Source organism: Lactuca saligna, chromosome 4, assembly GCF_052625555.1.
Source record: "Lactuca saligna cultivar CGN05327 chromosome 4, ASM5262555v1, whole genome shotgun sequence".
Lineage (NCBI taxonomy): Eukaryota > Viridiplantae > Streptophyta > Magnoliopsida > Asterales > Asteraceae > Lactuca > Lactuca saligna.
The window spans coordinates 29,665,247-29,737,335 of NC_136420.1; the positions used below are offsets into that span (position 1 = coordinate 29,665,247).

The 72,089-nt window shown below is 38.2% G+C and overlaps 1 protein-coding gene across 4 annotated transcripts; it reads right to left on the reverse strand.

The window, feature by feature from the left end:
- Positions 1-34,620: 34,620 nt before the first annotated feature.
- LOC145041465 (uncharacterized) lies at positions 34,621-36,668 on the reverse strand. Of its 4 annotated transcripts, none has more exons than XM_078989544.1 (6): positions 36,532-36,668; positions 36,115-36,208; positions 35,458-36,014; positions 35,261-35,383; positions 35,026-35,163; positions 34,621-34,892 (listed from the first exon to the last, which is right to left on the reverse strand). In XM_078989544.1, the coding sequence occupies exons 3-6, from the start codon at positions 35,962-35,964 to the stop codon at positions 34,761-34,763; spliced, it is 900 nt and encodes a 299-aa protein (XP_078845670.1). In that variant the 5' UTR covers positions 35,965-36,014; positions 36,115-36,208; positions 36,532-36,668; the 3' UTR covers positions 34,621-34,760. The 4 variants fall into 4 exon arrangements, with proteins under 4 accessions (XP_078845670.1, XP_078845667.1, XP_078845671.1 ...); XM_078989541.1 differs by having other exon boundaries at positions 36,421-36,656; XM_078989545.1 differs by lacking the exon at positions 36,115-36,208 and having other exon boundaries at positions 36,532-36,665.
- Positions 36,669-72,089: the final 35,421 nt, after the last annotated feature.

Below are 72,089 nucleotides of genomic sequence, written 5' to 3' on the forward strand. Positions count from 1 at the left end.
CATATGTATATTGTTATCTACAAAATGTTGGGTAGAAATTGGTTAGATAGTTGATGTGTGATAAACTGATGAGAGGTCTCGATGTTGTTGTTGTTGTTGACCTAGTCATCTAGCGGAGTATGGATGACGACCACAGACTCTTTCGAGACAGTCTTGTGGAACGCTAGAAGGTTCATAACATGTAGGTTTTGTGAACGATGTGTTCACCAGTGTACTCTATCCCCCTCATGGTCACCTTTAGGACATCTATTGCTGAGGAAACCCCTTGCAGTAATGTCCGTCCCGATGAAAATCCTAGATTAGGTCCCTTGTAATAGATGTTGTTTTAGGGACGTAAAGTGAGGATAACGGGAATAGGTAATTGGGTTATTGTTGGTTAATGAGATTAAATATAATTATTTATTGTGGGTTGAAAACCCTATATGCTCACCAGGCTCCCAAACCTGACCCACTCAGTCTTATTCGTATTACAGGAAGTGGCGTGAGGGCATGAGGTTGATGAATCATCAAGTTATTTTGTTTATAAGCTTGTACATGTATATAACTGTTGTATGGCTTGTAATATGTTGCTTATGATTTTTGGTCTGTATCGGAACATAACATCCCAAATTTTGTTATATAATGAAAATACATTTCTTGATGAAATGCTTTGATAATTTTATTGTATCATATTTTGTTTTGGGAACAAATTCCGCAACTCTTTTAAATCAAAAGGATTTACTCTGAAATTATTTTAAAAGCATAAATGAAACCGGTCTTTTCTTGTCGTGATTTTGGGGATGTCACACCTTATTCACGAAGCTGGTCTATAAGGGGGGTATAAGGTTGTTGCCTATAAAATGACATTTTAATGGGTATCCACTCTCACCCTCCGATTCCTTAACTGGTTGAGGGTCGTTATTCGGACGGCTAGGACAAGGACTAGAATTCTCCCTTCATTAAAAGTATTAATGATAAATACCAAGTAACTAAACTCTTATGAATTCCCAATCCTAGTTACTTTGGAAAATGTAAAATTGGTGCTAACCCATGAAATCACACTGTGCACTTTGCTTAAGTCGTTAGTGGAGCGCGTGTGGGTAACCGACACAGTAATCTGGATTTAACAAGGTAGGCAAAGGGTAACTTAATGTTTATCATAGTATTGGTGGAGCGCGTGTCATTAATCGGCACATCGATTGAGGGGTAAATATTAAGGGTACAAAGTAAATTTGCATGGTTATTCACACCTTGTTTTGTGATCCTCGGCATCCCAGTCACAAAACTTGAGACTACACAATCGAGATTGAAACATGCCATTCAAAAGTTTAATAAATCTCAAAAGATCTAGGAGTTTCAAATCCAATTAAAACCTAATAAATGATTTCGTTTTTCATGATGGAAATTGGTGAATCGTCATTCACCTACCTTCAAATATTTTCTAGCTTGGATTACGACATCCCTCTTCTGAGTTATAAAATATTGTGTTGGGTACTAGCCTTAATATTTCATATTGGGTGTTATATTAAGGACTTTAAATCAACTATCTTGAATATCTCCCAAAAGATGTCTGGTTCAGACATCTATGATCTTCCCAAAAACTCTTGGAACAAGATTTCCTAATGTAGATGATGTTCCATGGTTGGAGAATGGAAATCATTCTTCCCTTCATCCACCTCCTCCAATTATTCTCCCTAACCCACAAGTTCTTGAATAGTTCAAAGTCACTCAAGACCTATTGGCAAGCAAAGTCCATGTGTAATCACATCTTTGACATGAAGTCACATATTGACAAGCCGGGAGAGTTGGGTGTCAAAGTCTTGAGGAAGTTGGATGTTCAATCACTTCCTAAGTCATATAGCGAGTTCCTTTGGGACTACTATGAAACAGACTATGACATGACCCTTAATGATCTTATCTATTTGCTTGGTGCTGCTGAATCAGAAATGATTTGAGGACTAGTAAAGCAAATTTGATTAGAAGATCAACTTCCCAAACCTTCAATGGACATTGACAATGGTAACATTGGATACCCAGTACAATCTTTCTCTTCCCAATGAAAAGGGATCGGCCATAGTCAACTCGGTTGACCAAATGGTAAAGAGAAAGACTAAGTCTGAGATAGTCCCATGTATCATTACCAAATGGTCCATATGTTTCTATTGCCAAAGGAAGGGGCATTAGTTGCAAAGCTGCCCAAACTACCTGAAAGATCTGAGAAAAGGTCAAGTCAAAAAGTTTGACTTGGCTTCAGGTAAGTCCACTATTTAACTATGTTAAGTTCCTAAGTGTTGATTCTTGGTACATGATGTGACAGGATCAAGCAAAGGAAGCTTAAAAGAAGAGTATGATGAATCTAATCGCGAAGATGGATTTCAATCGCATGGTCCGAAGATCGGATTCTTGAGCTACTACTTAGGAGTTATGATAGATTGCTAGAAAATATGGGATAGCATAGTTTTCATGTAAAGTTGCATCGTAAGGAAAAAAGTTTTTTGTATTTTATAAATAAATAAAATTTTGATTTCATTTTAGTTTATATCTCCTAGCAGTGGCTTTCATTGAAAAATTGATATTTGTATATTTCTAGCAATAATGGAAATGTGAATTTGATTCTTACATTTGTGGTAATGTCTAAATTTACCAAATAAGGAAAGATTCTTATTACCCAAGTTTCAATTGGGCTGAAACTTGGAATCATACAAGTTGTATGATGAATGAGAATTTTCATCTTTGGAAAATTAAGACTAATTCCATGTTCACATGTTTAAGTGAGTCAAGTGAAAGACTAAGGGATCGAGTACACACTCTTGTCACTACCAGAAAACAGCCCATTAATGACGCGCAAACAATGACACTCGCTGATACAGGACGCGCATTTGTGCGTGCCCTAAAAAATAATGTCAGTTTTGTAAAATTTGAAGGATAGAGGGCACGCATTTTTGCGCGCCCTAAAATTAGTGTTAGAAAAGAAAAAAAATGCGGAGGGCGCCTTTAATAAAATGTGTGTCATGTAAATGTTTCGCTATATAATTTATAAGTGAAACACGCGTTTTAGGCGGGAAATGAAATCGACGAAAATTACCCCTGCCTATTGGATCCCAAAAATTAATCCCCCACCTCTGCTACTTAGCAAGAAAAAGCCCTAGGGCCTTCATCTTCATCTTCAGCGGTGGGAATACCTAGGTCGATTCTTCAGGGTTCAACAACAGATTTGTAAACAACAAACATATACGATTCTGGATCTCGGCATGATTATGGCGCTTTGGAGCCGGCGACGTGAACATCATTCGTGAGAAAAGTTCATACAAAACTCAAGAATTTCTATGGTTTCGATTATTGAGTGAGGTACAGGGAGGTGTAATCGTTTAGGACTCTTTACTAATTGAGTTGAAATTGAACACTAAAAACTCTATCCACACTTCGAACATCTCTAATTCTCTCTTCTTCTTCTCCTCAATCTCCTTGGTGGCACTCTTTCCATTTCCATTTCCAATCTCAACCACCGCTAAATGGAACCCAACAGTTCAATCAATCAAATCAATAATCACATCGACGATGATGGTGATCAGAACTCATTTCCAAGCCATCGTCATCAGATCATCGCCTATTCAAGAAAGAGAAAACACTCTCAATCTCAGGTAATCACACCAATCGATTCAACACAAGTAAACCCTCTTTCCGAATCATCAGTTCTAGGGCTTGTTCTCCTTGCTCATACGTTCTCATACGATATTCAAAACCTCACTGAGTCTCTCCTTCTCGAACTCCTCGCTAGATTTCCCCTGAAATCAATTTTTAGGTTCAAATGTGTTTGCAAACACTGGCTAGACCTAGTTTCTCAGCCTTCATTGGCCCGTTTCTATTGCTCGCGTATGCTCACAGCCAGTGCATCGTCATCATCCTTACCTTTCAAAATGTTGTATAGGTACATTTATGTGTCGAAATTCACAGACGTTCTTGACGGATTCCATCCCAAGACATACAATTCCTCAAAATTCTCGGTCCTTTGCTCTTTCAAAAAAAATACGCTGGTATTTTTCTATGTTCTTGTGGTCTCTTTACTTTCTACTTGTATTGATAATATTGAACATATGTTTTGAGAATAGAATATTAAACCCCTAGATTTTGGGAACTCGCAGAAAATGAAGGAGATGAGCTATGCACTCCAAGTGTTCGAAGAAATGCTTAAAAGAAGAATCTGACCTAATTCATACCTTATAACATTACCTGATGTACACAAGACCAAGTGATATGGTACCTAATCACACCTTGCACTCGAATCCATACAGAGCAAGCCTGTATGGATTCTTTTTCCTAATTTGTTGGACTAAAATGGGTCATGATCATACCATGTAGGTACTGATTTGTATAGTTGATTTGTTGGACTAAAATGGGTCATGGAAACCTAACTTGTTATAGCTGGTTAAACAGTTTTCCATGCCAACATGGCATCCAACTTAATTATACATTTTGCTTAATTTTTTTGTACTAGTAACTTTAATAGTTTTTTCGGATGATGGTTTATAAAGAAGATATAGTAAACTACACTTCTGTCCCTGAGTGCAGCTAGTTTTTTTAGTTTGGTCCCAAAATGTCCTCTTTCACTTGCTAAAGATTTAGGCTTCCAGCTACTCTCTGATGATATTGATATCACAATGCCAGTAACAAATGTTCAACCTGATGATGATAAGCTGGAAGAACTTGTGGTTCGCGAGGTATATCATACATTCAAGGAATGGTAAGACGTAGATGGCATTTGTATTTTCATTTGGTATAACTTTCTGTTTAGCTCCTTTTACCTTTTTACTTTTTTTTCTGTCCACTCATTGGTTTTTATTCTTCTTTTACCCAGTTCCAATGATCTATATGATGGATTGCACAGAAAATGAATGTAGTTCACTACTCAAGTCATCAACTAAGGTACTTGATATTCCTTGATTTTGGCTAGTGTATGTATTTGTAAATTCAATTAAAAGTTTTGATATGTGCATATCATGTTCCATGTTAGAGGCATGGGATATCATGTTTACATCTATGAAATGTTGATTACATGTTCATCTCAATGGTTTACTTAGATTTCATGTCTTGTATTTGTATCAGTTCTTAGTAGAACTTTTTTTAACAATGGATAAGGGTGGATAAGCCAAAAAGGAATCACGGGTGGCTACGATTCTGTTTTCCATCAGATCTATAGTCATTTTGTAAAAATCATACCTTGAGCTATAGAACCCAAACGGACCCCCAAACCAATACCCAAAGTTCACAAATTGAGTTGGCTAACTTTCTTAAGCAGGCCAACCTCACTAATAAGGACTTTATCTATGGGCAAGAATGGCATCTTTGCTGTTAGGTCTTATTCGGGTCTGTTCTGATATGTCATTTTGTTTTCATCATTTCTAAGGCTTGGAAAAGGCTTGAAAAGTTTCTATATGGCATAACTAATGTTTGGACAAATATAGTGTGCATATTTAGTGTATGGCATGACTAGTGTTTAGAAAACATGGTTTACATGCTTGGAGCATAGGAAAACTATTGTTTTAATTCAAGTATAAAGTTGATAATTTGAAACAGCATACAATGAATAATGTGTAAGCAATATGGTGATAAATAAAAGGTGTTCTATTTATATTCATAAGTTCTGAGACCATATTGGATTTGATTATTCTTGTGTTTCACTTTGCATGTTTTGACTTCCAGATTAGCTAGGTCGTTCTTTATGAATGACTAAGTTATTCAAACCATCCACAATCGGTCATATGTTGGAAGTAGATATAAATCAAGACTATCATGAAGCTTGTTTGTAGATGTCCAAGGTAGTGGACATAGCAAAAGTTGTTGCAACATTCTTGAGTGCTCATAGATTCTGAGTATTGGATTAAACCCACGCTCATTTGACTCACTTCATGGATTTATATCATGAGTGATCATGAGACGATAATATCTTATATTCTTCAAACCTAGAGATATGAGTTGTTACCTATGAGTTGGTTATACATTGATTGTACGAAAACGCATTGGTAGCTCGATGTTATAAAATATGCCTTTGTGTATGATTCAACAAGTAGTATAAAAAGCATATGAGTCTAATTTTATCCATTCCTTATACCCTCAAAGGGATAAAAGTGATATATGTGGGCCCCTAGATGATTTAGTGATGACACCCTGAAGTTCTTGGCCAAGCTTGGACTGATTTGATTTGTTCAATTAGTCGGTCGTCATAAATCGGAAATCGGGAAACAACAGATGGAAACATAGAATGATTATAATCCATGTCTCAGTCCATATGATATCTAGAATGGAGGAATATATGATCCATTATCTAATGGACGCGTCATTGATTTGTTCAGAGTACAGCAGCAGCTTTCAAGAGCTACGATTGCTAGTCTGGTATTAAAGTTATATGCAATAATAGTTTTAGACTTATCCAAGTGGGAGCCTATTGGATTAGTGTCTAAGTCCATAACTATAATTGGTATGTACTTGACCCGATTGGCATGGTCCATTTGGGTTGCATGGCATCATGCATTTGGATAGACTAAAATAAGAGAGATAACACTTAAGGTTTATTAATATATTATAATTTCTAATACATTAATAATATTATTTAATTAGTATTGATCAAGAATTAATTTGGAATTAATTAAGTGATCAAAAGGAGACTAATTAAATAAATGGGTTGATTGTGTAAATCATCCATACTTGTATGGTGGGCTAATACTCCATGGCTTATCAAGTTGGGATAAAACCCATAGGATACTCGATGGTGTTTTTGAACCCATGGATCCATGAAATGAAAAGTCATGACAATTAGGGTTTACATGGTGTAACCCTAATTGTGACAGACTATATAAGCATCATATTCTTCCAAAAAATCGGTCACTATGTATGAATGGTGAGGGCTAGCCGATTTCATGAAGTGTATCATTTCTCTCAAGTTATTCTAAGTGTATTTGATGTTGTGTGAACCATTTTAGGTGTCACATTTGAGGCACTAGGCTCTTAATCTCCATGGAATCAACCTACACCAAAAGGTATGTTATCTAACTTGTATTATTTCATATGAATCAATGTTTTGTATGCTAGTTAGGATAATACCTTGGGATATTCACATTTGCATGTATAATAGAGAAAACATAGATCCAAGGTATTTAGGGTTGCATGAACACTTAGGAGTGTTAGAATGCTCAAAACCCAACAAAATCAATGATTCTTATAGTGTGAACCAATGATCCATGGTTATTTAAGATGAGCTAAACCAACATGGATAGTCTATGGAGGTTTAACCAATGGAGCCTAAGTAATATGAAGGGTCATAGTGCATTAAGGTTTGCATGGATGTAACACTAGCACTTGTCACACTATAAAAGGAACTCCCTAGAGCTAAAATCGGTTGTCAATACATTCTTGGAGAGTGTGAACTGATTTTGTGCTAAGTAACTTATTCTCTCAAACATCCTTTTGCACTTAGTGTTTATGAGACATTAGAGGCATCACATTTGAGGTGCTAAAGCTTTTGAAGGCCAAGAACTACAAGTCCCACTAATAGGTAAGTTATCTAACTAGTTATATTGTTCAATTGTCAAATTGTATGCTACTTAGGATGTGTGCTTTGGAAAATCAAATTGTATGTATAATTAGAGAAAACATAGATCCAAAGCATCTAGGGTTGCATGTGCACCATAAGGTTGTTAGAGTGCTCAAAACCATTCAGTGGTATCAGAGACTACAATTGTTTTCTGTTACACTTGATGCTTATTATTTTTCAAAGTTGAAAATATTGATTTTTTGGCCTCCGTCTAATGAACTCGTCGAGCCCACCGGCTGACTCAACAATTCCACTCAATAAAAGGGAAACTCGATGAATCAGGATCATGCACTCGGTGAGCTGATGGATCAGGTTACAGAATTTTGAGTTTTTGGCCAGAATTGGATTAGGATCATTACCACAAACTCTCTTTTGAAACATAAAATTTGTTTTCCTAATATGGTAGTGATCATGCTCATCCAATTAAAAGATAATTGTCAAAATTTCAAGATTTGTGTTAGTTTATATGATTAGGCTAATTTCTTGCACATTGTTGATATGAATTATCTTGACTTATGAGTTTAACTAGATCATAGATAAATTATTTGATTATTTTGTTAATTAAAATGTTGATCTAAATGCCTTTAATGAATTCCATAACTTGTCCTCAAGTAATGGAAAATGAAAAGTCTCATTTTTAAAAGTCATTAAACTCATAAGTTATGGAAATGAAAAGTTTTGAAGAGTTTCAAAACTTTCCCTCAAGTTTTAGAATTTGTAAATTCACACTTATGAATACTTTAATTCCAAACCCTAGAATTTTAAAAGTTTAAAATTCAAACTTTATACTATTATAAGGTTAATGCCTATAAAATGGTGGTTTAATGGGTGTCCACTCTCACCTACCGCTTCCTTGACTGGTGGAGGGTCGTTAGCCGAATGAGTAGGATAGGACATTAATTCTTCTTAAAAGTATAATGATGATTATAAAGTAACTAAATGTTTTATTAAATTCCCAATCTTAGTTACTTTAGGAAAAATATGAAATTGATGCTAATCCATGAAGCTGCACTTTGCACCCTGCCAAGTCGTTAGTGGAGCGTGTGTGGTTAACCGGCACACTAACATGGACTAGTAAGGGCAGCAAAGGGTAGTTTGATGTTTGTCATAGATCAATGGAGCGTGTTGGTTAACCGGCACATTGATTAGGTGATAAATGAAATCGAGTGTACCAAGCACATTTGCATGGTTATTCACACATTGTTTATGATCCTCGGTATCCCAGTCACAAACTTGAAGGGGATAATCGAGATTTAAACATGCCATTGAAAAGTTCAATGAATCTCAAAAGAATCTAGTAATTTCAATCCAATTAAAACTTAATAATCAATTTCATTTTTCATGGTGGAAATTGGTAAATGGTCATTTACCTACCTTCAAATTTTGCAATTAGATTACGGCATCCCTCTTCCAAATTGGAAAATATTTTGTTGGGTCCTAACCTGAATATTTTATTTGGGTGTTATATCAAGGACTCTCATCTAATCTAAACTTTGTCTTTCTCCCTAATGAACTTGTGTGGGAGAGTTATATTTGATGGTTCCAAATTCAATGATTGGATTAGGAACATCAGAATGGTTACTCGTTATGAGGACAAGGAATATGTCCTTGAAAAAGAGCTTAAGGAAATTGATGAGTCGTCTGCTACTCCTGAGGAGATTGATGAGTATAGGACTCATGAGAAGGATGCCACCAATGTGTCTTGTATCATGTTGGCTACTATGACACCTGAACTCCAAAAGTCCTATGAGGACTATTACCCTTTTGAGATGCACCAAGACCTGATGGAAAGATACCATTAGAGTGCTCATCAAGAGATGTATGAAAGCATCGCCTCTATGATAACAACAAAGATGAAGGATGTATAATCCATCACGGCCCACTTGCACAAAATGCAAAGGTTTGTGGACCGCTTGCTGAACTTGAATGTGAACTTAGATGAAGAGTTCGCCATAAATATCATTCTACACTCTTTACCTCCATGTTATGATCAGTTTCATATGACCAGTTTCATATGACCTATCATATGAACAAGGAAAATGTCACTCTTAGCAAGCTTCAAGGCCTTTTGAGAACTATTGAAAGTAGTCTCACAGGTAAATCTGTTGTTTCTACTCCTACTGCTATTGCCCCTATCTTGGAAATTGGGCATGCGAAAGGGAAGAAGAGGAAGGCTCCCTCTAAGAGCCGCAAGGGAAAGTCTCTTGATGGATCCTCTTCCAGTGGGACCAAAGCTGGTTCTGCTAATCCCTCTACCAACCAGAAAGAAGCAGAGTGTTTCTATTGTCATGATAAAGGGCACTGGAATCGAAGTCGCCCCAAATACTTGAAGGATGTCAAGGATAGGAAGGTTAAACCCACCCATGCAAGTATTTATACTATTCTATCTTATAACTCATCACATTCTTATTCTTGGGTCCTTGATACAGGTTGTGGATTTCAAATTTGTTTTGATTTGCAGGGGCTAAAAAGAAGTAAGGATGATGAGCACGGGAAGATGAACTTGATCATGTGGAATAGGAAAATGTTGTTTGTCACCAAGATTGGATTTTATTCTTTATTTCTTAGTAGTGCGTTGGAATTATATTTGAATAATTGTTGCTCCTCGTCCGATATGGTGAAAAATATTATTTCCTTTCATGGTTTGTTCAAACAAGGTTTTAGTTTTTCATTTGATAACGAAATTGGTGCTATTAATCCTTTTTATAATGGTATTTTTTTATTTTAAAGCATTTCCTTGTAATGGTGTATATGAAATTGTGATGGTTGTAGAAAACTTCGGAAATAATGTGTTGCACATTGATTCTTCCAATAGTTTTGATAAGGACTGCTTGTGGCATTGTCGTCTTGGACATGTCAGCAAGAATTGCATAGGCCAACTCCAAAAGGCTGGAGTCTCTGAGTCATTCGACTTAAAGTCAGATGATACTTAAGAATCTTGTTTTCTTTGAAAGATGACCCAGTCACACTTCACTGGTACTTGCGAAAGTGCTGAAGGTTTGTTGGATCTCATACACACCGATGTGTGTGGACCTTTCAGAACCACCACAAGGGATGCTAACCGCTTATATGTGACTTTTAATGATGATTACAGCAGATATGGCTATATCTACTTAATCAAACATAAGTCAGAAACCTTTGAATAGTTCAAAGAATTTAAACAAGAAGTGGAGAATCAGTTGGGCAGGAAGATAAATGTAATGCCCATGTTTCTGGACTAAAACATTAATGATGAAGTAATAGTCTAGGTCAACCATTGTAACTCGTTTTGAAGTAATAAGAATGAATTATGTGAATTTAGGTGTTTTATACTTAATTATTATGAAATAATTAATTAAGGATAAAAATAAGCATCAAAAATAAAATGTTAGATAGACCCGATATCCATGAAGAAATGTGTAGAGGTCAAAACAAGGATTCCAAAGATATAAAGAATACCGATATCCGAGTCATAACGAAGAAGTTATGACCTGTCAAAGTTTCACGACAGAACCGGCACGAAGCTGTGTGACGTAAAAAGTGAGTTTATGATAAATTGCTTTTTATCCTTAGCAGTCTAAATGAAAGTCGTAGTACACGTTAAACTGAGAGTGTGCATAAAAAGAATGTCCAAATCTGACTTTGGATAAGGAAGTTATGAAGTTTATAAGATTTGGTATAGCAGTATGTAGCCCGAAACTCGAATTTTAGATCGAGCAATTTTTATCCAACACAACCCAAAAGACAATCAAAGATCTTGCTGATAGTAGTTCAACGGTAAAAAGAAAGACGAAAACGGATGTCTGATGAAGAAGTTATGAATTTTTAACGAACTTTTCTTATCCCGACTTGTTAAAAATATAATATTAAAAACGAATTCAAAATTAGACGACGGATTCTAAACGAAAGTTGTAGAGTACAATCACACCTATGCGTGGATATAAAGAACATCAAAAAAAAGGAGCTTGTATAGGAAAGTTATGAATTTTTGAAGTTTGAAAAATAAACTCGCGAAGAAGTACGCCCCGCGTACAAAAGAGTACACCCAGTGTACCCAGACTAGCTCTAATACGTGTTAGTAGCTATGACACCTTCGAAGCTCGGAACGCGATCAGAGTGTAACAACGCGAATTTTCAAAACAATTTTTCATTTTTCAAATAACATAAAAATCATTCAATATTCTCAAATTCTCAAGTTTAACAAATGTCATCACGATAAAAACATATCCCAAGATCATAAAACAAATCTCCTACCAGTGTGTACGGATCATGCCGGCGCCTTCCCGCGATCATCGATAGTACCTAAAACACATAATACATAACATTGTAAGCATAAATGCTTAGTGAGTTCCCCAGAATACCACATACAACATGTACGCCACTCATGGCCATATCTTTATGGGATCTTCCCATCCATGTGTCTCATGGGACTTCCGTCCTAACTCTGGTAGACCTTCCGGCCCTACCCATATGACCTTCCGGTCCTCATCATCTTAACCTTCTAGTCCATACACTGTTGACCTTCCGGTCTATATCATGGTACTCATAACATAGCATAGCACATACATAACACATATTCCGCATAACATATAAGCCCTTCTTGTCACACGTAGTTACCACTCTAGGTAAAGTATAGTGAGAAGACTTACCTCGTATGCTGTCTAGTAACTCACGTGCTCGGTATCCCTGAACCTTGTAACAATGACCTATCCCCGCCTAAACATATAAGTAATCATTTCAAATCAATAATGGCTCTCCAGGCTAGACTAGTTCATTCCAATGTTCTCTCAGAAGGCTAAAAGACCATTTTACCCTTCTAATGGTCCAAAAGTCCAAGTGTTGACCCAATCCTAAAAGTCAACGAAATTCAACGATCAAACTTTGACCAGACCCGTCGAGTGCACATAGGTGACTCGGCAAGTCCAAGCGTGTACTCTGGATTTTTCTAAACCTCACTCGACTCATCGAGTGAACCTTCCACTCGACAGGCTATATCCGATCACGAGTCGTGGGGCAACCCGACTCGACTCGTCGAGTCCCCTTATGGACTCAGCGAGTTTCTTCCATGACAATCACCCAATCGACCTTCTGTGGTCAGATTTGCTTCTCTAACCTATAGATCCGACTTCCCCATGACCAATAATCACGTAATGGTCAAATATTGACACTCATGCAACGCATCCAAAGCTTCTTTTGGTGAAATGGCTTCTAAAATGGCATGCTAGGTTCATTTCCTCCATGGAACAACATAAAGTTGGATAGATAATGCTCTCTGGACCTCTAAAGGTCCAGATCCAGAGTCTAACACTAATAGGGACAACATATGCATCAATTCAACCCAATAAAGGGATATAGAAAACCCTAGATTCAAGGATTTGTACAAAAAAGGAGAAGGGATCGATTTTCTACCTTAATAATGAAGACCCAAGCTTGAAAACCAAAGAATCACAATCCCCTTGACCTTTTCTTGCTGGAAACACCTTCTTCTTTGCAAAACCACAACAAAAAGGGATCAAAATAGCTCTTTCTCTCTCTCTCTCTCTCTCTTTCACAACTCGCTCAAGCTCTCTAGGGTTTCTCTCTCTTGACTGGTAGCCGCAAATGAGGGCTATAAGGTCCCTTAAGTAGGCACAGGGCCGGAGATATAGGGTTTCTGACCACAGTGCGGACTCGTCAAGTCCACCCATTGACTCGTCGAGTCCATCCTTATAACTCAAATTAAACAATTAAAATATGATACCTGGAAACCCAGATGTTACAATTCTCCCCCACTAGAATCAGACTTCGTCCTCGAAGTCTCATTCTACAAACAACTTAGGGTGCTGCTCACGCATCTCCGCCTCCGGCTCCCAAGTCAGCTCGGACCCTTTCTGATGTTGCCACTGGACCTGAACCAGGGGCACCTCCTTGTTCCTCGGAACCTTGATCCTCCGATCCACCACCGTGATTGGCCTTTCAACATAATTCAGGCTCGCATCCACCTGAATATCCTCCAATGGTACCACTGTCGACTCGTCAGCTATACACTTCCTCAACTGAGATACGTGGAAGGTATCTTGTATCTAGACCAACTCTGCAGGTAGCTCTAAATGATACGCTACCCTGCCCACCCTCGTGGTCACCCTGAAAGAGCCAATGTAACGGGGCCCCAACTTGCCCCTCTTCCTGAATCAGATCACTCCTTTCCAAGGAGACACCTGCAGGAGTACGAAGTCTCCAACCTAAAACTCAAGCTTGGATCGCCACCTATCCGCATAACACCTTCAGGATTACGAAGTCTCCAACCTGACCTGTTGAATATGCTCAGTCGTCTGAAGCACTATCTCAGTGCTACCCATCAATCGTTGTCCTACCTCTCCCCAACATATGGGAGTCTAACACCTCCTCCCATACAACAACTCGAAGGGAGGCATACCAATGCTCGAATGGTGGCTGTTGTTATAAGAAAACTCAGCCAATGGTAGATGCGTGTCCCAACTTCCTCCGAAGTCCAACACACATGCTCACAGCATGTCCTCGAGCATCTGAATCATCCGCTCACTTTGTCCGTCCGTTTGTGGGTGGTATACGGTAAATGCAATCTTGTACCCAACTCCTCGTGGAACTTCTTCCAAAACCTGGACGTGAAACGTACATCTCGATCCGACATAATCGATATTGGTACACCATGCCATGATACCACCTCTCTCATATACATCTCTGCCAGCCGCTCTGCGGAAGAGCTCTCACTGATAGCAAGGAAGTGAGCGCTCTTCGTCATTCGGTCAACGATCACCCAAATTGTGTCAACACCCCTCGTAGTTCTTGGCAATTTGGTGATGAAATCCATAGAAATTTGCTCCCACTTCCACTGGGGAATCTCAAGTGGCTGCAACTTGCCATGCGGACGTTGGTGCTCGGCCTTAACCCTGCGACAGTTCAAGCACCTCTCTACAAACCAAGAAACATCCCTCTTCATACAGGGCCACCAATAGTCTCTTCTCAGGTCCAAATACATCTTAGTGGCCTCGGAGTGGATCGAGAACCTAGATCTGTGTGCCTCCTCCAGCAAGGTGGTACGTGCCTCGCCTACAAACAGCACCTAAATCCATCCTTGAAAGGTCATAAACCCTTGGCTATTGGTAACGAACTCCGATACATGCCCAATCACACGCTCTCTCTTGCGGTTCTCCAGTCTCATGGCCTCTACATGGGCCTCTCGAAAGGTATCCAACACTAGGGTCATCACCGTCATCCTCATACAAATATCTCAAATCGGGGCACTCTCCGCCCTACGACTCAGGGCATCGGCTACAACATTAGCCTTGCCCGGGTGGTACAGAATCTCGCAGTCGTAATCCTTTACCACATCCAACCATCTTCTCTAGCGCATATTCAGGTTCGGCTGATCCATCAAGTACTTCAAACTCTTGTGGTCCGTGTATATGATACACCGAACACCATACAAATAATGACACCATATCTTGAGGGTGAACACCACGGCCCCCAACTCCAAATCGTGGGTGGGATATCTCACCTCATGAGGCTTCAACTGCCTCGATGCGTACGCTATCATGTGCCTTCTTTGCATAAGCACCGCCCCCAACCCTGATGTCGATGCGTCACAATATACCACAAAATCCTCCATCCCTTCCGGGAGGGCTAATACCGGGGCTTCGCATAATCTCTAACGAAGTGTCTCGAATGAGGCCTGGTGCTCTGGACCCCAATTAAAAGTCATGTCCTTCCAGGTCAACCTGGTAAGAGGAACGAAAATCTTGGATAAATCCCTGATAAATCTCCGATAGTAGTCGGCCAACCCCAGAAAACTTCTGATCTCAGTGGGGGATTTCGGCACTTCCCATATCATAACTGCCTCAATCTTGGCTGGATTTAGAGAAATCCCATTCTGGTTAACGAGGTGCCCCAACAACTGGACCTTTCGTAACCAGAAATCACACTTGGAGAATTTGGCGAAAAGCCTCTCCGACCTCAATACTCCGAGAATCTCTCTCAAATGCTCCTCATGTTGCTCTCTAGACCTCAAATATACCAGAATATCGGTGATAAACAAGATCACTGACTGATCCAACATCAGCCTGCACACCCTATTCATGAGATCCATGAACGTTCTCGGTGCATTGGTGAGCCCAAAAGGCATCACCACGAACTCGTAATGCCTATAACGAGTCCTAAATGATGTCTTCTGGATATCCTCAACCCACACTCTCATCTGATGATATCCAGACCTCAAATCTATCTTGGAGAACCAAGACGCTCCCTGCAACTGATCAAACAGATCATCAATCCTCAGTAATGGATAACGGCTCTTGACCGTCAACTTGTTCAACTCCCGGTAATCCATGTACATCCGGTGTGAACCATCTTTTTTCTTGACAAAAAGGATTGGTGCTCCCCACGGTGAGCTAATCAGACTAATAAACCCCTTTCCAAGAAGCTCCTGAAGTTGCGAGGATAACTCTTGCATATCTGTCGGTGCAAGGCAATAAGGCGCCTTGGCGATAGGCACTGCCCCAGAACCAAATCGATGCAGAACTCCACCTGCCTCTCGGGAGGCACACCCAGCAATTCCTCAGGAAAAAAATCCGGGAACTCACGCACTATTGGGACATCATCAATCGAACTCGACCTCTCCGCGGCCACTCGTGTATCCATCACATAAGCAACAAACCCGCTGCAACCCTACTGTAAACTCTGTCTCGCTCTAGTAGCCGAACAAAATGCTGACCCACATCGGGTACCCTTGCCATATACCGTCAGCACTCCCTTACTAGGGTCTTGTATCGTCACTATTTGCCGCTCGCAGTCTATAACCTCCCCAAATCGGCTCAACCAATCCATGCCTATTATAACGCAAATGTCCCCCATTGCAATCGGGATCAAATCTATTGGAAACTCAACACAGAAGATCTCAAGTATACAACCTCGAATCACATCAGTAGCATACACCGCTCGCTCGTCAGCTATAGAAACTCATAAAGGGCGACTCATCGCCTCTCGTTGAATACTGATGTGCTGACTAAACGCTAATGACACAAATGATCGAATCGCACACGAGTCAAATAACACCAAAGCAGGCACATAATTCACAAGAAAAGTACCTACGCATATCATAAAATAAGCACAATATCTCAACTCAGCATAAATAAATGAAAGAATACATACCAGCCACGACGTTGGGCGCTGCACGGACCTCCTACGCTATCAACTGGAAGGCTCTCCCTCGTGCCTTCAGTACTTCGGCCTTCACTGGACGACCCTCAATAGCTCGTGCAATAGCAGGGGCAGATCCCTGCATTTATCCCTGTAACAGATACGGCCAATCGGCCTTCCGATGGCCCATCTCGTTGCAATGAAAGCAAACCATAAATCCCTTGGGGCAGTCCTTGGCTATATGCCCCTCCTTGCCACATTTGCAGCAAGCACCCAACCGACAGACTCCATTATGTCCCTTGCCTCACTTCCCATAGGTGTGGCCCTTCTTGCCTCCAGATTTTGAATCGGCAGGCTTAGCCCGCTTGGCTGCCAGTTGAGACTGTACCGGCCATCTATCCTTCCTCTGAGACTCGGCCTCCTCCCTGGCCTGAGTCTCTAGCTCAATCTCCTTCTTCTGGCCATTTTCCTGGAGCACATCAAATGTCTGGTAAGTCAAGTTCACCACGAACTCCCGGATGTCCCTCCTCAAGATGCTCACATACCGGCTCATGCGTGCCTGCTCAGACGACACGTGCTCAGGGAAAAACAATGCCCTCTCATGGAACATCCGTGTGATCACAGTCACTAACTCCTTCCCCTACTTGAGGGACAAAAACTCATGTGCCAACCGTTCCCTCTCTACCGAGGGAATGTACTCATCTCTGAACATGGTGGTGAACCTCTCCCAGGTCACCTCAGAAATCTCTGCAAGAGTGAAGTTCTCCATCACAAACTTCCACCAGTCCTTCGCTCCTAAGCAAAGCTGGTTAAGTGCAAACTGAACCCTCAAATGATCCAGACACAAACAGGTGTAGAAGCATCCCTCGATATCATAAATCCATCTCATCGCAGCAATCGGATCCTGTGTCCCATCAAAATCCGGTGGCTTTGTGTTGTTGAACTCCCAGAACAGCATCGAGTCACCCCCTGAGGTCTAGCAACAGCCACAACTACAATAGCTGCAGCAGCCGCTTTCTCAGTAACCGCTACGTATCTCTCGTCAAACATCTCAATCAAAGTGGCCTTGATAGACCCAAACTGTAACATCCCGGAATCGCAAGAGTAGAGTGGAAGGACTGAAAGTGTAAGTTTTAGAGGGTGACTCGGCGAGTCCGTGGATGACTCGGCGAGTCAGGTCGCGGACATGGTCGCGTGTCAAGTGGCCTACTCGGCGAGTCCATGGGGTGTACTCGGCGAGTAGGTGCTGTATGAAGAAAACCCTAATTTCCGGGGTTGAGCCCTATATAAAGAGCCTTACACCACTCCACAGCCTCCCTTATTCCCCCCTTGAGTTCCAGAAGCCCTAAATTCGTGGAGAGATCATTTATGGAGCAAATTAGAGCTTGGAGAGGTGTTGATTGAAGAGATCTTGAAGGAGAAGTGGCTTGGATCAAAGGGCTTTGCTTGGATTCGAGTTTGGCTGCTATTGAGGCATCTTTTGGAGGTAATATCTTCGTCCTTAGGCTGTGCATTTCTAATCCCATCATTTTGGGTTGTGTGGGGTGCTTGGTTGTGTGATACTTTGATATTGGAGGATGGATCTGAGGTTGCTACCTCAGATCTGGAGTGGAGAAGACATTAAGAGCATTAAAGCCCCAATCCTTGTGTTGTTAATGAAGCTACCATGTCCCAAACCTTGGTTCTAAGGTAAAAATGGCTTAGATCTCGTTAGACTCACGTAAAGTTTGCCACTTTACGTGATGGATGGATTGTAGGAGGTTGGATCTATGTTTTGGATTAATTGCATGGCCTGAGATGCTTCTGTATGGATTCAGAACGGAGGTACTCGACGAGTCACATGGGTGGACTCGACTAGTTGCTTGAAGATGGCCTGGGACTCGACGAGTTGGAAGAACAACTCGGCGAGTAGGTTGAAGATGGCCTTGAACTCGACGAGTCCATTTGGACTCGGCGAGTCTTGTCAAGGGAGTCCCAATATTTCTGGTTTAGTCGATGAATCGGTGAGTCAAGGGATGACTCGGTGAGTTGGGTGCGAGTGGACTCAGAATTTTATGGACTCGGCGAGTCATCGGGTTGACTCGGCGAGTAGGGTCAGACAAGGGTTGACTTTGACTTGTCCAGGGTTGATCAGTTGTCTTCCAGGGGTATTTCAGTAATTATGGGAATTTATTGGGTTGTTGTTTGATGTTCAGTAGAGGAGTTGTGTCAGAGTTCGGAGCAGCGGGATCTTATCTTTTCAGCCGTCAGTTTCAAGGTGAGTTATCCTCACTATATCAACAGGGTCTAAGGCACCAAGGCCGGCCCTTTATCGTATTGAGATTCGATTATGGTTATTATGTCATTGTTTGATGTGTCTGCATCCTGGTAGCTAGGATGGTACATGCTAGGAGGCCTTGTTAAGGTCAGTTTTCCCGATATACAGAGTGATGCTATGCTAGTGACCGGTTAGGTCGGTAACCCGGTTAGGGTAATGATATGCTATGTGATCTGCTTGCTCGGTTTGCTGACTATGATTGTTATATGAATGTATGTTTTGTGCACATGGTTGTTTGGACTGGAGATGGGTTGAGGCGGGTCCTGCTTTGTGCTGTAGGCCAAGATACCCAGGGCGGACCGGTTGTTCCGAAGGCCCAGCGAGCGGTCCGGATAGGCTGTAGGCCCCACGAGGGCGGACCAGACGTGCCGAGGCTCGGAGAGTGGACCAGGCCGACTGAATGCCCGATGCGGGCGGACCAGTCACACTGTAGACTCGGAGAGTGGACCAGGCCGACTGAAGGCCCGATGCGGGCGGACCAGTCACACTGTAGACTCGGAGAGTGGACCAGGTGGGTTGCAGGCCCGATGCGGGCGGACCAATCCCACTGTAGACTCGAAGGACATGATTAGACCTGGAGGATGGATCCGTTGGACTGAAGGCCCGATACGGCGGACCAGTCACACGGTAGACCCGATATGCATGGTTGTTCTATGTTCTGTTATGTTATGTATGATTTATATGTTTTGGACCGGAAGGTCGTAGCCTGGAAGGGCGTATACGTGGTTGGTATCTTGGGGGTATCTCACTAAGCTTTCGGGCTTACAGTTGTGGTTTAATGTTTTTCAGGTTCTTCAGGAGACTGTGGCAAGGCGAAGGCACGATCGTACCGTTCCTCATGATTTCGTAACAACATGATTCTGGGAATACTTAAATGGATTGTATTGAAAACCTTTTTGTAAACATTTTAATGAAAATCGGGTTGTTTGAAAATTTTAAATTGGTTGTGTTTTTCGGACGTTACAAGTTGGTATCAGAGCCTTGGTTTGAGTGAATTGGAGGAACACTTGTGTGACTCCAGTCTCAAATCGAGGAGAGTTTTCAAAAAGGGAAATTAAAATGGTTTCCAAAATAAGTAAAGGAGGATGCGGAGGTACGATCTGCCGGAGCCAGTAAGTAACCCCAAAATACCATACATGACAATTGTTTTATTGAGCTTTGATAGAACAGCATGCTAGAGTTAGGCTAGGGATCTTCAGGATTTATTGATAAGTTGCCTGATTTATGATGCCTGCTAGCCTAGGGTTCCTTGTGAGAGATTTCTAGTGTTCCTCTAGTTGTGAGGATAGAGCGTTGGTATGTGTGTCGCTAGGGTGTTGTGGGAGTACTTCATACAAATATGGGTTGGTGTGGAAGGTAGTATGGGCCCGTACTACTGAAAGCACGGACTCATACGCGTATCAGGGAAACCATGACCTCTAGGGTTGGGATGAGAGCTGGTTCCCGGGTTAGTGGAATATGTCTAAGATTTGGTGTTTTATTTTCAGTATGGAGATTTCAGGGCACGCTGGGAGCGGATCCGGGTCAGGATCAGGAGCAGGAGAGGGAGTTCCGGGTGGGTCTGTACAACCCGAGGTTGTCAGTCAGATGAGTACGCATGAGTTGGATGCGAGGATTCGTGAGATCTTGCATGATGAGGTTGCTGCATTGTTTCGGGCTGAGCTGCCAGAGTTGTTTGGGTCGATCAAGGCCGCCATGGTGGAGTATTTTGATGAGCGCTATGCGGCTCTCACGGAGACGGCTGCCGCGGCGGCTACCGCAGCAGTAGCGGCGGCAGGGGGAGGAGCCAGTAGAGGCTTTCAGTATCGGGACTTCGATAATACGAAGCCTCCCACTTTTGACGGAGTTCAGGATCCGATCGTTGCCATGAGATGGTTATCAGATGTGGAGGGATGTTTCTTCACGTGTTCATGCCCTGCTGATCAGAGGGTGAGATGTGCTTTGAACCTGTTGAGGCTCGGAGCAAAGGATTGGTGGAGATTGACCACGGGATCGTACTCGGATGCGCAGAGGGCTGCGATTTCATGGGATCAGTTCAGAGAGATGTTCAGCACTCGTTATGTCCCACAGGTTGAGAGGGAGAGGTTGGCTCAGGAGTTCTTAGAGCTGAAACAGGATTCGGAATCGGTGACGGAAATCACCAGGATGTTTACTGAGAGGGCGATGTTTTGCCCTGAGTTCGCTTCAGAGCAGGCTCAGATGTCCCGATATCTGAGTATGCTAAAGAAAGACATCAGACAGTTTGTGTCTGCACAGAGGTGCGAGACTTTGCTGGAGTTGCAGGAGGCCGCCAGGCGGCGTGAGTTAGAGATTGAGTTGCAAATGCGTGAGCTGAGGCAAGCTCCGGTCCAGTCGCAGCCGGCGACGAAACGGTCTAAGACCGTTGATTCCAGGATGGGAGATCAGGGTGGCCACGTCTATGGAAAGTGTGGAAGGGGTCATGTCGGGGTTTGTCGGTCCGGTGGAGCATGCCGCAAGTGCGGGAAGGAGGGACACTATGCGAGGGATTGTCGGCAGTCTGTGCCAGTTCGGGATTTGAGGATATGCTATCATTGTCATCAGGTTGGACATTTGAAGGTCAACTGTCCACAGCTTGCTGCGGGATCGGTGCAGGCTCCAGCACCGGCTACGTTGAGGATCACAGGTGGAGGTCAGGGTGGAGCGGAGCCCCCAAGGGCTTAGGGTCGTGTTTTTCAGCTTGCTGCTTCGGGTATGTTCTTTCTGCTGTTTTGATTATTTATGATTGTTGTAGAGTATTGATATCTGCTAATTTCATTGGTTGGTTATGGAATTGCGTTTCGGGTTTCGTGTGGTATTCATTGTTCCTTGAGGGTTTGGCGAGTTGTGATCGAGATTTCGTTTTAGTATCTTGTGTTCCCTGAGGGATCGTTATGGTTATGGGTTTGTACTTCGAGCCATCGTTGATTATCCTTATGAGGATTGGTGGCGGATGCGGCGTTAGTTTAGAGGCCAGTTGGATTCTGTAATCTGAGGAATGGATAGTTGAAGATTGGGTCACTTTCGAGCGGGTTGTACAGCGTGGGAGCATGATTGTATGAAAGTTGTTGGTGCTGGCGAAAAATATTTTTGAGTGCATGTGTTGATTCCTACAAGGTTGCTTGGGGAGGTCGGTGATGGCGACCGGTGACTAGCTGTCGGTGTCTTAAGTGGGGGAGAATTGGAAATTCTCCGGATGATCGTTGTGCCTGAGAGGTTGTTTAGCTGCTTGGGAAATTCAGCGGTATTTCTATTAGTCGAGAGCAGGCTCGTATGAGTGAGTAACAGGCGTGCGGGGCGGAATACAGACCTAGAGCAGTTGATTGAGGAAGGCGTGGGGGCAGGCTGGGATCGAGTATGTATGATGGAGATAGAGTTCGGAACCCCTAGAGGGCTAGAACGGTATGCACGTGAGGATTTCCTGAAGACATAGTTCGGAATAATGAGTGATTGTTGAGCGGTCCGGATAGACTGAAGGCCGTAGGTGTACCAGTCAGGCCGAAGACTCGGAGGACGGTCCAGTCAGGTTGGCTGAAGGTTCTGAGAGTGGTCCAGTTTGGCTGAAGGCCTGGGGAGGCGGTCCAGTCATGCTGAAGACTCTGCGAGTATTGTTAGATCGGTTAGAGGTTATGGGTTGCGTATGTTGCAGTGAGAATACATTGGGAGATCTGGCCCCGGCTAGCGATCTTGAGCATTGGAGGTAGTGCATGGGCTTGAGAGTCCTTGTGATGAGAGTCAGAGTAGCGGTAATGCATGGAGGTTGAGTACGCTTTAAAGAGGTAATGTGGCGTAGGATGAGCACCATGGTGCCTGTCATGGTGACTGGGCAGACGAGTGGTTTCCTTGGTAAGGAAAGAGGGAGGAATGAAACTCCGGAAAGGGAGTGCGAATTCACGGAAGTGAAAGCGGCAGTGTAGAGTTGCGATCGCAGTGGTCCGTCGATGGTCTTTGAGTAGTGTGTTGCGGCGGCAGAATATAAGCTTATTCGACTCGATATGTTGCTCTGGGCGCGGAGGGAATATCGCGTCGTGGAGCCAGGGAGAGGAGTTCGTAAGGGATGCAGAGCAAGAGTCTTGGACTCTCAATGAGATTCTGATCAGGATCCTGCGTATGTATCAGTGGTTTATCCTGGGAGGATGTTGAGGATATTGTCAGTATATCAGATTGTCCATATCTGAGGGTGCTAGAGCTAGATCAGCATGTGTGTGTGATGGCGAGAGGAGAACTCGGGGGAGTAGCTCCGAAATGGAGGAACGGGTCTTTCGGTCGGCATGGGATGGATAGAGTGGAATTCGGATCGGGACTCCGATGGTTCGTGGCTTTATAGCCATATGAGTCAAGTGAAAGATGAGGAATTGAGCAATAAGGCATCAAGGGTAATTCTCGGTTGTTGAGCGTGGTTATCAGAGGGATTCAGCTGGTGCTCGGTTTGAGTAGGTGATAGGGACACCGTAGGGTAGAGAAGTGAGCTTCTGGTTCTATGGTTGTACCTTGAGGGACTTGGTTCGGTCAAGGTCAAGTGGTGCGTCGTGGGAAATAATTTGAAGATGAGATGCCGAAGGCTTCGAGGACGAAGCCTAATCTAAGTGGGGGAGAATTGTAACATCCCGGAATCGCAAGAGTAGAGTGGAAGGACTGAAAGTGTAAGTTTTAGAGGGTGACTCGGCGAGTCCGTGGATGACTCGGCGAGTCAGGTCGCGGACATGGTCGCGTGTCAAGTGGCCTACTCGGCGAGTCCATGGGGTGGACTCGGCGAGTAGGTGCTGTATGAAGAAAACCCTAATTTCCGGGGTTGAGCCCTATATAAAGAGCCTTACACCACTCCACAGCCTCCCTTATTCCCCCCTTGAGTTCCAGAAGCCCTAAATTCGTGGAGAGATCATTTATGGAGCAAATTAGAGCTTGGAGAGGTGTTGATTGAAGAGATCTTGAAGGAGAAGTGGCTTGGATCAAAGGGCTTTGCTTGGATTTGAGTTTGGCTGCTATTGAGGCATCTTTTGGAGGTAATATCTTCGTCCTTAGGCTGTGCATTTCTAATCCCATCATTTTGGGTTGTGTGGGGTGCTTGGTTGTGTGATACTTTGATATTGGAGGATGGATCTGAGGTTGCTACCTCAGATCTGGAGTGGAGAAGACATTAAGAGCATTAAAGCCCCAATCCTTGTGTTGTTAATGAAGCTACCATGTCCCAAACCTTGGTTCTAAGGTAAAAATGGCTTAGATCTCGTTAGACTCACGTAAAGTTTGCCACTTTACGTGATGGATGGATTGTAGGAGGTTGGATCTATGTTTTGGATTAATTGCATGGCCTGAGATGCTTCTGTATGGATTCAGAACGGAGGTACTCGACGAGTCACATGGGTGGACTCGACGAGTTGCTTGAAGATGGCCTGGGACTCGACGAGTTGGAAGAACAACTCGGCGAGTAGGTTGAAGATGGCCTTGAACTCGACGAGTCCATTTGGACTCGGCGAGTCTTGTCAAGGGAGTCCCAATATTTCTGGTTTAGTCGATGAATCGGTGAGTCAAGGGATGACTCGGTGAGTTGGGTGCGAGTGGACTCAGAATTTTATGGACTCGGCGAGTCATCGGGTTGACTCGGTGAGTAGGGTCAGTCAGGGGTTGACTTTGACTTGTCCAGGGTTGATCAGTTGTCTTCCAGGGGTATTTCGGTAATTATGGGAATTTATTGGGTTGTTGTTTGATGTTCAGTGGAGGAGTTGTGTCAGAGTTCGGAGCAGCGGGATCTTATCTTTTCAGCCGTCAGTTTCAAGGTGAGTTATCCTCACTATATCAACAGGGTCTAAGGCACCAAGGCCGGCCCTTTATCGTATTGAGATTCGATTATGGTTATTATGTCATTGTTTGATGTGTCTGCATCCTAGTAGCTAGGATGGTACATGCTAGGAGGCCTTGTTAAGGTCAGTTTTCCCGATATACAGAGTGATGCTATGCTAGTGACCGGTTAGGTCGGTAACCCGGTTAGGGTAATGATATGCTATGTGATCTGCTTGCTCGGTTTGCTGACTATGACTGTTATATGAATGTATGTTTTGTGCACATGGTTGTTTGGACTGGAGATGGGTTGAGGCGGGTCCTGCTTTGTGCTGTAGGCCAAGATACCCAGGGCGGACCGGTTGTTCCGAAGGCCCAGCGAGCGGTCCGGATAGGCTGTAGGCCCCACGAGGGCGGACCAGACGTGCCGAGGCTCGGAGAGTGGACCAGGCCGACTGAAGGCCCGATGTGGGCGGACCAGTCACACTGTAGACTCGGAGAGTGGACCAGGCCGACTGAAGGCCCGATGCGGGCGGACCAGTCACACTGTAGACTCGGAGAGTGGACCAGGTGGGTTGCAGGCCCGATGCGGGCGGACCAATCCCACTGTAGACTCGAAGGACATGATTAGACCTGGAGGATGGATCCGTTGGACTGAAGGCCCGATACGGCGGACCAGTCACACGGTAGACCCGATATGCATGGTTGTTCTATGTTCTGTTATGTTATGTATGATTTATATGTTTTGGACCGGAAGGTCGTAGCCTGGAAGGGCGTATACGTGGTTGGTATCTTGGGGGTATCTCACTAAGCTTTCAGGCTTACAGTTGTGGTTTAATGTTTTTCAGGTTCTTCAGGAGACTGTGGCAAGGCGAAGGCACGATCGTACCGTTCCTCATGATTTCGTAACAACATGATTCTGGGAATACTTAAATGGATTGTATTGAAAACCTTTTTGTAAACATTTTAATGAAAATCGGGTTGTTTGAAAATTTTAAATTGGTTGTGTTTTTCGGACGTTACACAAACATCTTTGGTATCTCTGCACGGATAGCCGCAACCACCTCCTCGTAGATCATCTGATGAAGCTCCTCGTCACTCACGCTGCTGGTCTCTGGTCTATTGCATGTCGCAACCATGATGTCTCTGCAATACAACATAAAAGTATCAGGGACTTGCTTGAGTGTACTCACAATCGACAACTCAACCCTAACTTTAGTACCCTAAGGATTCTTACTTGGACTGCGCACTGATCCGGTGCTTCCAGTAGTACGGGCCCTATACTACCTTCCACACCGCATCAACATTCATTCCAAGTCCTCCTCCTAGGATCCCAGATCACAAGTACTCTACTTCATGCTAAGCACTGGCTACCCTTCGGTAGGCCCCTCATAAGCTACTCACTGCTACCTACTCACTCTTAAGCATCTCATAGCAGTAGTAATCTCCTAGGCTAAGGCATCACAAATCACGCCACTCTAGTCCTAATATGAATACCTAACCGCTCTATTATACATAGCATATCATGTCATATTTCATGACACATAATGTAAGGGTATTTTGGGAAATCATCGTTCGGGCGTTGACTGATCGTACACACTGCTTCTTTCCGCTTTCTCAAATTCTTTTACTTTTTAGAAAAATTGTTTCTTGTATGAAAACTTTTTTAAATCCTCAGTTTGAGATCAGATACGCCCGACGGTGCATCCAAATCCCTCAAACCAAGGCTTTGATACCAACTTGTAACAACGTGAATTTTCAAAATAATTTTTCATTTTTCAAATAACATAAAAATCATTCAATATTCTCAAATTCTCAAGTTTAACAAATGTCACCACAATAAAAAAAATATCCCAAGATCATAAAACAAATCTCCTGCCAGTGTGAACGGATCACATCGGTGCCTTCCCGTGATCATCGCTAGTACCTGAAACACATAACACTGTAAGCATAAATGCTTAGTGAGTTCCCCACACATACGACACGTACGCCACTCATGGCCATATCTCTATGGGATCTTTCGATCCATGTGTCTCAGGGGACTTCCATCCCAACATTGGTAAACCTTCCAGCCCAACCCGTATGACCTTTCGGTCCTCATCATCTTGACCTTCCGGTCCATACACTGTTGACCTTCCTGTCCATATCATGGTACTCATAACATAGCATAACACATACATATCACATAGCAACACATATCACATACTCCGCATAACATATAATACTTTCCAGTTACACGTAGTTACCACTCTAGGTAAAGTATAGTGAGAAGACACACCTCGTATGTTGTCTAGTAACTCACGTGCTCGGTATCCCTGAACCTTGTAACGATGACCTAGCCCCGCCTAAACATATAAGTAATCATTTCAAATCAATAATGGCTCTCCAAGCTAGACTAGTTCATTCCAATGTTCTCTCAAAAATCTAAAAGACCATTTTACCCTTGTAATGGTCCAAAAGTCCAAGTGTTGACCCAACCCTAAAAGTCAACGAAAGTCAACGGTCAAACTTTGACCAGACTCGTCGAGTGCATATAGGTGACTCGGCAAGTCCAAGCATGTACTCTGGATCTTTCTAAACCTCACTCGACTCGTCAAGTGAACCTTCCACTCGACGGGCTACATCCGGTCACGAGTCGCGGGGCAAACCGAATCGACTCGTCGAGTCCCCTTATGGACTCGGCGAGTTTTTTCCATGACAATCACCCAATCAACCTTCTGAGGCCAGATCTGCTTCTCTAACCTATAGATCTGACTTCCCCATGACCAATAATCACGTAAAGGTCAAATCTTGACACTCATGCAACGCATCCAAAGCTTCTTTTGGTGAAATGGCTTCTAAAATGGCATCCTATGTTCATTTCTTCCATGAAACAACATAAAGCTGGATAGATAATGCTCTCTGGACCTCTAAAGGTCCAGATCCATAGTCTAACGCTAAGTGGTACAACATATGCATCAATTCAAGCCAATAAAGGGGTATAGAAAACCCTAGATTCAAGGATTTGTACAAAATAGGAGAAGGGATCAATTTTCTACCTCAAGAATGAAGACCCAAGCTTGAAAACCACAGAATCACAATCCCTTTGACCTTCTCTTGCTGGAAACACCTTCTTCTTCGCAAAATCACAACAAAAAGGGATCAAAATAGCTCTCTCTCTCTCTCTCTCTCTCTCTCTCTCTCTTTCACAACTCGCTCAAGCTCTCTAGGGTTTCTCTCTCTTGACTGGTAGCCGCAAATGAGGGCTATAAGGTCCCTTAAATAGGGCACAGGCCCAGAGATTTAGGGTTTCTGACCCCAGTGCGGACTCGTCGAGTCCACCCATTGACTCGTCGAGTCCGTTCATTAACCCAGTCAGCAATCGCGATCCTACTTGGCGAGTCTAAGCGTCAACTCGCCGAGTCCCTCCTCATAACTAATATTAAACAATTAAAATATAATACATGGAAACCCGGATATTACATAGAGGACACGTATGTAGTATGCCTAGAGTACAGAAGAGTACGTCCTGCATACTCGGACTAGCCTTGCTACATGTTAGTATCTTTGGCACGTCCGAAGCTCGGAGTTCGAACAGAAGGCACATGGCGTATGCCCACCGTACGAGAGCGTACGCCCAGTGTAATGCGAAGCATCAGCCTCCTATAAATAGGATGTGAGGCTTCCCGGAAATGGTTGCTAATTCTCTCTCTCTTTCCCTCTTTATACCCTCTCTAGCCTATCCTAAACTCGCCAAAGCCTAGGTACCATCCTAGCACCCGAAGACCCCAAGAAAAAGAGTTTCCGAGTCGAAACTCTACCCACGTGAAGCCCGGTGTTTTTTTAATAAACCCTCGGTTTTATCGAAAAAGATTGTTTAAAGGAGACAAAGTGTTGTCCAATCACCGTCTTATCAAGTGAGTGCATAGTTACTTTCATTTTACACATAAATATGAAGTATTTTATATAATTTACGTGTTATGTGTGTGCATACTATTTGTTTAGTTGAGATCTATAATGGGTGAAAGATTTAAACTTTGTATTTCATATCTGAACTGTATATATATATATATATATATATATATATTATATCTACAAATATGTTGGGTAGAACATGGGTAGATGAAATAGTTGGTGTGTGAAGAAACATGAGTTGGAGGATGAGATGAAAGGTGATATAGAAAATGAGATGAGGGAGAGAGATGAAAAAAATAAGATAAGATCTTATCCAAACGTTAACCCCGTCATCTAGTAGAGTATGGATGACAAATTCGTTGAGAGGAGAGTAGTCTTTCGCGAGAGAGAAATCATAGGCCAAAGGGACAGTGGGAGGCAAATTGACTTTGAAGAGCTTAAAGAGTCAAGCGGTGAAGGAACCTCAAGCACTAGCAATCAACCTGAGGAGGAAATTCATGTTGAACTGGTTGACGAATTCGTACCTCTGAGGCGCTCCAGTAGAGTTAGTGTTCCACCTGTGTTATATGGTTTTCATATAACATCTGAGGGTGATACATTTATCAGTGATAGCACACTGGTAAATTTGGATGAACCTAACAATTACAAGGACGCCATAGCAGGCCCTGAGTCTGCAAAGTGGAAAGAGGCTATGGACAGCGAGATTCAGTCCATGTATAACAATCAAGTTTGGAACTTGGTTGACAATGTACCAGGTCATAAGACAGTCGGGTGCAAATGGATCTTCAAGAAGAAAATCGACATGGATGGGAAAGCACACACATATAAGGTGCGACTGGTTAAGAAGGGCTTTACTTAAACTCATGGAGTTGACTATGATGAGACCTTCTCACCAGTATCGAAGATTTAATCTATTAGGGTTATGTTCGCCATAGCTGCATTTCATGACTATGAAATATGGAAAATTGATGTCAAAACCACTGTCCTTAATGGGAAGTTGGCTGAAGATGTTTACATGAGTCTGCCATGGGGTTTTGTCAATGCAAAGTACCATAATAGAGTGTGTAATCTGAAATCCATTTATGCTGGGGTGCAAAGTTATTCATGATTGACTTTGTAAATGTTTGACTTTTTTAAAACCCACTTGCATGTGGAGTATTTGCCTTTTGACACATGTGTTAGTGAGAGTGAGAGAGACATGTAAACACCTCTATATAAGGTGGGTTTGTCCACTTGTAGAGGTGTGCTTGAGGGGTGTAAAAGTGAGTGTGTAAGTGTATGTTATTTATGTAGTCTAGATCTAGATACTTTTTGTAACACCGTATGCAATCAATACATATCTTAAACATCTAAATCACCATGTTCAGTTGTGCAATCTTTAATTCCGCATGTCAAACCATGTTCTTTGTCACTACAGCAGCGCCTACTTCTTGAGTCCGGATGCCGACTCGTTGAGTTGGTCATTAAATTTCCGCATCCAAGATGCTCCAACTCGACGAGTTGGACCTCAACTCGCCGAGTCCAAGGCCAAAATGCAAGCTACATGAATGAAATATATACCGGGAACCAGGTGCTACACAGGACTTTAGGTGCGTACGTGCAGCGTACACCTATATGTGTCTGGCATACGCCCCAGTTGGCCATAGGTTGCTTTTAAGGTCTTAACTCGTTAATACCTAACGTCTAACTTCATATCTAAGCTCATTAAAGCGTATTAAGCCATAAAGTTTAAAACTTTATGCTTTTTCATGTCTTAATGGGACTCAAACCATGGATTTAGCCTTCAATCTCCCTTAAGTGGTCACCAACTCATGCATGGTTGAGTTCTAACCTCGAAGATCCGATTTTTATGACTCCATGCACTCCTAAGTGTTCAAAAGGGCAGCTCAATGGTTTGGAGTAGTCCATACTCCATAAGACCAAAGTTATGGGACCAAAACTTCTAAATCTACCCACTAAAAGAGATCAAAGCAAGGAACCATCAAGGTAAGAACTTTTTATCTCCAAAAGCTTGCAATGAAGAAGATGTCCCTTGATCTTGAAGCTCCAACTCCAACAATGCTCCACCACCAAGTTCCTTCTTCTTCAAGATCAAAAAAGAACACCCAAAAACTCTCAATAAGCTCAACAACACTCTCAAGATGGTTAGGGTTTCGATATCAGCTCAAAAAGGTAATGGAGGCTGATAAGGTGAGGGGTTTGAAGGAGTTAATGAGCTTAAATAGGGTGTAAACCCTAAAAAATAGGTTTTCCCCCTGACTTACGAACGCCCTACATATGTATGGGTACGCCCAGTGTACGCAGGGGACACCCCACCTTATGCAACTATTAGAATACGCCTGGAATACCATGTGTACACCCAACATACTCGATCCCCAAAAGTCCAAATGAAGGAAATAATTGCTAAGAGTTTTACCTGACGAGTCAGGCGTTACAATTTTGCTAGTGTGTTGTAAGCGAGGTTATTAGTGGTGTTCGGTCGTGGATTTTGTAATCCTAATTATCAATAGGTATGCACGAGGCCGAGGAGATTTTATTTTTTACAGATCGAATTTGTGGAATGTTAGTCTGCATGATTGATGAATAGGATGAACATGTTCTCTAGGTTTTCCGATGCGACTTTGGAGTCTTCGAGCTATGATTAAGGATTAATTTCTCTTTATGATGTTTGATTGTTGTTTCTCCTACAGGGCACATCTTTTCGCTAAAATATTAAGTCGACATTGGTTTCGGAAGTGGTCGTGTAGGTAGGGCATCGATCCAGTGTTGCGGAAATTGAGAGATCGATTGTTAGATGTCTCATCCAAGATTAAACCTTGATTTTGTTTAGGAAGGCCTTGAGGTGGAAAATGCTAACCATGGTAAGAGATTTATGTCTTTCAGTACCATTGTAGTGGGATCGGTAGGACCCGTGAGGGGATCATGATGGATATAAGAGGTGATTGTAAGAACTGGTTTTGAGGATGGAATCTAACTTAAGTGGGGAAGAATTATAACACCTGTTTTTCTAGGATGGATCAGTTAAGCACCTAGATGGATCAAAGGTAAGATTTTAAAGTAAAAATCTAGTGTCATGACGTGGTGAGTGGAGCACCATGACATGGCATGCCAAATGCATGAAACGTGCATTTGATGGCTGTCACGACGTGGTAAGAGGAATACCACGACGTGGCAGCTATTGCAACCCAAGCCCATGATCTATTAGGGTTTCTTCCATATTTAAGCACCTATTCTCAAGGATTAAGTCATCCTCTAACCCTTCAAAACGAAATGCTAGCCTCCATGGATGATTAGGAGCTTGTTTGCTTGATTGAAGACCTTGTTCTTGGATTTTAGTGGAGCTTGAGAAAGAAGAAATATCATTTTGGTGCAAAGAAGCAAGGGACCGGCTTGGAATCATCATTTCCTTTAGATTTATGAGTTATTATAAGTATAAAGCTCTTATTTGGACCTTTGTTCTTCTTGATGCAAGTTTAAGTTCATTTTGTATGATTTTGGTCCTTGATGCTCTTAGAGTTTGAAGAACTCTAGAGCTTGTGATGGTTTTCTATGGTCTTTAAGCTTTTGATGAATAGGAAAAAGGGTTATGTTTGGAGTACCTTGTATTCATGCCTTAGTTATAGCCTCATTAAGGACTTAATGAACTTAAAGTTTTAGATCTTGTCTTAGGGTGAGATCCTAATTGATAAAGTTGGAAATTTTGTCCATTAAGTAATTAAAAAGCACTAGATATGAAGTTATGGGTTTAAATCAGTAAGGATTAAGCTCTTAATGAAGAATAGGTAAGTTGTTGATAACTCGAGGTTGCTGATAAATCCTTGTATGTTAGGATATAGGAGTAGTGGTATGTTGGTTAGAGTATCAGGAGGTCGATGATCATTTACTTGAGTGTTCTCGGGTTGTATGTAGTCATGTAGGATAACCTAAGAACTCTTGATCTAGGCTTTGTTGCATTTCCTTATTTTGGTTGTGGTTCGATAGTATGATCACCTGTTCGACTTTTTATCTCACCTCTTATTACATACAGTTATATATTCATTAGTGATCTGCTAGTGGTGGTGTAAAGTATTGTATGGGGCTCGATATGTGGTAGTGAGTCTTCTCACTATATTGTATATGTCATGGTAGGGTGCATGCTAGACTAGTTGGGCTTTATTTGTTGATTGCAGTTATGTGTATTTATCAATGTTGTAAAAAACGATCGATGTTGTCTAATCGGTGGACTAGGGTTAAGGGATCGGCTAGGCGGGGATTAATCGGGGACCTTATATTGCTAATTCATTGATTTTTAGAAAATTAAATATGACTAATATCATAACAAAGTTAGAAATCAGAAATTATCAACAAATCAGAAAATCATAAATCCTTTCTTTATCAGGAATTGGAGAATCCACCACCACTTGGATATCCAGAAATCAGAAGTTTATAGAAATCAGAAAATAGTAATTAGAGAAATAGAAATCATATTAGGACTTTAGGAGGGGGTGAGTGATGAGTGATGTCTGATGAGTTTAGATTGCATAGATATTGACAAATTCATATAAATAAGGAGAGGAGAGGGTATCCAGAAATCGGGCGACAAGAAATGAGAGTTAAGAAAAATTATTATTATTCTTGTGTTCTTGATGGAAAACAATAGACATGGAGAGGGTATATAGTTATTACCTATCCAAATAAATGTCTCTTGACCAATTGATGATGGGAAAACCAATGGACTCGTCGTCTTCTACATCTTGACCGTTCGTCTTTCTAGGCGATGATAGGAAAGATGGGAACCAGACTCCTACACAAAGTCTTGAAGCGACACAGCTGATAGCGGGAGGGAGATCCTGAACTCATTTGGGCCACTGTAATAAACGATGGGCTAAACTGATGCGCTCTCCTCTTTGCTTCCATGGGCCTGTATTGGGCTGGCCCTGCCTATTGGTGTTTTTTGTAGTTTATAGAGATGGTTAAATCTTTGCACCTTATAGGAATCAAGGTTCTTGACAATGGCACTCAAATATTCTTTTGGTTCACAACAATCTAACAAGTAATTAGCGATTGTCACTACCAACTCTATCGTGAAGGTTAGTTTAGTAGTTTCAAATCATTGTTTTCATCTTAATATTGAGTTTTTATTAAAGGTTAATTAACATAAGGTTAATATCGTGAAGGTGCATTCATGTTTCTTGTGTTTATATACTTTATAAGAGAAGCTAAACTTTTTCGTTTGTGTGTTATCTAATAGCAAAGTAAAACCAGAAAATATTTTTTTTTTGTTTGCATACAACGTGCAGAATTTTTTTTTGTTCAGTCTGTGCGTGACTTGGTCAGTAAAAGCCGAAAAGTTTTTTTCCTGTATAGTCCTCATGTTAAATAATCATTCTTTGCTTTGTCTCTTCTAGGTAAACATTGTTGACTAATTTTGTCTTACATTCGATTACTAGGTATAAGACTCGTATATTATACGGGTTTATTAAAAATAAAAATTTAATATCAATATTTAAACTTTAAATTTAAAATCAATATTTAATATCAATATCAATTTTAGAGCTCTCATTAATTATAACATTTATTACATTATAAATATATCAATTTTTTTTCAAAGAAACATTTATTTATCTCAATATTATAACCAAAATAAGTTATGATATGTGAACAAATCAGAAAATTACATGTAAAAATAAATAAATTTTAAAAATCTATTAAAATATTATGTGTCCAAATCAATAAGAACATGACATGTGCTAGAAGGTTTTATTTATTAATATAGATTGTTTCGTGATTTTATTTTATTCTTGATTGTGGCCTTCTTTATCTTTATTTTTTTTTAGGGTAATTGATCAGCTATTTGCGTATTCTCCTCAATTATGTCCTCAATTTTCCTCTTGTTTAATTATTTACACTTTGAGGAATGATTAACATATATTGTCAGTTTTCATTGACCATAATAGAATGAAAAAGTAACAAAGATGGCTCGTTTGTCAAAACAAAACAAATCATTCTGTTACATTCCTTGATGCCTATAATTATGCGCATATTATTAACACAAGTGCCAAAAAAAAAAAAGTCAAATTAACCAAACTAAATTTATCATCATATAAATTTATCCCTCATGCGCGATATAAGCTTGAACGTTTCCTCAGCTTCAACTTGTTGGTGCATATCAGATCCAGTAGCTCGATCTGGGTGAAAGCTAAGTAATGCTCGTTTATAAGCAGCACGAATCTAAACAATTAAAAAAAATTAAAAAATCATAAACCATAGATATTTTATGTTCAATTTCTCTATTGTTTTTTCCTTAGCGTGATTGTGTATCATAAATAATTAAATATGATAAACCAAAAAGAATGGAACTCACTTGAGTTGATGAGTCATCAACAAAGATTCCTAAACCACGCAACAATGAAGGCATATCATGACATGTCATTTCCAGGTTTTTAAGGTCATTTTGCACTTTTGTACGATATATTTCTTTCATGTTCATGTTTTCCTTTTCCTGAAACAACAGGAAACAAAATAATGTAAAACAAACAATGTTGACAAAATGACAAATGGGAAAGACATAAGAAATTAACACAAGAATTATGCAAAACCTGTTCTTGAGTTTCCCTGATTTCTTTCACACGTTGTATTTGTCTTCTCTCTATGTCTAATAAACGTGACTTTTCAGCTTCTTTTCTTTTCAGCAGACGTTGCAACTGCTTAGCTTCTTCTGCCTGTAGAAGGTAATATGAATTTTCCATCAAGAACTTAATTTCAAATAAAGTTTGAATTAATTTCTTATGTTTACCTTATGTTTTTCTTCATGATTACTAGTAGGTGTCTCTTTAGACTTTTCATCTATGTGCACAAAACCACAATGACCTTTTTTAGAATCAGATTCACTTTGAACGTTGGTTTTTTTCTTCAATGATGCTCTTTCCCATAGCTTTTGTAGCATCCCCTTTGAATCTACCATGAGCTCACATTCAGATGCATTATGATGAGTAGATGGATCATTCTTTGATTGCTTTCTAACACCATGACAATTGTTGGAATCTTTCCCAGGGTATGTCCTTTTGCATTTTGAGAACTTCATTGGAGAATGCTTACCATCATCATCATCATCATCATCAATGTATATGTATGACTTTGGAGTAAAATTCTTGTTGTTTTTTAATCTTTTTGAAGCACGTGATTTCTTTGCAAGACTTTCTGGTTTGGGAATATCGACATTACTGAAACAATCATTTTCCTCATCTAACATGACAATGTTTTCAGCTTCCACATTTTTCTTCCCCCTTCTTAAGTTCCCCATCACATAAAATTGTCTAGGCTAAGATTTTCTTAAATACTTTTCATTCGTCACTGCAAATTGGGGAATTATAATTGGTGAGAATATGAGCCATAAATCATAACAATAATATCAGATTCAAGATTGAAAGAGGTGGATTTATCACTTAAATACCACTAAGAAACCGAATATCGGAATATGACAAGAGACATTTTAGCCGATATGCATGAAAGACTCGTTCTATAAATGATGAAGAGCCCAAAAGTATCTGAAACAAACTCGTGATGTATTATTTTGTTGTATAATGCACACCATAAAAGTTGTTAACCACTAAACAGTGTTATATCATTTAGGTCATCCAAAACCCTAGATTACAAACACGAATTTATACACAAACCCGCATCATAAAAACCAAATTTGATCAATAATCTTAACGTAAATAACAAGTATAAGTAAAACTGAACTACTATTGAAAGATACCTAGCGCCAAAGTCGTTTTTTGGAATGCAGACATCCATCGCACAATGAAAATGATTACAACAAATTGATAGAGGGGAAAGAGTGAATATGAGATACGATTGAAGGGCTTACAAGTTTTGTGAGATAATGAGCAAGATAAATGGAGGCGATGGCAAAATGGAAAATGCTTTCGTCTGTATCCGATTCTTTCTCTGTTTTGAACTTAAATTGAATATTTTTGAAACGTCGATATGGACTCATGGGGGAGCGAGAGAGCGGGTTTTTTTGGGATCGAAAATTGTAATACAATTTACAAATTTAGTCCTTGGATTATTCTAGAATCTGCGGTTAACGTTTGTTTTTGTACAATGTGTATCCAAAATAATTATATTTAACTATTTAGTCCTTGAGATCGAAGTGTTACGTGATGATATTCTTTCAAAGGAATTTATCTTCTCTGATGAATTTTCATTTTCTCTAAAGTTGAAATTGATAAACTCATCTCTATAAACAAATTATCAAAGCGCACCGCTAAATAATTATATCATTCTTGAAAACTAACAAATGAAAGATATATATTGGGTAGGGTTTTGTATTATTATCAAAGAGAAGTACAAACACAATGAAAAATGAAGACATAATATATAAACTAACTAATTATGATTACTTAGCTAAAAGGGCCGATCATAAAACCTAATACAAGACAAAGCTCAAAGTTTTATTAGGCTAACATCCCCCTCAAACTCATAATGCAACAATAATAAGCATTGAGAGTTTGTCAGACAGAAAATATAATTGAGGAGCAGTCAACGGCTTCTCAAGAATATCAACAATCTGCAAAGAAGAAGGAACATATGGAAGGGAGATAGTGCCCTTCTAGAGATGATGTCGTGTGAAATGACAATCAATCTCAATGTGCTTTGTGCGTTCATGAAACACTGAATTCTTGGCAATTATTATCACACTCTCGTTGTCACAATACAAAGTGGTAGGCTGAGAGATGTGGACGCCAATATCTGCAACAAGCCATCTCAACCAAACAATCTCACAAGTAGCAATAGTCATGGCTCGATACTCATATTTTGTAGAAGATCGAGAGACAACATCTTGTTTCTTGCTTTTCCATGATATCAATGAATCTCCAAGAAAAACACAATACCCAGTAGTGGACTTTGTTGGGTTTTAAGCGTTCTAACACTCTTATGGTGTACATGCAACCCTATGTGCTTTGGATCTATGTTTTCTCTATTATACAGTCATACATTCAGAATTCCAAAGCATCATCCTAGCTAGCATATTATGAAGCAACTATACTAAAAAAAAGTTTAGTTAGATGACATACCTTTTGATGGAACTTGAAGTCTTGAACCTTTAAGAGCTTAGTTCCCCAAGTGTTGCACCTCAAATGGTTCACACAACACCACCAACAATTGGAATAACTTAAGAGAAGGTTATTTGGTTCACCCTTTATGAAATTCGGCTGCCCTTTTTTATGTATTCACTAGTCACCATTTCATGAACCATGGGGTCCTTTATATAGTGTGGCTCATTAGGGTTACACCATGTAAACCCATGACTTTCCATTTCCTTCATGATCCATAGGTTTTAACCTTCATGGAGTATCCATGGGTTAAGCCCAACATGAAGGACAATGGATCACAAGCCCACATATATAAGAATGAATGATTTACATAATCAATCCCCATATATTTAACTAGTCACTTTTGATCACAGAATTAATTCCAAATTAATTCTTGATCAATACTAATTAAATAATACGATTTCATATTAATATATTAGAACTTATAATATATTAATATAAATCAAAAATAATCTTTTCTCATTTGGCTATCCAATTGTTCTGATGCCATGTAACCCAAATGGACCATGCTACTCTCAGGTCGAATACATACCAATAATAGTTATGGGCTTAGACATCTAATCCAACAGTATCCCACTTGGATAAGTCTAAAAATATTATTTTGTATGACTCCAAGATCCCGACTAGAAATCGTAACTCTTAAAGTCGTTGTCGAACTCTTACCCAGTTAATGACGTGTCCATTAGATAAGGTGTAACGCCCGTAGATCCGGACTAGTCAATTTAGAGGCAATATGGGTCGAAAATGACTTTTTGGCAAAAGATTATTTAGAATAAATAATTTTAACCAAGTTATATTATATGTCACAAGGTTTCCGCACATATAAAGAACGCCGAAATCCGAGTTATAACGAAGAAGTTATGACCCGTCGAAGTTTCGTGACAGAACCGGCACGATACCGGGAAGCGTAAATAGTGAATTTACGATAGAGCGAGATTTAGCCTTAGTGCTCTAAACGAAAGTCGTAGAATATGTTAAACTAAGAACATCGATAAAAAGAACGCCCAAATCTGACTTCGTATAAGGAAGTTATGATTTTTCTAAGATTTAGCATAGCAGTGCACAGCCCGAAATCTGAATTTTAAATCGGTCGATTTTTAGCTGACGGGATCTAAATGAATGTTGTAGTACTCGTAAATACCAACGCGTAGATATAAAGAACGTCGATAATAGAGCTCGTATGCGAAAGATATAGACGAAGCTTAGTCCCTACTTTTCGAGCGCGGCGAAATCGATACAGTTTTGTAAATCCGAGATAGAATGAGAATTAGCCAACGAGGTCTAAATGAGAGTTGAAGATCTCATTAATAGGAACTCAACGGTAAAAATACAGACAAAAATGGGGCTCGTATGCGAAAGTTATGGACGAAGCTTAGTCCCTACTTTTCGAGCGCGGCGAATTCGATACAGTTTTGTAAATCCGAGATAGAATGAGAATTAGCCAACGAGGTCTAAATGAAAGTTGAAGATCTCATTAATAGGAACTCAACGGTAAAAAGACAGACAAAAACGGAGCTCGTATGCAAAAGTTACGGACGAAGCTTGGTGACTACTTTACTATACACTTCCTATAAATACAAGGGTGAACTCCTCATATTTTCTTCACACCATAAGCCTCTCTTTCTCTCTCTAACTTCTCTCTAGCCTCCCTAAACCCCTCCCAAGTCTACGGAACCTCCCTAGCACGAGAAGAAAGCCCCAGAGTGCCCGACGGCTCCGAGAAGAAAAGCTTTCGGCTTGGAAACGCTGCTCCAGCGAAGCCCGGTTTTTAATAAAAACTCGCTGTAAGTGAGCTACGCCTATACTATATTTAATATAGATTTTATTTAATTATAGTAACATTATTAGGACCTTAAAATAATTATTTGGGCTATTATTATGAGTTATATTGAGTGTTATTTAACGCTTATATAATAGTAATAATAGCTAAACTATTAATTAGTCGTGGTTAACGTTAAAAACTAAACCCTAGTGGTATTGATACTAGGTTTTGTCGAGGAAAATTGTTTTGAGATAACGAAGTGCTATCTGAGTTCGGAATCACCACCTAATCAGGTGAGTGCATAGTCCCTTTCATCTTACACATAGATATGAAGTATTTAATATAAACTACGTGCTATGTGTGCATATTATCTGAATACTTGCTGTCTATGTTGGATGAACGTTTTATACATGTTTTAAAGTATTTAAACTGTATACGTATTTTATATATACGAATATGTGCGGTATGATGATGGGTAGATAGATGATGAGAGATAGAAGATGACGTGAGTATACATTGGCAGCTATAGACTTAGTGCCTATGGGACAAACACCGGTAGCTATGGACTTAGTACATGTCAGACATTGGTAGCTATGGATTTAGTACCTATTAGAAATTGGTAGCTATGGACTTAGTACCTATTAGTTAGACGCTGGTAGCTATGGATTTAGTACCTGTAGGAATTGGTAGCTATGGACTTAGTACCTGTTGAACGCTGGTAGCTATGGATTTAGTACCTGATGAGTAGGATATAGCAGTTATGGAATTAGTGCTTTACGAACTAACATCGGCAGCTATGGATTTAGTGCCAGTCCTATAACCCTGAAAGTAAGGGACTTCGGAATAAACAAATGCATGATAGACGACTCTTAGGTTAAATCTTTAAGAGTAAAGAAGATAACGGGGATGGGTAATAGGGTTAATTGTTTGATGATTAAACATAACAATTATATTATTGTGGGTTGAAAACCCTATGTACTCACTAGGTTTCCCAACCTGACCCACTCAGTTTATGTATATCACAGGTGTTGATATGAAGTCACTTTACACTGAGAGATTTAAAGAGATGTAGATCACTAGTGTAAATAAATGTAAGTTCTGTTTATGCTTATGTTTCTGTATTAACGATGACATCCCAAACGTGTTAAGATGAATAAAAATACGTTTCTTCGAAAATGTTTTAATAACGTATTTATCGTGTTTTTCTGGGAACAAATTCCGCAACCTTTTTATAAAATGAAGTACTCTGATTTTTATAAAGCATAAACAAAATCGGTCTTTTCTGGCCGTGATTTTGGGGATGTCACAGTTGGTATCAGAGCATTAGTTTAAGCGAACTAGGAATATGGATTTATTTCTAGACTTAAACTTAGAATGCTAAGCGATGATTGTGAGGTGTGAGCACTAGCTTATTTTAGGAATGATGCCTAAATTGCTTTTATGTGCTAAATGCTTTGTGCATGATATGTTGTTAATTGTTCGGATCTATGGTCTGTTGCCGACCGGATCTGGAAACCTTATGTGTTTAGGATTCTAAACGTACGACTACGGTATTAGAACTAGCATGTAAACGTTTCGGAGCGATAAGGATGATTTAAACGTCAAGTAAAGGTCTAAATTCACCTTATTCAGTGTATAGATCGAGATGGTAAGGACCCGTAGCGGAAACCTAAACGCAAATAGGAACAGGAACCAACCCCCAGTGGTTCAGCAAATACCTGTTGTTGAAGAAGTTGCGCCTGAGCCAGTCACCATGGCTGGAGTTCAAGCCATGATTCGGGCTATGTTAGCTGAACAAAGGGAAGAAATGAGACAGATGTTGAATAGGGATGAACCTACCGTACATGTTGAACCGACGGAGCCAGTTCCCGAGCAATCTGAGGAAGGGAAATACAGCCGCCAAGTGAGTCGAGTAGGGACTCAAGGTGAGCAAAGGGATGGCCCAGAAGGGAGAAACAACAAGGATGGGCGGATGTACAAGAATTTATTGGGTGCGAAACCACCAAGCCTCTCAGGAAGCCCGAAGCCGGTTGAGATTATGGATTGGATCTCTGAGATGGAGATGGTGTTTGAGAGCTGCACCTGTAACGAGAAACAGAAGACTGTCTTCGCAGTAAGACAACTGAAAACTGGAGTCTTGAGCTGGTGGAAGCTATTGGCAGATACGATGCCACGAGGAGAAGCCTTAAGAATGTCGTGGGAAGAGTTTTTGGAACAGTTGAAAATGCAATACTGCTCGGAGATAGATCTGATAGACCTAAACAACGAGTTTCAGAACCTGAAGAAAGGGAAGATGAGTGTTGATGAGTATGCCACCGCATTTACCGAGAGGATGAAGCTATTTCCCTACTTGGTGCCTACTAAACTCTCCAAGATTGATAGGTTTGCTAACGGACTGCCCACTGACTTTGGTCCAATGGTCAAAATGGCAACTACCTTGAAAGCAGCTGTTAGGGCAGCTAAGAACGTAGAGGCCCAGATAAGAGAAAAGGGTCTAGAAAAAGATAAGGCAGGAGAGAAGCGAAAGTTTGAGGGATCTTCGAGGTCGAACAAGGAAAGCAAATTCTCAAAACTTGGAGGAGCAGATGGAGGTGAAACAAGATGGTGTGATAAATGCAAGAAGAAGCATGGTGGGAAGCGCAACGAAGAAGTGACTTGTTACAAGTGTGGGAGGACGGGTCACTATTCCAAAAACTGCACACATAATGACAAAGTATGCTACGGATGTGGAGGCAAGGGGCACATGTCCAGAGACTGCCCAAGGAAAAATAAAGCAGCAAGACCAGAAACGCCACCAAGGCCAAGGGCATTTCACATGATCCTCGACGAAGCAGAGAACCATGCGAGGAATCAAGAATGAGGACTTCTTACCCGAAGATCGGATTATGCAGTAGCCATATTTTCGTATGATGTAGCCTAGTAGAGGCATAGTCTAGGGTGAACTTGAACACCTATGTAATAGTTTCGAGAAATAATAAAATCTTCGTTTTGTTATCTGGTGTGTGAAATTGTTGTGTGATTTGTTGCATGGTGACTTGGGAAACTGCGAGACAATACTTGGGATGAGTATGAGTAGGTGTGAATGGTAGTAGAGGCCTATACTACCGGAAGCACAGGACTCACACTTGGATCAGGGAAAGTCACAAGGTTACCAAGAAGCCAGTAATTGATTTCGTTTTATTCAAGTATGTCGTTACCATTGTTTCGGTAATGACTAAGAAGATTGTTGTTATCCCGACCCTAGTGGTCATATCACATTGAGTCCGACTACGATGAGTAGGTTATGTGGTTCAGAGAACCAAGTTGGATGTAGCGTCCGACTTAAACCAAACGATTAAAATCAAAGCGATCAATAGAAGTATCGCGCTCGTTGGTAGCTAGAAATGCTACATGTTAAAGTATGATTATATCACATTAGAACATGAAGGAAGGCTTAGTCTGTTTTAGAATTTAAGAGACCTGAGTCTAAATGTGCATCACATGATGATAGGCCATAATTTGGAGTCTAATCTGAGGTAGAGAGCAGGTGCACGATCAAGTATTGCTTACAATCAATAAGTCTAAGAGATAGACTTGAAGGAATAAAGAAGTTATAATTATTACCTAGGATGAAGAGATGATGTATGGATTCATTATACGATCCTTGTTTCGTTGATGATTCCGGGACGTAATCATTCTAAGGGGAAGATAATTGTAACGCCCGTAGATCCGGGCTAGTCAATTTAGAGGCAATATGGGTCGAAAACGACTTTTTGGCAAAAGATTATTTAGAATAAATAATTTTAACCAAGTTATATTATATGTCACAAGGTTTCCGCACATATAAAGAATGCCGAAATCCGAGTTATAACGAAGAAGTTATGACCCGTCGAAGTTTCGCGACAGAACCGGCACGATACCGGGAAGCGTAAATAGTGAATTTACGATAGAGCGAGATTTAGCCTTAGCGCTCTAAACGAAAGTCGTAGAATATGTTAAACTAAGAACATCGATAAAAAGAACGCCCAAATCTGACTTCGTATAAGGAAGTTATGATTTTTCTAAGATTTAGCATAGCAGTGCACAGCCCGAAATCTGAATTTTAGAGCGGTCGATTTTTAGCTGACAGGATCTAAATGAATGTTGTAGTACTCGTAAATACCAACGCGTAGATATAAAGAATGACGATAATAGAGCTCGTATGCGAAAGATATGGACGAAGCTTAGTCCCTACTTTTCGAGCGCGGCGAAATCGATACAGTTTTGTAAATCCGGGATAGAATGAGAATTAGCCAACGAGGTTTAAATGAGAGTTGAAGATCTCATTAATAGGAACTCAACGGTAAAAAGACAGACAAAAATGGGGCTCGTATGCGAAAGTTATGGACGAAGCTTAGTCCATACTTTTCGAGCGCGGCGAATTCGATACAGTTTTGTAAATCCGAGATAGAATGAGAATTAGCCAACGAGATCTAAATGAAAGTTGAAGATCTCATTAATAGGAACTCAACGGTAAAAAGACAGACAAAAACGGAGCTCGTATGCAAAAGTTACGGACGAAGCTTGGTGACTACTTTACTATACACTTCCTATAAATACAAGGGTGAACTCCTCATATTTTCTTCACACCATAAGCCTCTCTTTCTCTCTCTAACTTCTCTCTAGCCTCCCTAAACCCCTCCCAAGTCTACGGAACCTCCCTAGCACAAGAAGAAAGCCCCAGAGCGCCCGACGGCTCCGAGAAGAAAAGCTTTCGGCTTGGAAACGCTGCTCCAGCGAAGCCCGGTTTTTAATAAAAACTCGCTGTAAGTGAGCTACGCCTATACTATATTTAATATAGATTTTATTTAATTATAGTAACATTATTAGGACCTTAAAATAATTATTTGGGCTATTATTATGAGTTATATTGAGTGTTATTTAACGCTTATATAATAGTAATAATAGCTAAACTATTAATTAGTCGTGATTAACGTTAAAAACTAAACCCTAGTGGTATTGATACTAGGTTTTGTCGAGGAAAATTGTTTTGAGATAACGAAGTGCTATCTGAGTTCGGAATCACCACCTAATCAGGTGAGTGCATAGTCCCTTTCATCTTACACATAGATATGAAGTATTTAATATAAACTACGTGCTATGTGTGCATATTATTTGAATACTTGCTGTCTATGTTGGATGAACGTTTTATACATGTTTTAAAGTATTTAAACTGTATACGTTTTTTATATATACGAATATGTGCGGTATGATGATGGGTAGATAGATGATGAGAGATAGAAGATGACGTGAGTATACATTGGCAGCTATAGACTTAGTGCCTATGGGACAAACACCGGTAGCTATGGACTTAGTACATGTCAGACATTGGTAGCTATGGATTTAGTACCTATTAGAAATTGGTAGCTATGGAATTAGTACCTATTAGTTAGACGCTGGTAGCTATGGATTTAGTACCTGTAGGAATTGGTAGCTATGGACTTAGTACCTGTTGAACGCTGGTAGCTATGGATTTAGTACCCGATGAGTAGGATATAGCAGCTATGGAATTAGTGCTTTACGAACTAACATCGGCAGCTATGGATTTAGTGCCAGTCCTATAACCCTGAAAGTAAGGGACTTCGGAATAAACAAATGCATGATAGACGACTCTTAGGTTAAATCTTTAAGAGTAAAGAAGATAACGGGGATGGGTAATAGGGTTAATTGTTTGATGATTAAACATAACAATTATATTATTGTGGGTTGAAAACCCTATGTACTCACTAGGTTTCCCAACCTGACCCACTCAGTTTATGTATATCACAGGTGTTGATATGAAGTCACTTTACACTGAGAGATTTAAAGAGATGTAGATCACTAGTATAAATAAATGTAAGTTCTGTTTATGCTTATGTTTCTGTATTAACGATAACATCCCAAACGTTTTAAGATGAATAAAAATACGTTTGTTCGAAAATGTTTTAATAACGTATTTATCGTGTTTTTCTGGGAACAAATTCCGCAACCTTTTTATAAAATGAAGTACTCTGATTTTTATAAAGCATAAACAAAATCGGTCTTTTCTGGCCGTGATTTTGGGGATGTCACATAAGGGATCATATATTCCTCCATTCTAGATATCATATGGACTGAGACATGGATTTTAATCATTCTCTTTGTCCATCTATTGTTTCACGATTTTCGATTTATGACGACTGACTAATTGAAGAAATCAAATCAGTCCAGGCCCGACCGAGCACTTACGTTTGTCATCACTAAATCATCGAAGGGCCCACAGATATCGCTTTTATCCCTCCAATGGTAAAAGGAATGGATAAACCTCAACCTAAATGTTCTCTTGTACATACTCATCAAATTACACACAATTATATGTTTTATAACAACCAAGTTACTAGTTGCGTTTACATATGTCAATGTGTAACCGACGTGCAACTACAACTCACACATCTTCGTTTGAAGAATATAAGATATTATCGTCTCATGATCACTCATGATAAAATCTATGAAGTTATTCAAATAAGCGTGGGTTTAGTCCAATACTCGAATCTCATTCCAGGAGCACTCATGAATGTTGGAACAACTTTTGCTATGTCTAAACACTTTAGACATCTACAAGCCCAATCCATGACAATCTTGATTCATACCTACTTCCAAAGTATGATTTACTGTGGAGAGTTTGAATAAGCTAGTTATTCGGGAAGTCAAAACATGCAAAGTGAAACACAAGAATAATCGAATCCAATATGGTCTCAAAACTTATGAATATAAATAAAACACCTTTTACTTAATCACCATATTGATTACACATTATTCATTGCATAATGTATCAAATAATCAACTTAATACTTATATCGAAACAATACTCATGTCATGCTCCAAGCATTCACACTATGTTTGTCTAAACAATAGATATGTCATACTGTAAGTATGCATACTATGTTTGTCTATGACCCTTACTTTGTGGAATAGATCAATTGAACATAATTCCAATGATCCTCATTTCACAATTTCAAATCCTTATCGTAAATGTAATTCCAAATTTCTACCATTTACCGAAATCTGTTATATTCTAAACTTATATGCATTGATCATCTTGTAATGTTATGCACAAAGTCACAAAGACTTGTCAATAGATATTACAAAGTATTCTAATGGAGATCAATTCCATGGAAACGCAGTCTCAAATTCAAAGTACATTCCTTTGAACATCCTTCTCTCGTTAAGTTTTCTAATCTTACACATATCTAATGAATAAGTTCCACCTATGAAACATTTCCATATTCCCATTCTGACTATCACTTCTGAATAAGAGTTGCCTCTTTTCAGAATATATCAATATGGTCCTTTCCAAAAATTTACACCATACTTCTAACTTTTCATGAGCAACCAATCTTTGGTAAACCTCAGATTATCCTTGCCAAGTGCTTAACCATTTTAGTCATATCCAATTCTAGACCTTTTTCCCCTCTTAATGCCCTAGGCATTTCGAAAATTTAGAAATGATAAATCTTATAGCACATATAATCGATCCTATACCCGAAGCATATGGGACACGATGATGTCTCACATAAAGACATGATCCTAGACCAGTCTGTTGCTACAATATTTTTTTATTTGCCATGTTTTCATAATTCGACTATGAAGAGGGATGTCGTAATCATAATCGATCTCAATACTCCAAGAATCTCTCTCAAATGCTCCTCATGTTGCTCTCTGGATCTCGAATACACCAAAATATCGTCGATGAACACGATCACTGATCGATCCAGCATAGGCTTGCACACCCGGTTCATGAGATCCATGAGCACCGCTGATGCATTGGTGAGTCTGAAAGGCATCACCATGAATTTGTAATGCCCATAACGATTTCTAAAGGCCGTATTCTGGATATCCTCCTCACGAACTCTCATCTGATGATATCCAAACCCCAAATCGATATTGGAAAACCAAGACACATCATACAATTGATCGAATAGATCATCAATCCTTGGAAGTGGATAACGGTTCTTTATCGTCGGCTTGTTTAAATCCCGGTAATCGATGCACATCCGATGAGAACCATAATTTTTCTTGAAAAAAAGGATCGGTGCTCCCCACGGCAAGCTACTCGGCTAGATAAGGCCCTTCCCCAACAACTCCTAGAGTTGTGAGGATAACTCTTGCATCTCAGGCGGCGCAAGGCGATAAGGTGCCTTCGCGATAGGCGCCGCTCCCGGAACCAAATCAATCCAGAACTCCACTTGCCTCTAGGGAGGCACACCCGGTAACTCCTCAGGAAAAACATTTGGAAACTCATTCACCATCAAAACCTCAATAGCAGAACTCAGTCTCTCAGCAGCAACTCGTGCAGCCATCACATACGCTATAAAACCCTGCAACCTTGTTGTAGACTCTTCCTCGCTTTGGCAGCTGAGCAGAATACTGACCCAGATTGGGTGCCCTCACCATACATTGTAAGAACTCCCCCCTATGGTCTCTTATGGTCACCATCTGACGCTCGCAGTCGATCACAACTCCAAATCGACTCAACCAATCCATGCCCACAATGACACATACATCACCCATCGCGATTGGGACCAGATCTGCCGAGAACTCAACTCCAAAAATTTCGAGTACACATCCCCGAATCACATCAGTTGCAAACACCGCATGCTCATCGGCTATGGAAACTCTTAGAGGTCGACCCAACACCTCTCTTTCGATACTGATGTGACGACTAAACGCTAGCGATACAAAAGACCCTCTCGCACCCGAGTCAAATAACACCAAAGCAGGTACAAAAATCACAAGAAAAGTACCTAAGAATATCACAATGCAAGCACAATATAAATCGAAACAGAATAAGTAAAAGAACACATACCAACCACAACATCAGGTGCTGTGCGGACCTACTCCGCTGTCAGCTGGAAGGCTCTCCCGCGAACCCTCGATACCTCGGCCTTCACTCGCCGGCTCTCTGTAGCTCGTGTAGCAACAAGGGCAGATCCATGTGCTGATCCCTATAGCAGCTGTGGGCACTCGACATTCTGATGGCTGGTCTGGTTACAATGGAAACAAACTGCAGACCCCTTAGGGAAATCCCTTGAGATATTCCCCTCCATACCATACTTGTAGAAAACACCAGTTCGACATACCCCCTCATGACTCTTGCTACACTTTCCACAAGTTCAACCCTTCTTGCCTCCAGATCTCGAATCAGCGGGCTTTGCCCTCTTATGGCGACAATCGGATCATGAGTCCCATCAAACTCTGGTGGCTTCGTGTTGTTGAACTCTCGGTACAACAACAAGTCACCCCCTGGGGCCTGGCAGCAGTGACATCTATGGTGGCTGCAGCAGCAACCACCTCGGTAACTACAACATAACGCTCATCAAACGTCTCGATCAAGGTGGTCTTGATAGACCCAAACATCTCCGGGATGCCCTCTTGAATAGTTGTGGCCACCTCCTTGAATCTCATCATCGCTAACTCCACTGCTCTCAAGGTTGTGGCACATACCCACCATGATGTATCTGAAACACAACACAAAAATAATCAAAGACTTGCTCGAGTATACTCACACTCGATCACTCTCCCTACTTGTTCCTTAGCATCCCGATGATTCTTACTTTGACTGCTCACCAACCCGGTGCTTCCAGTAGTACGAGCCCAATACTACCTTCTACACCGCATCTGTAATCACCCCAAGTCCTCCTCCTAGGATTCCAAATCGCAAGTACTCTATTTCTTGTCGAACACAAGCTACTCTCATAAACTTATTTCTGCTACATACTCGTACTCAAAGCAAATCACAGGTAGCAGTAACTCCTAGGCTAAGACATCACAAATCATGACACTCTAGTCCTAAAATATGAAGTACCTAGCATAATCTCTAGCATGCATAACATATCTCATAATATCTCATAATTATCTCATAACACTGAAAGTAAGGGTATTTTGGGAAAATCACCATTCGGGCGCTAGCTGATTGTACACACTGCTCTTTCTTGTTTTTCTTTGAGAAACTCTTACTCATTTTAGAAAATCGTTTCTCTTGAAATTTTTCTCAAATCCTCAGTTTGAGTCCAGACATACCCGAAGGTGCATCCGAATCCCTCAAACCAAGGCTCTGATACCAAGTTGTAACAACGTAATTTTTCAAACCAAAATTTCATTTTTAAAACACATAAAACTCATATATTATATTTCATAAAATTCATAAGTGTCTCAATATCAACATAAATCCACAACAAAAGTCAAATCCTAAAATCCTCGACATAATCTCGAACAAGTGTGTACAATCACGCCGGTGCCTTCCCGCGATCCTCGGAAGTACCTAAAACACATAACACATAACATGGTAAGCATAAAGCTTAGTGAGTTCCCCAAAATACCATGCAAGAATTATTAGCCACTCGAGGCTATAGCCTGGAAGACCCTTCGGTCAATGTGTCTCAGTGGGACCCTCCAGTCCCACAGCTTATCGGACCCTCTGGTCCAGTCTAAGTGAGGACCCTATGGCCTCATAGTTCGTTGGACCCTTCGGTCCGGTCTAAGTATCACATAATATAGCACACAGTTCATATCACACATAACATGCATAACTCAAGTAAACACATAAGATCCTCTAGTCCCACATAAATACCATACTAGGTACAATATAGTGAGAAGACTTACCTTGCAAGCTAGCTAGTAAAATCTCGTGCTCGAAATCCTCGATTTAGCCTCCGCCTATCACAAGGATAATATTTCCAATTAATACTCTCCTCACACTCGACTACACCATTCATTGATATCTCTTACACTATTAGCCCTAGAAATGGGTATAAGACCGTTTTACCCTTCCCCGACCTTCATTACTCATTTTGACCAAACCTTAAAGTCAATAGAAGTCAAACTCTAGTCAACAGTCCGAAATTGACAAGACTCGCCGGGTGCACCCGTGCAACTCGTCGAGTCCCGTCGATTCTCGACCATCTCATGAAGGTCCAACTCATCGAGTTAACCCCTAACTCACCGAGCTCTCGCATGATCCAGCTAATCGGGACAACCCTAATCTACTCGATGAGTCGGCTCATCAACTCGGCAAGTCCATTCAGACTCAAATTGCATTCAGATGATTTTAAGGCAGGATACTTTCCCAAACTCCAGATCCACACTCTCAAGGCTCATTTATCATGAAAAGTCATAGACTTTACGTCCATGCATGGCATTTTGGGCATGAAATGCGAAGAACATGATCTAAATGGGTTTTTCACTCATAAATTTCCCCAAGGCTAAACAAAGCGGAACCATTTGATGCTAGGGAACTCCTATGGTCCATATCTGGAGTTCAAGCCTCCCTATGAACCCCAAATCCTCAAAGTCCCAAAATATAAAGAAAAGAAGTCCTAATCTTCAAAATGAGAGATCTACTCAAACAAGAGAGAAAGGTTCGAACTTGATACCTCTAAGAGAAGCCCTTGGATGAATATTGATAGATCTAACTACCTTCTTTTTCTCCTTGCTTGAAAACCTTCTCCATTCCTTGAAAAGATACACCAAAATGCTCAAGTTTAGCTCTTTCTTTCTCTCTATAAGCTCAAGGATCATTTAGAGTCTCTCTCCAGGGAAAATGGCCGCAAGGGGAGGCTATAAGTGCCTTTAAATGGGCCACATGCCCAAGAAATAATGGTTTCCTACAGCAACGCTGACTAGGCGATTCGCCTCACAGACTTGTCGAGTCCATTCATTTATCCGTGTCACCTGTCGCGACTCTACTCGATGATTTGAGGCACCAACTTGTCGAGTCACTCCACAAATATCAAATTAAATGATAAGATAATATACCTAGGAATCTGAATGTTACATTTATAACCACAACAATCACAAATATCATAAGTTTTCAAAGAGCCTAACACACTACTGGAAACCAAAAACTGTAAATGAGACGGAGCCACGTGTCCCAACGAGAATGCCAAAGATAAAAAATAAACGACGAAGGGCTTAAATGAAAATACGATAAATCGACACTTAGATGCAACGACATCAACAACATGTAGTTGCTCCAAAAAAATAGAGCTCCCCAAGTCTACGACCTATCCCAATCACCCTATGAGATCGAATGTAATGTACATAGCAGGATGAATCTGAAAAGAAGACCCAACAACCAGATTTACACAAGTGACAGACCGATGAAATATTCAAAGAAAGTGTGAGAATATAATATACATATGTTAATGATATATAAGGAGTGAAAATAGAACCAACACCCTATAATGCTATGGGTGTAGCACTAGCAGACATAAAGAGACAAGTGTACGAGAAGATAATGAAGAAAAATATGAAAAATATGGTGACATGTGATGGGATGCATCGGAATCCAATATCTACAAGGATGAAGGAATACATGATGTGTTGGATGAAGACATGCCTAAATGAGACATGGAAGTTAACATGGCAGTTGGATTAGAAACAATGAACTGTCTGAACTGCTCAATAATTTGTGGATCCAAGGCTGATGGTGGTGTAAAATCTATTTCATTCTCAACTGAACATGCAACATCACCATACCGTGGTCGCCTAAAAGATGGAAACGAGGGACGTGACTATCCAGAAGACTTGTTCTGTTGGGAAACCTGAGACTGTACAGGTGATCTCGTTTACTATTTCTATTGGTTTCCCTTATTTGTCAGCAAAGGACAATTTGCCTTCTAATGGTTCTTCTTCTTACAGAAAGCACACTCATCAAATGCAACTTTAGGACAATCATGGTTTGAAGACTGAGGTCATTGTGGAACAACAAAGACATTAGGAGTGGCTGTCTTAAGACCTTTGTCAGGATGGGACTTCATATGAGTTTTTTCAACAATCAACTCATGAACAATTGAATCAACAGTGGGATGAGGTGTGCGATGCAATATTTACTCGCTAAAGCCTTCAAAATTTGAACGTACTATTATCAAGTACCGAACCAAACGTTTAACTTCCCCTATATCAATATAAGGCTAAAAATCCTTCAACACAACAGGTTCTTTAAGAGCCAATTGATCCCACAAATCCGACATAGTTGTATAAAATTCTTGAACACTAAGACTGTTAGTTGAAGGGCTAGAATATCAAACTCTAACTAATACTACTTTGCAAAGTTAGAATGAGTATACAGCATAGCCAAGTGATCCCAAACCTCCTTTGTTGTGTCATACTTCGCAAATTGAGTACCAATAGACTGGATAAAAGAATTATTAATCCAAGTAATGATCTTGGAGTTATCAGTCTCCCATGGATCCAGTAAGGTTGCATAATTATTCGCCTTCTCGTCTGTTGGATTCTTCTTGTCACATATAATAATTCCCCACATAGTCTTGTCTCACAAGAAATTTTTCATAACATAACTCCAATGGGCATAGTTTTTTCTATCAAGTTGAATACTAATGGGTTGAAGAGAATCATCTCGTGGGGCCATATTTCAATATCAATCAAACTGTAAATACAAGTAGCAGCAGAAACAATCAAGATCTCGAAATCAACAAAACCAACAGGCAAAATGAAACCCTTGAAACCGAAGAAATGAACAAATAAAGTCAAACTGAATACATAAACGATCAAGAAACCATACCCAAAATTGCGATGAATCGTAACATGAATGGTAACGAGAACAGTAACGATGAACATTATCGGTGAATAGTAACGATGAACAGTGTCATGCCTGCTACAACTCTCCCCCAAAATGATAGTACAGATGTTCAACCGAGCTCTGATACCATGAAAACTAACAAAATATAGAACAAATAGGGTTTCATATTATTATCAAATGAGAAGTACAAAGATACAATGAAAGATAAGACAGTATATAAACTAGCTAATTAGGGTTTTCTAGCTATTGGGGCCAACATAAGACCCAATACAAAATATAGCCCATAATCTTATTAGGCTAACACTAAAAACATTGTTAGGTGCATTTTTTGCACCTTTTTGCACACCTTTTAGTCCATTTTTATGCATCTATTTAGCATAGTTGTTCTCCATTTTTCTTGCATTTCATCATATTCATGTTAGTCTCTAGAACAACCTTATTTGCATACTTTCATGTTCTTTTCATGTAAACCGGAGGTTGGAACGCTGGTGTGAATATTTAATGCATTATTTTTTTATTTATAATTCATATTTTATCATATCTAAACCACATCTTACATGCAGTGAACCCGATCGAGTATAATATAGCTTTGATAAGCAAGGGTGTCGAACACAAGGGGAATGATAGTGAATTAATATTAGAATGTTTGATTATAGGTTACACAAAACAGACGAAAGCAGTAAAGAAAGATTTTATGGAATTAATTATCAAACAATCAATTAAAAAATAAATCTCGGTAAACTGACCGAAGACAAATCTCTTTATGTACTTTGGTTTAGAAAAATTACATCTCAAAATAATAGATAATATCACACACATATTTATTTATTCATGTTCACCGATTTCTAAAATGATTAGGTTCATGTTCACTATTACTAATCTTTTAGTAAACAAGTCAATTCAAACAGTGGCCAATTGATTAAACTAACAGGTTTCCTAGTGTTCAGTTCGTATCAAACAAGACTTGTAATAATAGTTAGTCAAATTTGTTAATTTAATTAAATTTTGTATGATTGGTCATCACACATGCTCACACATTAACTTACTTATTTTCTAATCAACCCTAGGTTCATCTTCACTAATACTAGGCATACAATTTTGTTTGCAAAAAACTATATGATTCAAGCAATTAAGAAGATGTTCATAAAACTCAATAAAGTTGATTATTAACAGAAAATAATTATCGTTAACACATAAGGATATTTTAACAAGCTCAACAAGATAAATTAAAAACAAATAAAACAATCCAAATAGCAATTAATCCATAAATCAAGGATTCATCCAATCATAAACACAAAGTAAAAGGTTTTTACACCTAAATTAGAAAGTAAACACAATGGAATCACAATGGCATGCTAAACATGGTCACGATAACAAACCACATAATTACCGACATAAATCCGCTCTCCAATCTCTTAGATATTTTCTCCATATCAACTTAATGGCCCTATGGCCGCTTTCTAGACCCTCAAAACGGCAACTATGAAGTTTTCTTGTCGCACAAGTCGAAGTGGAATATCACAGATGATGAAAAATGGTGGAATGATATGGGGTATTTATAGTTGAATGGAGGTGGAATTAATATAGAATATTAGAGTTGTATTGGAATAAGGAAACTAATGGTGGCTTAGCGATTAAGCAAATAAAAATAAGGTAAGTGGTGCTTGGGGAATAAGTAACTTGGAGGGAATTTTCGTCCAACTTTTATGCTTCATCTTCAAGGCCGGGTTTGGATATGATAAATGTCGAATTAGTAAAAAGGCCCTATCATATAAGTCGTAGGAAATTTCGTCTAGTTTTCATAACATTTTGAATTTCGTTAATCGGAATTCTGAGTCATCAGATATACCCAAAACATTGAAGAGGGGTCAATCTGCCAGCAATATCCTTTTTGCATCTTTTCAGCTCCATTCTCTTCCTTTTGCATTCCATCTCCCATTTCAACTGTAATTGAATATTTCAAAGCATATTAAGTATATTTTAGTTCTAAATAACATAAAAACATAGTACAAAATAATAAGAAAATATCATTAATATATGCATAAAATAGACGTTATCAAACGCGCTCTGGGAGGTGTTAGGAAGCATTGGTGAGGATTTCGGGATGATCAGGCGCAGAACGGAAAAGTTGGAAGAATCAAGTTTGGATTCGTAACCATAGGAGTACACGGTTCGTGTTGGATTTACTCTACAAAGTGGGCACAGGTCATGTTTGACCATAAAAGAAAATGTTGACCTTGCTGAACACGACCCGTGTCAGTTTAGCCCATTTTGACATAGGTCGTGTTGGCCCAGTTAAGCAACTTTGAGCATTGTACGTTGGAGTGAGAATCAAGGATTGAATTCCATTTTCCACTCATCACGGTCTATGTTGGTTTGCTCTATTTTGACACGAGGCCTATTCGACCCTAAAACCAACTTTTGGTAGTTTTTCCTATTTTTCATATCACAGGAATTGGGTCATTTTCATCCACACACACACACACATCATATCAATCACTATTGGTGAGACATTTTCGAAGGCTTTTGCAAGGGTTTGGTCATTTGTCATTTGAAAACATTATTTCTCTTATTTGTAAGTTGTAATTGCATACTATTTCCATATTTTGACTTGTGATCCTATTCTACCCATGTGTGGCTAGAACCTTAGTTTCTCAAACTTCATGTTTTGATTTCTTAGTTGTGATTTCAATCATATGACCTGATGTTTGCTTTTAGTTTTGAATTTGATTTTGCTTTAATCGAATGTTTGATTTTAATTGTGATTCTTATTGGCCATTTGAATTAGGGTTAGGTCATTCAAGTTATATATTTTGCAAAATCCATAATTGTTTTGTGAAATTGAACAAGTGACAAGCACTAAATTGAATTCTTTTGAATAAATCTAGTGTAAATCTTATTCGCACATTCTTACACTCTCGAGCTTATGAGGAGTATCGTGTGTTGTTGGGAACATTCACATAAAGTTTAATGCAATCTTTTAATCTATTTCTAAGAGCTTATTTAGATTAGGTTAGTAAAGTTAAGGTTAATCAAAGAGCTCGTTTTGGTTAATTAACGTGGTGAGTGAGAAGTGTTAGATATTGTTAACACTTTCAAGTACCAACTTAGATAGAATTGAGCAAGTATCTAGTCGTATTTGAATCACACTGCTAAGTTGTCATACATAGAGTTGGAGCTCTTACAGTTTCTAAATTTAATCCACTCATTTAGTTGATTACTTGTGTCTTCAATCATTTTTTTTAAACATTTCATTCAGCCCCCCTCCCATTTACTTTTGGTGATCAAAGTACCTTGCGCAAAGAGGTATAAACTGTTGTCCCGTGTCTTTGTGGTTTGACCGTGCTTGCCTTGTACTACCTTTTAGTGCAACATAGCAATGTTCTTTTGGAGTATATCATACCCCTATTATTTGTCGGGTTTTACACACCTAGCACACATCAAATTGGATTGCTATTTTGTTCGTGAGTGAGTTGAGTAAAAGGAGATTCACCTTATGCATATACACACCACACATCAAGTTGTTGAATTATTTAAAAAGGAGATTCATCCTATACATATATCACATCTTTGGTTCTTACTGAGCAAGTTGAGCATTCGAAACTTATATGCTCCAACTTAAAAATTGGGGTGGATGAGGGGAAGGGGTAAATGATCTTTTTCAAATTCTTTATTTTAGTATTTATCATCTTTCAATAGTTGTCAACGTTTAAACCTAATTATGATCTATTTCTTTCCCTATGTACCTAAGGAAAGTCTTGTAGATATATTCTCTATTTCTTTTCATACGTACATAAGGAAACTCTTATATATATATATATATATATATATATATATATATATATATAGAGAGAGAGAGAGAGAGAGAGAGAGGTGGGTTCAATTGAGAAATAAAAAAGGTTGAGAATTGGGGAATCATTCTCAGTCACTCATTTAATCTAAGCATAAGAGATACGGTGGCAAACTTGTAAATGTCGTAATAACCTTCAATCTCAAATACGTAACTATAGAGAATTCGATAACTGTTCGTTCATCATCAAAAATTTTCCTCCAACCTTCAATAATCATCCAGATTTCTTCAACTAAACCGGAATTTCTTCGCTGTTCATGAAATTCGAATAAGAGTTCTGGACTCGCAATCACAATCGACATTGAGGGACTTAGAATCGGTACTCACAGATTCCCAATCGGATTTTCGGAAATCAAAATCAAATTGAGAAATCGATCAAAGATAGGATGTCGCATCTGAAGTCAAAATCGGAAGTATATGATGATTTGGAATTGATAACTTAATGTTTCTAACATTTTTAAAATAGTTAACTTGTTTGCACTCCAACTGTTTGATGAAATGCATAAACTAAATTACCACGTTATATTCACATATGAATATGTTTTCTCACCTGAATCAGTATATGATTATTAAAAACACAAAACAAATATGCAAGTCTGTATGTTATTCATATGTGAATAACATAAAAAAATTATATATATTTGTCAAAATACCTTCAATATTCATAAGTGAATATACCTTGTAATATTCATATGCAAATATACTGTGTAATATTCATAAGTGAATATATAATCTAATATTCACAAGTGAATATACTCTGTAATATTCACATGTGATATACCATGTAATACTATGTAATATTCACATATGAAATATCATTTAATACTCATAAGTAAATATACCATCTAATATTCACAAGTAAATATATATTATGTTAATATTCACAAGTGAATTCATCGTCCAATATTAAAATATGAATATACTATGTTTATTATATGCTATATTCATATATGAATGATACTTAAATTGTAAAAAAAAAAATCATACTTTTTATTCATAAATGAATAACGAATGTACTGTAATAAAACCTGGTGCATTGTTATTCATTTATGAATAACGATAGCTGAAAATATAAAAAAAAAAATATTTTATCTTAATACTATATCAATATAGATGTCTATTTGTAGAGAATAAAAAATCATGAATTTTGGTATATTTAAAATCATTTTTTGATAAAAATAGCTTATAAAAATTAAAAAAAAAAAACGAAGAAAACTATGTTTTTGTATATATTAAGGTAATGATTAGCATAGTTTAAGGAAATATGTTATGTTGGAAAACACATGTGCATTCGTTTCCCATTTCCGCCGGTACGTTGGAACATTTTGCGGCAAAAATAAATGATTGGCTGAAAATGATTTTACCATTTTCAACCTTTTTTTTTTCTCAATTGAACCCTCCCATATATATATATATATATATATATATATATATATATATATATATATATATATATATATATATATATATATATATATATATATATATATATATATATATATATATATATATATATAGAGAGAGAGAGAGAGAGAGAGTTAGGTTCATTTGAGACGACCTAATTTTGTGAGACCGTGAGACGCATTTTTTTTATTTATTTTATTTATTTTTATTTTTTTAAAATTTTTTTTAGTTAATTCAAGTTCCGAAAATAATATTTAAAAAAAGAATTTTTTGATTTTTCTGTTTATTTTGCATTTTAAAATTATTTTTAGAATATGTACAGTGCAATATTGTATTTAGAATATTTCACGTATTTTTCAAAAAAAAATGATTTTTTTTAAAATTTTTTTTAGTTAATTCAAGTTCCGAAAATAATATTAAAATTTTTTTTTTTAGATTTTTCCATTTATTTTGCATTTTAAAATTATTTTTTAGAATATGTCAGTGTAATATTCTATTTTGAATATTTCACGTATTTTTAAAAAACAAACGGGATTTATTTTTTATTTATTATTTTATTATTTTTTATTATTTTATTATTTTTTTAGTTAATTCAAGTTCCGAAAATAATATTTAAAAAAAGAATTTTTGGATTTTTTCATTTATTTTGAATTTTAAAATTATTTTTAGATTTGGTCTCACGGTCTCACAAAATTAGAATGGTCTCAAATGAACCTGAACCTATATATATATATATATATATATATATATATATATATATATATATATATATATATATATATATATATATATATATATATATATATATATATATAGGTTCAGGTTCATTTGAGACCATTCTAATTTTGTGAGACCGTGAGACCAAATTTAAAAATAATTTTAAAATGCAAAATAAATGAAAAAATCCAAAAATTCTTTTTTTAAATATTATTTTCGGAACTTGAATTAACTAAAAAAAATAAAAAAAAAATTAAAAAAAATTTCTTTTTTTTTTTGAAAAATACGTGAAATATTCTAAATAGAATATTACACTGACATATTCTAAAAAATAATTTTAAAATGCAAAATAAATGGAAAAATCTAAAAATTCTTTTTTTAAATATTATTTTCGGAACTTGAATTAACTAAAAAAAATTAAAAAAAAAAAAATAAATAAATAAAAAATTCTATTTTTTTTTAAAATACGTGAAATATTCTAAATAGAATATTACACTATATATATTCTAAAAATAATTTTAAAATGCTAAATAAATGGAAAAATCAAAAAATTCTTTTTTTAAATATTATTTTCAGAACATGAATTAACTAAAAAAAATAAAAAAAAAAATAAAAAAATACGTTTCACGGTCTCACAAAATATAGGTGGTATCAAATGAACCTAACCTTATATATATATATATATATATATATATATATATATATATATATATATATATATATATATATATATATATATATATATATATATATATATATATTTTGCTTCGATTATTGAATAAAAATTAAGTCTTTTGAACAATCAAATTCTTTATATTTGTCTATGCTTTCTAGCAATTCATTACAAGCTTTTCAAATTTCAACCAACATACAAAATTATCCAACTAAAATAAGTTTTTCGGTTGGAATTAATTCACTACATAATTACCGAATAAAATCCCATTAAATATGTGAGAATTACATTAATGTTCAAACAAATATATTAATCACAAATGATTTCTTATGTACTCAGAAAAACAACAATTGTATCAATTGATTTTATAACGTCTATCAACATTTTTACAAAGTTACTAACATTATGTGATACGTTAGTTAACTAAACGGCCTATTACGTTAACCAAATAATCAACATAGTAATTCAATAATCTAAACCTTAATTGAGGTGATTTTTGAACGAAGATAACCATACATGTTCTCTAACGGAAATTATATGGATAAAAAGGAAAAGGAAACACGCTCAGTGACATGAATAACAAATTCAAAGTCATTCACATTATGACATTATTATAAACGAATGTCGAGGACAGTGATTTAGTTGTTTAGGAAACTACAAAATACTAACGACAATTAAATACTTGGAAATACAAAATCAAATGTTTTGATGACAAGAACCCTAAAAATCCTTCAAATCGTTGTTGATTTTTTTTCATAAGAGAAAAAATATATGCGTGTGTTATTTATAATTTTATATACGATCCTTCCCTTTTTTTTTCCTTCGTTCTCTTCATGTCAAAGCTAGAAAATGGTTTTGGGCTGCCATATTTCTAATGCTGGACATCATTTTTATCGCTGTTCACAAGGTCAAATAATATTAACAAACTTAAATCTAATCTCCATCATTCAAATTAAATATCAAGGACTTAAGAAAATTCATGTAAAAATTCAGTTCAATCGGACCAGATTTACCCATCGATCCAATTGCTTAATAAAGACCGTGTATTGATGCAAAAAATCCAAAATTTCTAAAAAAAACATTTATATCATTTTGTTTTTCGGTTGAAGGTATAATTAAGGGATTATATTGCTTAATCCATGCATGCATCCAAGAATGCATGTTTTGTTTGAAAAGATAAAGTATTTCAACGACATTTTGAAAAAGTTATATTTGTATTATTGTAAACATAACATAGTAAACAAGTACAACGCCGTTGATTTTAAGGGCCCTGCATGAAGACTAAAAAATGATCCCCTAAATATAAATTTTTACTTATAACTAAAATCGACAATACTATCAGAGCCGTCAAAATAATCAAAAAAAAAAAATATAATAGATAATCATATACATTTTATATATTAAAAACTTATAAAAAGGAGTTCTCTATTTTTTATGCAACTGCTCAGCTTTTATCCTTTAAAACGTGGGCTTTCAAGAAAGCAGCATTGGGTGGAATTTGGAAAGGAGATGAAAAAAATAAAAAATAAATAAAAAGAGTTTTTTTTTTTTTTTTTTTTTTTTTTTTTTTTACCATAAGGATGTTTTTGAAAAAAAAAATATGGATATACTTTTGAACCTATTTACCAATAGGGTGATTTTGCCATTTAGTAAAAAGAAAAAAAAAATCCCATGCCCCAAATTATTGAACGATGCAAGCAAGATTAGGGATGAGTATCGGACTAGGTGCCCCAAATATATGCGTGTGTTATTATAAGCGGTTCCGGTTCCAGTTCTCATTTTTTCGGAACCACTACCCACTGGGTACCCGCCGAAATCGGTTTATATATATTCTTATAAATATTTGTGTTACTTAGATCAGTTTAAAATATATTTTAGAATATATATATATTGGTCTGATGTTGTCCGTCTTTGATCCGAATTGATTTTATTTGGATCGAATTAAATTGCGGTTTTATCAATAAAAGTTAACAAAATTAATGTAAACGGGGTATCCACTCCCGTAACCGGAACCGCCGATTCCGGGAATGGTTCCAAACATTTAAGAACTGCCTAGATTGGTTTCAGTTCCGGTTCTAACTTTCTAGGAACCGCCGGTTTCGGTTCCAGTTCCTGTTCTCGCCAAATGAGGCGGGTATCCGCCTATGCTCATCACTAAGCAAGACCCTAACGCAAGCAGGGGAAGAAGAAAGCCATTGTCTCACACAGCTACACCAACATTACCAGATACTCCACCTCCGACTACAACAGACGACAACGACTCTATCTCTGACCACATCAATCGACGATTTGATCTCGGGTACAATTTTTTTAATCCATCTCACAACTTTGATTTCTACACATGCAACTTCGATTATGCTTTGTTTAGCTTCAACTTCTCTATCTCATAGCTTCGATTTTATTAAGTTTCAATATCGATCTTTCTTGTATATTTGTTAGGTAATGTCGAATTGTTTGTTGCACAAACTTAGGTTTAGATTTTTGAATTGAACATACCAAGTTGCTGCTTAAATCAAACAGAGGGTGGATTGATTCTGAGTTTGAATTTTGATGTAGAATTTTGCTAAGGTTAAATAAATGATTTTCTTTTTCTTGTATCTGATTTTGAGTTTTGTATGTTGTTTTCTTGTAAATGATTTTGAGTGTCAGTTTATCATTATAATTGATGGTAGATGTTACTGACTGATTTCGTTTACTATCTTTGATGTTGTTTTTGGTTGATGGATGCTAATGTCATAGCAAACATTATTCTTAATGAAGATTTCTAAACAATCTCTCAAAGTTGTTGTGAGCAATGGAACGAGAGTGACAATGAAGTTGCTACAAAAAGGCTTGGACCGGAAACAGAAGGCAATTAAATAGATGTTTGGCAATTGAGAAGAATCTTATTCCGTTTTACCAAAATTTCTATATGCACTTCGAAAGTTCAATTTGGTGATTATAGTCAAGTGGTGTGTTTCGAGATCAATCAATATGAAACTGACGGAATGTAGACGTGTTTTTTGGGTTTTTTCTCCTTATATCAAGGGGCTTGCACTTTGCACATTGTTAAAGAGTGATTACCATATGATGGCACACAAATTGATTTTGTACCTAAAACATTGTTGGTTTTGTACCTATGAATTGGTTTTAATTTAAGATGTTATTTGTTGGTTTTAATTTAAGATGTTTGTTGGTTTTTATAAAAAGTTGGTTTAGATTCAAATAAATTGTTTGTTATTATAATCATGTTTGTTAAAAAATTGATAAACATCACTAGCAAAAAGTAACCAAAATATATATATCTTTACTATCTTATAAAAGAAATCTAACTATGTCTAAAAATAGATTGATTATAATAATAATATTTTTTTTAAGACGTCCAAATGATGAAGCTGATAGTACAACTAGCCATTAATAAAATAATATTAAATTTTAACCACATTTTGAATTCAAATATTTATCATCAAATCTCCTTATGTTTCTCAGCAATTTGATATGGTTCCCTCAAATCCCGGATTCATTCAAATTTTGAACCCTTTTCGATATCCTTAAATTTAGCATGTTAATTTAAATATCCCTCCAATCGCAGATACCTCTTTGTTCTCTCGTCTGCTATAAAGCCCACCGTCTAGGAATAAAAAATGACTTCATCTCCCAAATAACACCATAGTTTGATTATTTTGTCTTCGACATGTACTTTCTTTTGTAACATAACATTTTTGTAGAGGAAACATATCACCGAAAAAATTTACACACCCCGCCGCTTTGCGCGGGTACGCTGCTAGTATATATATATATATATATATATATATAGTAAAAAAACTAACTAAAAGGTTAAATTAAAATAAATAAATAAATAAATTAATAAATACAATTAAACCATACCTATTTGGTAGATACTTTTAATACTATACAAATATGGTAAATATTTTTTTAAAAACACCCTTATGGGGTTCCTGTAAATTGTAATGTTTCAAACTCAAGAAACATACTATAGGACTTCTACGCTTTTCCCAGCTGATTAATTCACCACTCGATTACTTAATTCTCAAAATGATTATATATTGATATACCACAGTACAAATAAATATAAAATCCGGGCCTCAAAACAACATGGACCGTGTGCATTTGCACACCTCGAATGTGCTCACGGCTGGCCTTGACAACGAGCAACCATATCAAATATCAAAGGTTCAAAAAGTTATTCTACATAATTGGGAATTCAAAGATAGTTTCAAAAAATGTGTATTCGAACAATTTCAATTGAATGATATAAAGCATTAAAAAATCGATAAATTGGACGTCAACGTGTACAAAAGTTTATACCCACGATGATACGATAACAAGTTAACAACATGCCATATTTATTATTTTCAACTAATGACAAAAAAAAAAAAAAAAAAAAGGGAAAAATCATCATGTGATGAGGACCGAGGAAGAAGCAATGTACTTGGGTCACTTGTCGAGGGCATCGTAAAATCTAAGGTCAGTCCGTTGTCGACCATGTGACCGAAGATTTTTTTATTTTTTTTACAAACATGCATGTACATGGTCAATTGGTCATATTATGATATTCTATAGTAATCCCTATAAGAAAACTATTATAATAGTTATTAGTTTCAGTTAAAAACTTGCAAACTTTCTTGAAAAAGTTTAAAATATATTTTATTATTTTTTTACATAATTTTGATGTAAAATAGCTCAAAGCCAACTCCGTTTGTCATTCAATTTCAGATTTATATGTTTTTGGTTTGTTAGTTTTGTATAATATTCATTACTAGTGATGTTGTATCATAAGTTTAAATCAGTATCAGTTTAATAAACAATTATTTTAATAATGCAATAATTAGTTACAATAGTTTTTAATAATAAACAATAATAAATTATAATAAAATGATAGTTTAATTATATAAAAACGATTTTATGTTATTTGTGGAACTTCTACAAAAATATATTTTTCCTAGAAAATCAAATATTTTTTTATGATATTGTTCATAGGGCATTTTTTTATCTTCTTTAATAAATAAATAAATGTTTTTTTATCACTTGTCGTATTCTCATTCAAATTGTTAAATGTCATTTTATAGTTATTTTTTCCACATATCACTTTATTATTTTTCTATTTTATTAATGCATATTAATTTCCTTAATGAACTTTCATTTTAATTTCAAAATTACTAAATTAAATCTTCATTAATTTTATTTATTTATTTATTTAAATTTAGAAAAAAAAACACTTTAATTTTTATAATTTAGTATCTTTTTTATTTTTCATTTAAATTCAAACTTTTCAAATGTTTATAATTTTATATTTAGTTTTTTTTAAATAAACTCATATAATTAATGAGTCTCATATTTAGTTTTTAATAGATGTAAGAAACCAAAGTTTGGATGGTCTTTTTGGCTGCATAATCCAACTTCTCCTATTTTATTGATGTAATTTTTTTTAGTTTTTTGCTAGCTTTATAATAAAATCTCCACCATTCAAAGAAAAAAATTTTATATAAAAACTAATAAATATACGTCTTCTTTATTATTTGTTATTTTTTTATTTTTAATTTTAAGTTCCTTATGAGTACATAACGTTTTTGAAAATCTGCATAAGTTTAAAAAATATGTATAAATAATATATTTTTCTAATGTTTTGTTTCCAAGATGATGTTAAAATTTGGATAAATAAAAAATTTATTGTCTGCACTAATATTACACAAGCTTTATTATTTTGACTCATAAAATAACGTGGTATGGGAAATTGTTTTTATTTAATTCGTATTTGACGCTTGAAGCGATACTGGAAATAGTAAGTAAACACGTAAAAGAAACATTTAAAAGTATTTGCAAATATATAATCGATTAGATGTATATGTTTGTTATTTGTCGTCTACAATTTACAGGTTGGGAATAGGTTAATAAGATATTCGAACATTTGGCAATACGTTTAAATGGTTAGTAATACGAAAAAATAAATAAAAGAATGTTTTGAGTTTTTTCTGTGCCCGAGTTCAATTTAATAAGGAAAAAAAAGGAAATTGGGGAATCGAGGTAAAAGAAATTGATCTTACCGAGTTTCATTAAACAAAAGAAATGGAAAAAAATTGAATGATTACTTTCTCTCGCAACTTTCCTTCCGATTTGAAAGGATTTTGAGATGAATTAACAAAATGTTTAATTTTCTTTCACTTTTCTTCGATTCGGAACACAATTTTTTTTTTCTTTTCTCACTTTTTTTTCGATACAACTCCGGAACTAGGCTAGGACAAAAGGAAGTTATACTTTGAAAAGAAGAATTCGACTCATGATCGCGACTATATCCTTTTCGTTGCTTTTTCTAATGGTGACACGAATCTATTTAGATTAGGGAGAATTACAAACAAAAAATTGTAATTTTGCCAAAATCCATTTAATTTATTTAAAAAACCATTTGTGTTTTAAACAAATAAATAATAAAATAAAAAATTAAATGACTTATATTATTTATATTACTCCTTACTTATGCTAGAGGAAATGATTGTACTCCTAACACATTATCATGTATTTTTTTTTGACACATAGGTTTTTCTATTGTCACATAAAAACATTTTAAATTGAAAAATGTAGGAAGCAATAGTGCATTACTTTAAATAGGTTTTATTTTAAAAAAAAATAAAAGAATAACAAAGTCAATAGTTTTTGTGGTTAAAAGGTGCACAACCAAGCAAAACAAAGTTTCATCTCTCTCTCTCTCTCCCTCTCTCTCTCTCTCTCTCTCTCTCTCTCTCTCAGGGTTTAGGCTGCTCAGGAGTGGAACCCCCAAGACGTGTGACGGACTGACGTTGACCCTCCCTGTAAAATCTATAAAATTCGAACCAATTTAAAACTTTTTAAATCATTTAAAGCCGTTCAGTTAGTACAATTTGTTTTCAAAATAGTTTAAATGTCAGAGTTCCTAGAAATCGTAATAATCAATCGAGGAAGTGTATGGTCACACATTCGCCTTCCCGTGGTTATCCGCTGAACCTGAAATAATAAACTGAAACTGTAAGCTTGAAAGCTTAGTGAGTTACCCCTAAAATACCAATGCCATACAAATATAACCATACCATATGGTGGTTGTCGAGGCCAACACAAATAATAACCCTAATTATTACACACTAAAATAGTGTATAGTGGTAAAGGGATCGAATCCACGGAGACTGGTTCAATTTGATAACTCTATGAAAAATCTCTTTGTAAAATACTTGGAATATGACAATAAATTAAAAATGGGGGTTTTGATGTTTTGAAATACTTGAAACAAACTAGAATTAACTATGATTTAAATAGACAATTGCAACAAAAATAAGAATTTGATGTAAAATCAATAAGGGAAAGATGGTTGACTTAAAGTTTTCTCACTTTGACTTTTGATGAACATATCATTAGAATTCAATGGTGCAATACTTGTTTTAAATCCTCAATTTGGCTATAGTAATCCAAGGAGCTTGAGATTACCTAGACTTTTCTTAATTGTTGAAATGGCTAGAGAAGCTCATAACAATTTCCTTAGTCAAAGTCACTAATTCCAAATAGCATGTAATTAGTGAAAGTCAACTAGCATTAAGAACCAAAAAGTCACCAAATCCAAGAGGGGTCAAATGCTTTCACCACCATGTTGGAGGAAATGTTTTTATGATTGTGTGAAGCAAAAACAACACAAAAATCATTTGTTGCTTGCTAATTTGAGGATCCTTTACTTAATCAAGAAATTAGCCAACTAATCACCACAAACACATTTAAACTCATGAACTAAAACATACAAGTAATGATAAGATGTTAAAACACAAAACATTTCCATAAAGATTCAAGAATATGTTCATGGATTCTTCAACATTCAACAAAAGTTCAAAGGATTAACCAAAAGTCAACCAAGATTAGCTTAGCCAAGCATGGCTAAACCCAAAGAAACAAAGTTAGAGAAATTTGTACCAAACATTAAGCAAGAATCAAGAGGTAAAAATATGATGTTCTTCAAGGGTTCTTGGCCTTCAAAAGTATCCAAAACTCCAGAGAGAATCTTCAAAAATCGGGTGTCCAAGAGTATGCAAAAGATGGGCACCAACCTTCCTCAAATAGCTCAAAAGAAGAATTTCCGAAATTGCCCCTGCAGGAGGTTGCGCAACCCGCGTGCTCTTGCGCGGGTGGGTTGCGCGGGTGATCCCTGGATGTAGCATCTTTGAGGTTTTGGGCCTCCATAGCTTAGCCCACTTGGCCCAGATCGAATCCAATCACCTCCTAGCCCATTTTCTTCAAGTTTTTCTTCATTTTAAGCCCAATTTGACCTCTCCAAATCCTCCAAAGCTCGTGAATTCACCCGATTAATAATTTACGTACGCTTGAATATTCCCCCGCATCTTGCAAATTTAAAGTTTATTTCTCTCCAAGTCTTCAAATAATCATCAAGATCACTCCATGCATCATCGCCACTACCCATCAAGCCCAACATCATTTTTGTCTACCAAATCTCATCGCCTCCTATATGTCCCGAACACTCCCGCTCCGCTAGACCCGAAAACCTGCAATTATGCTCACAAGATTCGAGAGTACCCGAAATAGTCATAAAATAACAAAAAGGAAAATATGCATGGAAATTATCTAAATTATGAATGAAATATGCTAAAATAAACTATAAAAAGAAGTAATTAAAATGAAGCTATCAAATCACCCCAAGCTTAAACCTTACTTGTCCTCAAGTAAGATAAGACTAAATGAACTTGGGATGAACTACCCTAGAAATAAAAAGAATGGATAGAACCATGGAACCTGTTTGACGTTAGTCAACAGGGTCAGAATTGATTTCGCTGCTATCTCACAACTTTTTCATCTGATGACAATGGAACCATAAACCACAGCCAGGACAACTCCTTTAGGTGAGTAAGGAGGGATGAGCAGTCGCAGCCTCAATGGAACATGTATACAATGAAGAACATCTGTAGTAGCCTAGTAGGGAGAAAGCAACTGGATGGGCTCGGGTGGAGCTCTTTTTTAAGTGTACACTCTGATCTCACATTTGCCGGTTTCTCTCATGTGTAACTAGGTTTAATCGCTCGGGCACTGTTGTAGGAATCGATTCACTTGGTGTTGGCCCAAACCTCCCGTAGTATCCGACTCGACAGTCTCCCTAACATCACCAATTTGCGAAAAACAACTCGATCTATATACAATAAAACATACCTAAATAAATGAATATCAAACGCCGGGTGACCAAGATGTTGGGAAATTTGTTCAATAATTGAACCGGCCACCTATCTAAGATAGTTGCAACTGAAAATTTGCATGCTTCATTTTGTTTTTGTTTTTGTTTTTGTTTTTTTTTGTTTTTTTTGTTTTTTTTTTTGTTTTTTTGATGAGAAAACCCTTTGACTCAAAATTTGGTTCCCAAAGGTGTGTAGGTGGAACCGAAAGGGTAATGATATAATCCGAATGGCCTAAGTGTGAAAATGACCATGTGTGGAGCATAAAGATGTAATGTAAGCTCCTTTTCAAACTTGTGGTTTTTCAAAGATAATGAAAATGTCCAAATGTGGACTAAAAGACTCTCTAAATTCTAAGAAAATCGCAAAAAGATATGGTGATGTAAAGAGACCGGATATGGATTCTACTCGGGGACAAGCACTAATGCTTCATCCTAACAGTTCAAACATGATCAAGTGTGATCCTCTCCGCGGTAGTGACCACAAGGCTAAGAACACCCATTGCTATAGTATATCCTACAGTTGTTAGTATTGTATGCATAATTCTTCATGAAACTACCTGGCCATGATCACTTACCCCTTTAAACTACCAGCATCTGATCCCAAGTATGAAATCCCAAACTGCAGCTAGTGGTCCCGATTCGATGGGTGAGATAGCAACAAGATCCTGGACCAATAATGATACAATAACTGTGAACTTGTTCCATGGCATCCAAGAGAGGTGAGAATAAACAGACAAAAAAAATGCATGAATGCTAATGTCTTAAGCTAAATGTTATGCAAAAATAAAAAGTGGAAAAAGAAGAAAATAAAATCTTTTTGGAATTAAAAAAAAATGAATGAAAATTAGCTTAAAACTAAAATGTTATGCAACCTAATTAAAAATGCATGAAAAAAATAAAAGGAAAATGAAATGCCCCACCCCAAGCTTAAGAACGAGCATTGTCCTCAATGCTTGAGGAAAGGGCGGAAAGGACCTAAATCGGGGGGTCGGGCGGCGGGAAATGCCCGTGGCGATAGTGGTAGTCCCACATATCCTGGACCTGGCGGGAAGTGTGAGAGGAGGACTGCTCCAATCTTGCAAGGAACCGTGAACATTCCGGGATCTTTGCATTTGGGTGGAAGTTTCCTTTGTAAAACCGCGGATGCGTTTTCATTCATCAAAATTTTCTCATTTCCCTTCAACTTCCTCTTGTTGGTACAAAGTTCTTTCAAGAACTTTGCATATCTCGGGATTTGCTTGATTGCATCAAGTAGAGGGATGTTTAGTTCCACCTTTCGGAAGGTGTCCAAAATCTCTTTCTCCTCCATATTCTTCTTTGAAGTTGCAAGTCGAGAGGGGAACGGTGGTTGAGTGGCTATTGGTGTTACTAGAGGGATGGACTTCTTTGGAACTCCGGCTTGTGCATTGTTCTTGACTGTAGGTTCTTCAATGGGAATGATCTCTATTTCTTCCTCTTCTTCCCTTGGCTTCTTCTTTGAACTACTTTCTCCGACTTGCTTGCCACTTCTCAAGGTCACCACATTGACATTTGGGTTCTTTTCGGTTTGAGAAGGGAGTTTACCACGGGATTCCAACTTGCTTATGGACGTAACTATATCTCCCATTTGTGCTTCAAGGTTGGAGATACTAGTCCTTGTCTCTTTTTGGAATTGTTGGGTACTAGTGGCTAGAGATTTGACAATGTCTTCAAGAGACATTCCGGAGCTACTTGGTTGAGATTGAGGAGATTGTTGATGATGATGTGGAGGGTGCGTTTTGGATTGATAGTGTGGTTGTTGATGTTGGTATTGAGGTTGTGGTGGTGGATAGGACGGTCTAACCAATGCATTGTGAGGCAATGGTCTTGGGTTGTAGCTTCCGTTGGGATTTGGTTTCCAACTTGAATTATATGCATTTTGGTACCCGGATGGTTTGTTGTGGTAGTTTTGGAATTCTCCCGTGGCATTCACATGCTCCGCATCTTCTTGAAGGATGGAACACATATCCGTAGGATGTCCCATGGTTGCACATATTCCACAAACCATCACTTGTGGAGTTTGTCCCATGGCTAGCTTTTGGACGACGGATGTTAGATCTTTTATTTGAGACTCAAGATTCGATGTTCCCACTTCATTAACTTTGTGTTGTGTGTCTCTCTTCATGTCTTGGCGAGGGCCAAAATGTTGTGAATTTGCGGCTATGGTGTTGAAAAGTTGTCTTGTTTGTTGTGGGGTTTTACTAAAGACATCTCCATCACTTGAGGCATCAACTAGTCTTCTCTCCATTGGCAACAATCCCTCATAGAAGTGTTGAATGAGGAGTTGTTCCGGAATTTGGTGTTGTGGGCAACTATAGCACAAGTTGTTGAACCTCTCCCAATAATCATGGAAAGTCTCATTTTGACCTTGGCGGATTCCACAAATCTCATTTCGAAGACTTGAGACTCTTGAGGCGGGATAAAACTTGTCAAGGAAAGCTCGTGCCATGTCGGTCCATGAGTTGATCGACCCCGGTGGAAGATAGAATAACCAATCTTTTGCTCTATCGGCCAATGAAAAGGGGAATGCCCTTAGCTTGATTTGGTCATCGGTTGACCCTTGTGGCTTCATGCTAGTGCAAATAATGTGGAACATCTTCAAATGCTTATGAGGGTCTTCATTCTCCAATCCATGGAAAGTCGGTAGGTGATGGACTAAACTTGACTTCAACTCCGAGCCTCCTTCCAAAACCGGGTAATTGATACCGGTTGGAGTTTGTGTAACATCGGTCTCCATCATTTGCCTCAAAGTTCTTTCGGGAACTTCTCCTCTGTCCGCCATTTCAATTGGTTCAATAATGGGTGGATTTTGTTGTAGGGGTGGTGTTTCGGGAATTTCTTGGCGAAGGTCGGGACTAGAATCGGGCTCTATGTTGCTTAATGAAGCGGTTTCGACCTCCGGATCCCCGTGAGGATTAGAAGTTTGACCACGTTCAATTCGCTTTTCCTTCGCCAAACGCCTTGCTTCTTTTTCGATTTCTGGATTGTAAATCAAGTCACCTGTACGCTGAGATCTGGGCATAGAGAAACAAATTGATTAAAAATAAACCAATCCCCGGAAACGGCGCCAAAAATTTGGTGGTTGTCGAGGCCAACACAAATAATAACCCTAATTA

What these genes read in the sequence shown, in the direction of transcription:
- LOC145041465 (XM_078989544.1), bottom strand. Translation starts at nt 35,964, where the DNA reads ATGGGGAACTTAAGAAGGGGGAAGAAAAATGTGGAAGCTGAAAACATT. An exon ending in ATCATGAAGAAAAACATAAG is followed by an intron (nt 35,384 to 35,457) that starts GTAAACATAAGA and finishes TACCTTCTACAG; the next exon opens with GCAGAAGAAGCTAAGCAGTT. An exon ending in TTGATGACTCATCAACTCAA is followed by an intron (nt 34,893 to 35,025) that starts GTGAGTTCCATT and finishes TTAATTGTTTAG; the next exon opens with ATTCGTGCTGCTTATAAACG.